General features: G+C 38.0%; 2 protein-coding genes across 4 annotated transcripts in view; both read right to left on the reverse strand.

Annotated features, from left to right (window-relative positions):
• Positions 1–375: 375 nt before the first annotated feature.
• LOC311582170 (cytochrome P450 2C29) lies at positions 376–26,486 on the reverse strand. The gene is made up of 9 exons (XM_084754979.1): positions 26,281–26,486; positions 24,928–25,090; positions 24,600–24,749; positions 19,133–19,293; positions 17,434–17,610; positions 8,752–8,893; positions 6,008–6,195; positions 2,025–2,166; positions 376–836 (listed from the first exon to the last, which is right to left on the reverse strand). Exons 1-9 carry the CDS (start codon positions 26,446–26,448, stop codon positions 655–657), a joined length of 1,473 nt encoding a protein of 490 aa, XP_084611105.1. The 5' UTR covers positions 26,449–26,486; the 3' UTR covers positions 376–654.
• A 34,932-nt stretch (positions 26,487–61,418) lies between these two features.
• LOC311582214 (cytochrome P450 2C26-like) overlaps positions 61,419–72,089 on the reverse strand; it is a 56,870-nt gene continuing 46,199 nt past the window's right edge. For 2 of the 3 annotated variants that reach the window (XM_084755122.1, XM_084755120.1), the window contains exons 6-9: positions 68,054–68,195; positions 66,398–66,585; positions 63,530–63,671; positions 61,420–62,346 (exon numbers count right to left, since the gene is read on the reverse strand). In XM_084755122.1, the coding sequence (XP_084611248.1) occupies positions 62,165–62,346; positions 63,530–63,671; positions 66,398–66,585; positions 68,054–68,195 (654 nt within the window). In that variant the 3' untranslated portion in view covers positions 61,420–62,164. Of the gene's footprint in view, positions 62,347–63,529; positions 63,672–66,397; positions 66,586–68,053; positions 68,196–72,089 lie in introns of all 3 variants that reach the window. The other variant, XM_084755123.1, reaches the window with a different exon arrangement.

Raw genomic sequence — 72,089 nt, forward strand, 5'->3', positions numbered from 1 at the left:
CGCAAAACAAATACAAGAACATATCAAATATATCATTCACTATGACCAGGTAGGTGCCATCCTGTCATGTAGGGATGGTTTAATGTATGGAAATCCATCAATGTAATCCACCATATAAACAAACTGAAAGAAAAAACCACATGATCATCTCGTTAGGTGCAGAAAAAGCATTTGACAAAATCCAACACCCTTTCATGTTTAAAGTTTTGGAGCTATGGGGAATACAAGGCATATAACTATACATAATAAAGACTATATACAGCTATGTACAGCAAGCCAATAAGCAACGTCAAATTAAATGGAGAGACACAAAGCAAGTATATTTACTACTGAAAACATGGAGAAGAATATTGACCATGACTGATCTTACAACAATTACTATTTTAAAGTAAAGCTTTATTTGAACAAAGGAAATGATACCCATAAACACAAGGGATATAAAATTATTATATTGGATAGAAAATATTATGACATTTGTGCAGTGACTTCATAAACTGCAAAATGCTTGATAAGTGATTCCTGGGTCATGAGAAAATGAGGTTGTGTGAGAAGGGAAGACAGACACATTGTCCCTGACAGAGAAGAAAGTGAATGAAGACCTGGAAAAGACTGAAGAAGACAACACAGCTGGGGCCAGCAGAAAGTCTGATCACTTTAGAGAGGAATGAAGCAGAGCTGGTAAGGAGGTGGGATAGAGACAAATCCATTCGCCACCGGGGTCATATCGAGGTCTTTTGGGTGAATCAGAGATTTCAGTTTAAAGTTCTGCAAAATGGTGGTCAGGAATAGAAACAGCTCCATGCGGGCCAGGCCCTCTCCTGCACAAATACGTTTTCCTAGAGGGAAAAAAAGTCAAAGGAGATTATTATGTATTATGCATAAATGTGAGAATTACTGTACTTACAGCTGACAGAATAAATGTAAGGGATAGTTATTGAGTAGGCAGTTAGATGTATGGCTGGGTGAAAGGGCAACTAACTAAGCATTAGACAAAGGTGGAATAAATTTGTGTTCCAACTTAAAAATCATCTTAAGAAATACATTCTTCAAAAATACTTTTTAGTGAGATATTATTATCTGAACTTGGTAATGTAACTACCTGGGAGACTGAAGTAGGAGGACTCTATGTTCATTATCAAAATCACAAAAAAAAAAAACAAGGAAAGAAGTTACATATCCAAAAAAGCATACACACTGTAAGTGTGGACTCAGAATCCATTTCCCTCATCTAAATGGTGAGAAGCAGGGTTTTCAGTGATCACTGCAGGACATCCTCCCACAAGCACATGTTCTCTATAATCTCATGAGGCTATTAACGTTTCTGGTACTGTGAACAGTGTATAAATGCTCAGATCTACTGGTTCATGACCATCTTTTAATGATACGTGTTTTCTCTTTATAATTCTCCATTACCCATGCCCTTTGAGGCAGTTAGTAAGTCATTCAAACGTTGTTCCATTTAACACTAATATATAAGGTTTAAATGTGGAATGTGCTCATTTCTCCCCAATAACTCAGAGATTGGGGAGTCTTTCTTATTTCCCTAGTCCAACTGCAACTTAAGAAATATTGATCAGTTATGTGTTTGCCAAGTACAGCTGAGGATCTGGTAATTTTCTGTATTTTTTTAAACTTATAATTGTCTCCATGAGAATCAAGGTGAGTGACACAGCAAAAACCACATGAATTTAATTTCTGGTGTCTTCATTTCCACCAGAGAGTAGTGTGTAAATGATGTTTGCTTTCTAGGAAGGTATTGTTAGTATCTCTGTGATGTGTCTAAGGGAACAGCACAAATTCCCTGTATTTTTGCTTCTCCTTTAAACAGCGGATAGACAAGCAAAAGCCTCACTTTCATGGCCTGACAGAGAAGAAGCTTCTTTTTTAATCAGGGACAGTGCATGAACACTGAGTCATGATCCTCAGTCTAAACAAACTGCAAGTCCACCAGCTAGTTCAGAGCCACTGTGTAAGTCCCTACAGATCTTCCTGTCAGTGGAGTCCTAGAAATGAGCTTCTATTACCTGTTGAAAAAGGCATGAAGTAGTCACTTTTCTTAAAGTTTCCATTCTCATCTAGAAAGTGTGCAGGGTCAAATGTCTCTGGGTTGGGGAATTCCTTGCTGTCGTGCAACACTGATGAGAGAGATGTTATTACTGTTGTTCCCTGGGGGGAAACACAGAGAAAAAGCAATTTACAAAGAAACAATAAAGTGCTACAAAGAAGGGGTTAAGTAAAAAGAAAAGCAGTGACACTATAACACACAAAGCATGTGTGGGGAAGGAAGGACGGTGAGGACACTCATAGTTATGTGATCAAAGTGCCTTCCAGTGGCATTTCACATGGGTACTAGACTAAAAAGTCTGAGTCTCTTCTACCTTTCCTTCAGATTAGACTCATATTTCTCTTACCATTGGCTGCTCTAGCTCATCACACCTGACTCTATCTACCTCATGTAAATTATTGTCCATATGGAATAATCCATTGAGTATTTTGAATGGAATAGTAGATCATTCAGCACAATAGGGAAGGTTTGAAAAGAAACATTCTTATATTTCTCATTTACAGAAAATATATGTGGAGAGAGAGAGAGAGAGAGAGAGAGAGAGAGAGAGAGAGAGAGAGAGAGAGATGCACATATGTAACATATGTATTTGTGTCAGAAGCAGGAGGAGTACTATTTGGGAGAAGGAAATGTTTGAATAGAAAGGGAAAAAGACAGAGAAACCAGAATAAAAAGAAGGGTAAATTGTGATGTCATGATCTCGTGTCAGCTGAATGAATACAACTTCTGAAGATTCACAGAATCGCTGGGAACTAGTACTGGGAAGGTCTCTTCAAGTAGTACACAAACTAACCTCATATCATATCAAGCTTTCTTGGGATGTTCTCTTCAGAGCTTTTACAATCCTGAATCATGTATTAGAATGTAGCCTAACTACAGAGTTGGTGGCTATACTCTGCCAAGTCAGGGTAAGCAAGTCCTCAGTAGTTCCTGCCCTGCGAACAAGTCTGGCAGAGATATTGGGCCAGAAAGCTGAAGATGAGGCTCAAACACTATAAAGTGTTTTGGGTGACTGGTCAGGCAGTAAACCGTCTTAAGTCAATTTATACAGTTTGGAAGCTGCTAACCCACACTGCTGGTTCACTCAGTAATTTAAGTTTTATTCCTTCTCAAATCTCTGAGGGGCATTGAAGACAAGATAGTATAGTTTTACAACCAAGCTTAGTTAGGGGACAAGATCATTTTAGATCAAGATAAAGAAGTGAAGCTATTAGAGTTGAGATAGGATAGACATTGAATCTTATTCAGAAATTTAGACCCAACAAGACATGAAAAACACTTGCTTCAAACAAGACGAATGCAGATGGCCAAGTCACTATGAATGTAACATGTATAGAACTCATTATTCTCATGATTACCACATGGTTTTTCCTGCTGTATGTAGTTTGTCTTATACATGTGTAATAAAATAAAAGAATATTAAAAAATTTTAAAAATTTAAAAAAGAATGTAGCCTAACTAAATCTGTTTAATATTTAAAAACAAAATAGAATATTATTGATGTATATTATTGAAAATTAAGTTCCAGTCTCAATAGGCATTTAATGTATTTTATTTATAATCATTTGTTTACATGTTGCCTGTAACTGCTTCTTCGCTACACATTACCGAGTTTATGAAACAAAAGCACAATCCTAGAAAGTCTGAAATCTACCAGGACAATTCCGGCAAAGATCACTGTTTCCTTCATATCCTATTAGTTCTACTAAAATCAGTGACCTAGTCTGATCAATAAATCACTTATCTTATTTTTCAGAAGGTAAAACCAGCTGTGAAATCATGGTTATTTCTAGAACAGGTGTTCTTATTTTTAAAAAAAGAATGTAATATTCTATTCAGTTAGAGCCCAAGTGACATATCATGAGCCAGAAGCAAAAGGGATGAAGGTTCTCACTTTACCTGATACAACTGTAGCTGGTGCCTCCAACTAGCCTCTAACCCCAAGGAACCTATGAGGAGATTTGTCATTCCTATCTTGTCCTTAATACTATTGATCATTTAGTTGGGTCTAAGGACACAAACAAGTTTGGTTTATTAGCCAGAGACCTCAGTCATATGAAACAAAAGTCTTATCTCAGGAGTATCCTTTAGCTAAAAAGAGCAGACTGGTATCCTAAACCTTATACCAAACCTGTTATTACACAGAAAGGCCCATTTGCACCTGGCAAAGTTAGTTCCATCATTATCACGTGATGTTAGTAACTGGAACTCTACCAACATCTTCTAGCCCTCACTTGTGAACAATAGAAGATTGCCCAGGAGAGAGTAATGAACCTTTCCTTAATGAAGTTGTCACTATAAACATTTGACATTTTTCATCTGTACTATCTGGTACTCAATCAAATGTTTTGGATTTTGGTTTTGTTTTTTTTGTTTTTGTTTTTGTTTTTGTTTTTTGCTGTCTTGAAAGTAACACTAAGTGGCCACAAAACTTAAATTTGTAAAAATAGAAACAAAACAGAGAATATTTTCAACTTTGTTTTAAGCATGTAGTTTAGTTTTAGCATCAAAATTCTAACACATTTGAAGGATTTTTATAATTCCAAAATGAATGGACAGAAATTTCTTAACATGGGTGGTGTATGGCAGATTATATCCAATATACATTTTTGGTTATAACATATATAGCCAGTGATGAGAGAGTAAATAAAAACATAGAACCATAAAAATGAATTCATAGAACAATTTTGGGGTAAAAATGTACAAACAATTGTGAATAAAATTTCTTAGGTCATGATTATACATAATTAGCTCCAGGGTAAAGTATCTCTCATATACATAAATAAATTAGACCAATTTTTTTCATCTTATCAACACTACTGTATATTCCTAAAACACCAAATGTGGCTAGGAGAAATTAAAATTGTGGTCCTTCATCCTAATCAGAAATTCATGCCCATTGCATGCAGGTCTGCTCATTACTACCCTTCATCACACTGAAGAGAAAATAGGAACACAGGAATACAAAAAGTACATAGAACATAACACCTTTAAATTCCACATATGTTTACATACATGTCATTAGAAGCAGTAAAATTCACATTTAGATAAAAATAAGATCAAGAAAATGACTACATAAATTGCTTCCATTAAGCATACTGAAAGAATATTAGGCAAGCATGATGACCACAACACATGCACATGTGACCGATGGGCAGTTTGAGATTCATGTGGGTCCCCTAGTAAGTTGAGCAAGTGCTGTCTATGACATGGACTCTGTTGTCTGCTTTCAATCACTTCACCTTAACCAAGCTGCCTCGTCTGGCCCCAGTGGATGAGGAGGAGCTCAGGCCTGATGCTACTTGATGTGCTGGGAGGTGGGTTTCTAGGAGGGGCTCTCCATTTATGAGGTCAAGGAGAGAGGGAATAGGAATAAGAGGGTAGGGGGTAAAGACCCGGAGGAGAGAAGAGAAAGGCTATGATGGGAGTGTAAAGTGAATATATAAATTAAAAATAAATTTTAAGAAAGAGTGGCAGAAGCACTAGAGAAATAATAACAGAAAGATATTCACCACTGAGGAAAACTCTAGGAACATACTAATAAACAATGACATTGAGAAGAAGCATAACACAAAGAATAAACATCAATAAATGGATGGATGACATAACCTTATTGATGAATTGAAAATTCAGGATAACAATTCTTTCAAATGTGGAGACTTTTTCTCATATTGATAAAAATTACAGAAAGGGCTTTAGGAAAACTGATAAAATATTGAGACATTCACACAGAAATACCTAAGCTTTGCCAAACAGTATTTAGAAGACTAAGCACATTCATAACTATCATTACCAGATGTATCTGTGCCTGCACTAGAGTGTCCCTCCACATCATGAGGCAGCATAAACAGCCTATAGCTCAGTGTGACTCGGAGAGCTGGAGCCACCCTGTGAACCTGGGAGCATGAAGAGCACAGAGGTGCAGCAAAGGCACAAGCTTACCTTGGGGATGAGGTAGTTCCTGAATTTCATGTCACAGGTCACGGAATGGGGCAGGCTGGTGGGAAGCAGGTCGATGAATCTCTGAACCTCATGAATCATGGCATCTGTGTAGGGCATGTGGCTCCTGTCCTGCATACAGGGGGAGCGGTGTCTGCCAACCACACGGTCAATCTCTTCCTGGACTTTAGCTGGTTGATCACAGTGAGAAATGGGGGAATAAGAGAAAAGTGACATGTTTATAATAATGTCAGGCCATACACAGCACAATGTAGGTGTTCCAAAACAATTATAAATGTGAATTCATATTTAGGGGTAAACATATTTATATACATATATTTATATAGAAATGATGTGTTATGGATTAAATCACTATCCTTCTACATAGATAAGGAAGTTAGATCAGCATATACTTATTATTTACTAGCTATAACAGCAAATAGAGTATAAGTAATTAAAAGTATCATATAAAACAGAGTATAATTAGTCAACATATTTTAGTCCTTGGTAAAAGTCATCAGAAGTCTTATAGTAAATCTGTATCCAAATATAATATTTTTACAATCACATTCCAAGGTATGTGTACTTATGAGTATGTGTGTGTTGCATGTGTGAAACTGGAAATATTCTTCCTTTTTGTTCGCACAGCCCAGTAATGATCAAGTTCAAACTCTTCAACTGTTTCTGAAATATATTAATCTGTAAAATTACTGCTCCTTTCTTTGTTTTTTAAATTTAATTAACTTACTCAGATTACAACTCAATTATTCTCCAATCACTTGTATCCTCCCATTCCTCCCTCCCACTTTCACCCTATTCCCCTCCCCTAGGTCTAAGACTGAAGGGGACCTCCTCCCCAACTATACAGTCAGAGGATATCAAGTCTCATCTTGGTAGCCTGCTTATTCTTTCTTTGAGTGCCATCCAGTCCTTCCCCCCCCCACCAAGGGGAGGTGGTCAAATATGGGGCATCAAAGTTCATGTCAAAGTCAGGCCCTGCTCTTCACATAACTGTGGAGAATGTCCTGTCCATTGGGTAGATCAGAGTAGGGGTTTGATGTTTACTACTTGTATTGTCTTTGTTTAGTGCTATAGTTTGAGCAGACCCCACTGGGCTCTGATCCACCCATCAAGATGTTCTTCTTGTAGGTGTCTAGAACCCTTTGGGTCCTTCTATTTCCCCATCTCTTATATTTCTCTTACCTCGAGTCCCAGTAGGATTACTCACATCTATCCCAATCTCCTGGTAAGAGAAGACTTTCATGGGACATCCCTTTTGGGCTAGTGTCCAATTATAAGGGGGTATATACCCTTTGAGTCTTTCTGCTTCTGGGTTAACTCACTCACTATGATCATTTCTAGTTCCATCCATTTGTCCACAAATTAAAATGAGAGCTTCTTATGTGTCCATATATGCACTACATTTATGACTTTCAGATATGGGACATGAAAGTTGCAGTTACCTGTACATATGAATGAATACAAGCTAAGCACACAAACAGTTCCCCCTACCCCTCACTTCATTAACAATAACATATTGCAACCTCATAAAATTGAAAAGCTTCTGCATGGCATTTTCTATTAAGGTAGCAGAGTTAGGAGTGCTACCATTACGCAATTTGTCTGGAGGCTTGACCTCTCTGCTCACGTTCAAGGAACAAGAAAAATAAAGGGATCAGAGATGCAGAATTCAGGGACTCAAATGTTGTCCTTTTCCCCCTTTCATACCTACACATCACTCATTCCCTGTTAACCATCAACATCCCAGATAAAAGGCTTCATAGATTTTTTTAAAGAATCCTGTGGTCCTGGAGGGAAGCTAAGTGATGAAAGGAGTAGGAAGGCAACCTCAAGAAAGGGAGAATCCTCTGTACAACATTGTTCTGTACCTAAACTTTTATTACTTTTGAACAAGAGTTTGTACTGGTCTATATATATAAAGCCACAGCTTGTTTTTCTTACCGCATGCATGTTTATTTTACAGTCTGCTCAGTTTTCTTTTTCAGCCTTACACTAATGTGTTTCAGTAATTTGGGGAAGACTTCTAGACCATTTACTGTTATACTCTCCTGTCTTAAAAATATTAATTTTGATCACATTTGTACTTTTTTCATGCAGTATATACTGGGCATGTGAGGGAAGGTGTGTTTCATATATGCTGGGCTACAGGATCTGTTTTAAAGTACAATGTAAATGAAAACACTATTGGTACAGTTGAAAAAGACCATTGTTCAACAGAAGTATAAGGAAATGGTCTTCTGAACTGATAACATTTCTTTATTTACATTTTCTGCACCACCAGAAACACGTTTATAGAGACTCTTTATATTTCGACTACACAGGATGCACATTCTTTCAGCTAGACTCAATAAAGTCTAGGCTTTCAGCTTATGCTTCATTGGGAGTATTTTCTTTTCTATGCCATCTGAAAAAGTAAAGGAACCTTCAAGGTCTTAGCTCATCTGAAGACCTGATCTTTAAGAATAAAAGAATATGTATTTTCGGGACAATGCATGCTTGCCATGCCTGCCACAGTTACCTCCAAGGGAGCTCAGACACTGACAAACATTTAATAGCTTTTCCTACACCCACAGTCTGTTTCTCTCAGTCACAGTGTTTCATTACAGCCGATGACTGGCATAGAGGTGAAGAACTGAGACATCCCTAGGAATAACAACACACAAGACATTGGTGGCACCTTTCCAGCCTCTCACAGGACCACTGTGGCTCACCAGCTGTGTCCTCACCTGTGACATGTGGGTTCTTCAGCAGGAGCAGGAGAGCGTATCTCAGTGTTGTGCTTGTTGTCTCTGTCCCTGCACCAAACAGATCATTCACAGTGGCTGCCAGGTTTTCAGGTGTAAACTCCGATTGTTGGTTGTGGTTTGCCTAAGAATAATTTGATGCAGTAATATGATAAATTGTTTACCAGCACATCTCATTACCAAGACTCTACCTACAGTCGTAAACAACTTTCTATATTTGATACAGAAAGTGAAAAAATTTAAGGTGAAACCTCATAGCTTCCATTCCAAATGGTTTCTCTAACTGTTGAAAAGTTAACCAAGTTGTGTAGACTTGGGGTCTAGATAATTTGGCATGCTAGTTTTTTACTTATTTGCAAGATATTTTGTAATAAATCTTTTGCGACTTGTTTAAGTTTCATACTGTTGCCAACAAAGATAGTGGAATGTAGAGAGGAAATTAATGTATCAATCCAGACACCCATGAGACAGATTTTTATAATTTTTAATTTCACCCTAATTTCTTAATAGCCTAACTCTTGCATTGATGTTATTATCTGCACATAAGTTTGTGTAATTTTGTAATTTTACACCCTAAAAATACATGAATGAAGCATTTTATTCACTATCTATTTTCTCCTACCAAATCCATATGATGAAGAATGAGTGATAGGTCGGATCTTGGGAAATGCAGATTCAACCATCAAAATTAAGGCTGTTCTCTCAATATGGTGAAAAAAAGAGAGGAAACCATTTAACCCTAACTCTCTGGGGCTTCTCTGTTAAACTGAGACAGGTCTGTTTTCAGCTTATTTGCTCTTGTAATAAATAAGTCCATTCCTTTAGTACATAATGACTAGATTTCTCTTATTTATTTAAAGCAACATATCATTGTGTGTGTGTGACACATTTCTTATCCATTTATCCGTTGCTGCATTCCAGGTTAATTATCTCATCCACTGTGAGAGATACAGTAATAAAAAACATGAATGTGTTTCCAAAATTTTTGGATATAAGCTTAGAAGCAAAGTGCTTGGTTCCTGTGATATACTTGCAAATAGAAATTCTTTAAAAACCTCAGACATTGTTTTCCACAATGGCTATAATAATTGACACTCTGGCCACTATTACATTAGTGTCCAGTTCATTATATGTTGTAACCAATAGTTTTTTTCTGTGAAAATTGCCTCGATTACTATGGTCCCACTGAATGTCAAAATCAAATCATTTGTGCTATCCTGGTTTTAAAAAAACAACAACCATAATTATGTTGGTCATTTGAATTTATTTTTTGAAGGATAAAAACCTAAAACTATATGAGAAAATTTTAAATGAATAGCCAGCCTGGCATGGTGGCATACACCTGTAATCGCAGTACACAGAGGCAGAGGCAGGGGAAATGTCTGCCTCTTCCTCAAGGTTAGCCTTGTGTACAGAGTCCAGAATGGCCAAGGCTACACAGAGAACCCCTGTTTCAAAAACCCAAGAAATAAATAAATAAATAACAGAAATATATTAAAATAGCACAATGAAAAATACTTAAGGGTTACAAACTATGACCAAATGGGAATTATCCAAAATTCAATGGTTACTTAAAAAGAAAACCAGTCACCATAATACAGCACAGTATTGGAACAAAAGAAGCAAGGTCATCTGATCATTCCAATTGAAACAGAAAAGAAGTTGGAAATTGTCACCTTACTACTAACTTTCATGGTATAAATACTTAGCAAAGTATAGCTAGCTAGAAGGGAATTCTATGCCATGAGGAAGGACATCTAGGAAAATACCAACTCTAAGGTATAATGTGTTGCAAAAGACCAAAGAGTTTATTCTCAATTTAGTACAGAAATAAAATCTAAGAACATGATTCTTTGAACTAGTTGCCACAATACTAGAAATTTTAGTCTGAAAAAAATAAACAAATAAATGAAATAAGGGAACCCAAATTAGAAAGGATAAAATACAATGGTGTTTATGAAGAAAATGGGATTCCATATGTAGAAAATCATATGGAATCCAAAGAGGAAAAGACCCAATCAAAGCTAATAAATGATTTCAGCTCAGTTAAAGAGTAAAAAAGTAAATCCAGTTATGACTCTATACAGTATAAGTCATAATGTAGAATGAGATCAGGAAACTAATCAAGCTTATAAGGCAGAGGCAGGCATATCTCGGTGAGTTCAATAGGCTACAAAGCAAGTTCAGGACAGCCAAGGCTACACAGAGAAACCCTGTCTTTGAAAAAAGAAAGAAAGGAAGGAAGGAAGGAAGAAAGAAAGAAAGAAAAGAAAGACAAAGAAAGAAAGAAAAGAAAAGAAAAGAAAAGAAAGACAAAGAAGGAAAGAAAAGAAAGACAAAGAAAAAATGAATGAAAGGAAAGGCAAAGAAAGAAAGAGAACATTTTAAAAAAACTACTACCAGTGATAAAAAAAAGAGTTAATAATTGAGATGTAATATGAATAAATTAATAAAATACATTTTCTTAAAAAGTAAAGAGTATCCAAATGGATGGGAAATCATTTATGTCTGAAAATTGGAAGACATAATAGTAGTAAAATGGCAATAATATTCTTCGAAATAATCTAATGAATTATGGTCATATGCACTGAAATTCTAATGGGAAAAATCCTCTAATTCAAGTAGAACTGTGAGGAAGGTCTGAACACCCTCAAATTTCAAAAGCAAAACTAATCTGAAGAAATGGACAAAGGCATTTAATACCCATTAAAGAAACAATCCAGGGGCTGTAGAGATGGCTCAGAGGTTAAGAGCACCGCCTGCTATTCCAAAGGTCCTGACTTCATTTCCCAGCAACCACACTGTGGCTCACAACCATCAATAATGAGATCTAGTGCCCTCTTCTGTCATGCAGACCTGCATTCAGGCAAAACACTATATACTTAATAGACAAATAAATCTTCTATTAAGAAAAATAAAAAAGAAAGAAAAATCCACCAAGAGGAAATTATGGTTCTAACATCAATGCATCAAGCACATGAGCAACCTGTCTCATAAGACAAACACTATTAGATATAAAATCACAGACTTAACCTAACATAAATTACCACAACTAAGTTAAATACCCCACTTTCATCAGTAGATAGGTCATTCAGACAAAAACTAAATAAAGAAACTATGGAGCTAAATGAAATCATAAATCAAATAGACTTAACAAACATCTACAGAACCTTCTATCCAAGCACAAAAGAATTTGCTTTCTGCTCAGAAGTCCATGGAACCTTCTCTAGAATTAACCACATAATAGGACACAAAGTAAATCTCAATGAATTTTTAAATTTTTGAAATTATATCCTACATATTATCTGATTATAAAAAATACAGTCATTAATAATGATAGAAATGACAGGAAGAACACAAATTCATGAAAGTTAAACAGCAGACTGATGAAAGAAAACTGGGTCAAAGGAAAAATAAAGAAGTAAATTAAAACATTCTAAACTTGAAAGAAAGTGAAAGCACAATATATGAAAATCTGTGAGCCTGTCCCCTGGATGGGGAGGCCTGGCGACACTCAGATGAAGGATAGCAAGTTACCAAGAAGAGACTCAATACTCTAAGAGCATATATAGGGGGAGGAGGTCCCCCTCAATCACAGACATAGGGGAGGGGAGAAGGGGGGAAGCGGGAGGGAGGGAGGAATAGGAAGATACAAGGGAAAGGCTAACAATTGAGATGTAATATGAATAATAAATAAATAAATAAATAAATAAATTTTAAAAAAGAAAATCTGTGAGCCACAATGAATAAAAGTTCATGAAGATATTTTATAGAATTAAGATCCATATCAAAAAATTGAAGCATTCATATATTAACTATTTAATAGTAGACATAAAGGCCTTGGAAAAACAAGAACAAACAACATACAAAAACGTTAGAAAGGAAGTAATGATAAAAGTCAGTGCTTAAAATAATGAAATAGAAGCAAACAAGCAAAAACCAACAAAAAATAACAGGGTAATTCTGACCACAATAGCATGTTGTTCATTGTCTGAGGATGGCCTGGGTTCTGTGTCCAGTGAGCCAGTCTATGCACTGTTTGCTTCTGGACATGAACAGAGACCTCAAGATCAAAGATCCTGTTTCTTTCATGAACAGCTTAGAGTGCTCAGGGTGAGAGCCCTGAGTTAGGTGAAGTCCCAGTCTCATGAGGAAGGGAGGAATGAGATTTCCAATGGGTGTTACATTTAGTGCTTTCAAAATAATTGATGGTATCAGATGGCAGTAGTAACTTGGGAGTTCCAAAAGCCTGTGATGAGGCCAAAGTGTTAGAACCCTTTGTTAAGATGCTATGATTAAGCATGGAAGAAAATTCAGGCAGACACCCTAGATTAGCCAGAAGTCAGATCCAGTGAGACTCAGGTGTGCAGTGGGTGCTTCGATGGCAGTCAGCACCTATTTCACAGCAATGGAGTTGGCTTCAGCCACTGCCAAGGCAGTTTTGCCACTGCTACCCAAGCCTCAGATGTCCAGCCGTAATTCTTCCTCAGAATTACTGAATCTCAGATGGTCAGTATGGAGTGAGAGAGCAAGCCACCCTTTATTCATGAATCAAAGATTTAGAAACCTTGGGCAGTTGGGAGAGGTTTGAGGGTGAAAGTGTCAGATTGGCTGGGGTTAGAGGTACAAAGGATATTTAATCTACATGTAACAAAACAGTCCTATCATAAGAAAAAAGTCAGCACTTAATTATCCTATGGGTGGGAGAGAATCTTCAGGTACAGTTGCTTGAAACCAAGGTCACCAACGTATTTTAGTAGCATAGGGTGGGTATCTACAAGAATCCTCAGGTATTTGCTGAATAGGTTTCTTATCAGTAAAGGGTCATCCCTCTACTCTTCGGTGAAGCCTGTGTGACACTCGTTAGGGGATCTAGAGTCCACCAGATCAGACAAAGAAAGACTCAAGTAAAATAGGGACCATCAATCTTGTACACAGCTCAGATGCTATCTGGAAATGACAGACTTCAACCTTCTAGCCCAACAGCAGAAATTCTAGTAACGTCCATTCTGAGAAACCACAATTTTTTGGCAAGTGACGGCAGTAACTGCATCATATCATTTCTGGTTGTTTCATTATTAGATTCTCATCTTTCAGTTGCAGCCTTTAGCGCACCTTTACTGTAGGTTTTCATCCAAACCAAGCAGTAGAAACTTTCTAAATGTTAACAATATGGGCAAATCTTTAGACAAAATAACCAAAGAAAAAAGACCCAAAGGAAGTGTGAGACTGAGAGCGTAAGGTAATAGGGAGAGTTAAGTTACACTGAAGGCCTTTTAAAAAAAAACTTAAGGGAAACTAGTCATATACAAGCTTTAAAAATACATATAAATATACACATCACATACATTATATACATATACATGTCCAATACCAGAAAAAGATTGCTTCTTTTTGATTTGCTGGCAAATAGAGTCACCTAGATGCCCAAGCATCACAGGTTATTGCCAATAGTCTTCTTTACTCTCCAGAACTCATCCACAAAATCCTATTCTGATGACATGATGTATTTGAATCAAGGAGCATGAAAAAATCAAGCAGCTACTCACCAGGAAGGTTCATCCCTATTGGCTAGTATTTGTAGTACTACAGTGTCCTATGTGTGTTACTAGGGAAGAGATTTATTCTGTCTCTTCCAGCTGTGAACTCACAAGCTACAACAATGACTGGCCTGATAAGCAATGCCTACTTGTGCAATAGTTGCACTAATGTCATGGGAGAAACCCCACTTTCTAATTGGATCTAGGGCTCACTTCATGAGGACCCATACCTTCTACTCTTCAAGGGAATAAGAGTACATAGCCAAATCTATTAGTCTAAGGAATGAATGAATATAGTGTCAAAATGACTCCTAATGACTTACTACTATACTCATACATCAAAACATCTCTTACTTTTCATCAGAAAATCTTCTCCTTGCAGGAGACAGTAATTAATATAGAGACACCCTCAGTAGAAGAATGGATAAAGAAACTGTGGTGCATTTACACTACGGAATACTACTAAGCTATTAAAAACAAGGAATTCCTGAAATTTGTGGACAAATAGATTGAACTAGAAATGATCATACTGAGTGAGTTAACCCAGAAGCAGAAAGAATCAAATGGTATATACTCACTTATAACTAGACACTAGCCCAAGGGACAGTCCCATGAAAGTCTTCACCTACCAGGAAAGTGGAATAGATGTGAGGACATCCTTTTGGGACTCTAGGTGAGAGAAGTATGGGAGAATGGGGAAATAGAAGGATCCAGAGGGTCCTAGAAACCTACAAGTAGAACATAATGATGGGCACATCTGGGCCCAGGGGTTCTGTACAAACTATGGCACCAACCAAGGACAATACATGTAGGAAACATTGAATTCCTACCCAGATCTAGCCAAGGGACAGGGCATTCTCTACAGATTAGTGAAGTGTGGGGACTGACTTTCACATAAACTTTGGTGCCCCATATTTGAACACATCCCCTTCATGGGGAAGCCCAGTGGCAGTCAGTGGAAGGATAGCAGGCTACCAAGAAGAGACTTTATACCCTATGATCATATACAGGGGGAAGAGGCCCCTCTCAGTCACAGTCATAGGGGAGGGGAATAGGGTGAAATTGGGAAGGAGGGAGGAATGGGAGGATACAAGGATGGGATAACAATTAAGATGTAATATGAATGAATTAATAAATAAATAAAATTTTAAAAAGAAGAAAAACACAGGGACACTAATGTGCAGAGAATAAAGAATTGTTGCATAGTTACCCCTCCCCACAAGGCTTAAGGGCCTTTGTGGAAGAGTGGAAAGAAATATTGTAAAAGCCAGAAGTGACAATACCAGAAATAAATCAGTGTTTACTGGACATAATGTGACAGATGAACATATGAATTTACTGTGATTATGACACCACGCACAAAAACTGTGTAAACTTCACCAGAAAAAAAACAGAACAATGCAAAGTAGATATGAAGTCCCACCACTAGCTGAGGAGATATTGGCATTTGCTAGTTCTTGGAAGAGAAAGGGTGAATTTTCTTCAATGATGTGACTTCTAGTAGGATGCTTTCACGTCAGAGCAGGTGAGCAAGAGAAAATGGACTCATAGGGAAAGGAGAATAAACATCTCAAACTTTGGTAAGAAGGGATGATACAAGGGTGATGAATTGAGGTAGGGGTTGGTGGAGTGAATATGTTCAAATCATATCATAAGAATTTTCCCTATGCACATTTGAGTTTTGACAAAGGATCCAAGACCATACAATGGAAAAAAAGATAACAACTCCACCAAATGATGCTGGTCTAACTGGATAGTGATGTGTAGAAAAGTGCAAATAGAATGTTATGTATCATCCTGCACAAAACTAAATCCCAAGTAGATTCAAGACCTCAACATAAAACCAGACACACTAAATCTTTTAAAAGAAAAAGGCTTAGGCTCACTGGGGCAGAAGACAACTTCATGAACAGAACATCAACAGCTCAGACTCTTATATCAACAATTAATAAATGGGACCCCATATAGAAGCTTTATTTGTAATAGCCAGAATCTGGAAACAACCTAGATATCCCTCAGCTGGAGAATAAATAAACTGTGGCACATTTACACAATAAAATACTACCCAGCTATTAAAAACAAGAAAATCTTGAAATTTGCAGGCAAATGGATGGAACTAGACATGATCATCTTAAGTGACTTAACCCAGACCCAGAAAGACACACCTGGTGTATACTCAGTTATAAGCAGATTTTATCCACATAATATAGGATAACCACACTACAATTCACAGAAATAAAAAGGCAAAATAACCCCCTAAGGACTATGCTTAATTCTCATTGAGAAAAGCAAATAGACTACACACCAGAAGCTATTGAAGAGAAGGAACATCAGAGGGGCCTATCCTAGAGGTCCCCTGAAAGACTCAACCCAGCAGGGGATCGAGCAGATGCTGAGACTAACAACCAAACTTTGGGACAGAGCACAGGGAGTCCTATGGAAGAGTTGTGAGATCGAAGAAACTTGAGAGGACAGGAGCTACACAAGGAGACCAAGGGAGCCAACAAACTACCACTCACTAACCAAGGACCATGCATGTTGACGATCTAGACCCTCTGCTCAGATGTAGTATACAGGCAGCACAACCTCCTTGTGGGTTCCATACTATGGGGAGTAGAGGCTACCTCTGACATGGACTCTGGTGCCCAATTGTTAATCACTTCCCCCTGATGTGGCAACCTTGCCAGGCCACAGAGGAAGAGGAAACAGGCAGTCTAGATGAGACTTTATTGGTTGAGGTCAGATGATAGGAGAGAAAGGCTCCCCATTTCTGAGGGCTAGGGGAGCAAGGGGTCATGAAAGAGGGAGGGTAGTACAGGGATGCCTAACAAGGGAAGGGGCTACAATTGGTAAGTAAAGTGAACAAATTTAAAAAATTCAAAAGAAAAATTCACATATTAGCTGTCATCGTACTGTTTTTCTTCTCCGCAACACTGGAGACAATGTGATCCAGGTAACAAATTCCCTAGACGCTATCAGATCCTTATGATGCATTCCAACACATAACATGTACTACAACTGTTTTGCAAATGATACTTACTTGAAACATCTCTGACAAACATTCCAGGGTTCAGCAAACCACAATATACTTGAACAACAAAATGATTTTATATTAACATTTTACCTGTTTCTGCTTAATCAGGTAATAATCAATAAAGTCACGAGGGTTTGAAACATCAAGTGATTCCTGGTGATCTTTTATTTTCTCCTGCAGGTAACTTTTCATATAATCAACATTTTTTCCTACTTTGTGATGACTTCCTGGACAGTAGTCAAGGAGTAAAGGAAAATTGCCACAGACCTACAAAATGAGACAAATCATTTATTTTGTTAAGCTGTATTATTTTAGTTTTAGTGGTCAGTGTATGTGTGTGTGTGTGTGTGTGTGTGTGTGTGTGTGTGTGTGTGTGTGTGTCTCAATATGTGTATGTCTGTGTGTATACTTGTGTTTGGGTGGGTGTGCATGCACGTGTATGTGTGTGTGTGTGTGTGTGTGTGTGTGTGTGTGTGTGTGTGTGTGTGTGTGTAAACATACCTGTATGTCATATATGTGTGAGTACTTTTGGAGTCCAGAGTTGTCAGCTCCTCTGAAGATAGTGGTTGGAAGCTATCTGACATGATATGGAAGCTTGAACTCAGGTCTTTGGAAGATACACACACTCTTAACCACTGATTTATCTCTCCAGACATGCCAAAAAAACTTTTTAAGTGAACAGATGTGAAGAAATACACATATCTGTAATATCTGCCAAGACCAACTCAGGTTTATAGTTTTAGACATGGATAAAATATGGTGTCCAACATGAAGAAGATATGTTTTACTTCCTGCATGTAGTAATTTTCTGAGATAGTAGAGAGGTTTGAGGGAGCTGTTCCTGCCCAAATGATTGAAGACAATAATCAAGTTTCCACATTCGTGAATCCTTTTTAGTATGAAGCATATCTATTGCAACTAATTGAAGGCTTATATAATTTCTTCCCTACAAGTTTGAAATATGATGTGATGTAAACTATTGTCATTTACAGTTTTTAGATGATAGCAGAAGTAAAGACAGCTGGGTGACTTGATTTACAGCAAACAGGTAGCACACACATATTTAACTCCTGTAAACCACCTCTGACATGGAATGAATATTCAGAAGTGGGCAGCGCTCCTAGAGGCGCTGAATGCAAATGTCCACCCTGGTCCCTACATGTTTCTCTATGATCACCCAGTCACCTTTTATGCAGAATTCAGGAGATGCCAGTCCAGGCTGGGACAACTGTGTGAGGAGGTTTCTGATTCACACAGTGTTAAACCACTCACATTCCCATTTCTACCTGTCACCCTGTCACTAGGATTCTGCTAAAATATCAGACTTTTGAAACTACTCGGTGCTTCCTGGCAGATTTAATTATCAGTAATAATCTCTCTTCTCTAAGAGAATATTGTTTCTAAAATAAGGTATTATTGAACAGTAATGTGATGAGAATGGGTTTAATATTTGAAAAGAGGACAAGGACGTTGCACAGAAGAATATTCTGTGAGTGGCTGTACATACTTCTAGATGTAAACGCAGTGCTATGTACAAACAATTCTGTGGGCATCAATGAGAAAAATCAATAAATAAGAAACTAACAGGCTTAAGACAACCTGGCACTTGCCCTTCAGTTTTGCTGTTTGTGTAGCAAAGGGCTTAGACCTCCCTTCCAGATATTCTTTCCATCATACATTAGTCACAACTGTGGTGTCTGGTCACCTCACTTTTTAATCCATATTTTATCGACCTGTAACAAGGAGAGACCACAAGTGTGTTCTCAGAAGGAAAGGAAATAGGCTTCACCTGCAACCAGGGGGAGCTCAGAATCCTGACATTTTCATTTACTTTTTCCATTAAGGTTAGAAAATCCTTATCGTTATAATCAAAACGATTCTGGAAAATAATGGAGCAGATGACATTGCAGGGGGCACAGCCCAGGATGAAGGTGGGATCACATGGTGAGCCTGAAGATTTATAAAAAAAAAAATAGAAAATACTGTTAAATATACAAAAAAGATATTTTGCTTTGGTTAGCAGGTAAAGATTCTTTATAAGTTTTAAACCATATCTTATCTACATTTTTTCTAATAGCTAAGAATTCATTGCATATAAAAATCAACATATCACTTTGACTTTGAACTTGAAGTGGCCTCAATCCCATTAATTAAATAAGATGCCATATCTGCTATGCCAATGTTTGTGCTTTGAACTCTCTTCTATATGAAAGAAAAAACAAAAAGTTCATAAACCTAAATTTTTAGTATTCAGAGCAGAATTATATCTTATTGCTATGCCTATATTCCATATAATGCCAATAATCATGGAAACAGAAGAGTTTACATCTAGAAGATCTGCAACCACAATGAGTAAACTGAGAAGCAAGTATTGGCCCAATGAATGCGGAAAGGGAAACAGTATGGGTGAGATTGAATATTAGATTTTTTTAAAGCATCAGTATTCCTCCTTAATCCACAAGAATGTGTAACCTCAATTATAGCCACTTTCCTGTGGATTTGTTTGCATTACAAAATAAAATGAAAACTTTTATGTTGGCATAATGTTCTTGTGACCTGTGTACAGTTTACCCTTGCTCATTCAAATGCTGATTTCTGGACATTGTATTGTTATATATTCTAAGTATTTCCAGTTTCAAGTTTGCGTAAACATATTATCATTTGTTCTATGTGTTGTCAATAAAAACAAACAAGCCAGTGCTGAGCAATAACAGAATAGGATGGTACATTCTAATCCAGTGAGGGGAGGAGAAAAAGGAGGAAAGATAGGATGCAGGCACAAGGAGAGACCAGGAAACAATAAGGAAGTGAACTGGGGCCTAGGACATGATTTAAAAACAAGTATAAAGGGAGAAAGGTGAATGGAAAGAAACTATATTAGCATGAAGATTTAGGATGGAGTAATTGGTGCTCAGCATTGTGCTATAGGCTAATTAAATAGATCCTGGTCTCTCCGTGTGGTTATTTGGGTATAAAGCTGGTTAAGGAGTAACTGCTGATTTCACCAAAATAATAATTCAATATTAAAATATTAATAATCGTTCAACACTTGTATTTTACAGTTAAATTCTAGGGGGTGAACCAACATGAGAGAAGTAATAATGACTTCTCTTTTCTTATTTCCTCATTTAAAACAACGTATTTTGATCCATGGGGAGTAAGTGCAGTATTTGAATCCTAAGTCAGAGCTACAGAGATGACTCTGCATTCACGGTACTAGATGCTGTTGTAGAGTACCAACGTTCAGTTCTGAGCACCCTCCTGGTGGCTCATAACTGTCTTTAACTCCATTTCAGCAGAATCAGGCAGCCTTTTCTGACTTATGTGGCAACAGACATGCAAGAAGTACACACATATATGTGTTGGACAACATTGATGCACGTAAAATAAAAATAAACATATCTTTTAAGCATAACAAAGAAGCTTGAGAGAAGAAGGAAGAGTTAATATAGAAATGCGATGCCCAGAAAGGTGATGTTAGGTGAGCATGTTCAAAGCACATGATAAACTGCTATGAGATGGCTTTAAAGCACATCATAAACTGCTGTGAGATGGCTTTATGTAACTCACACTATATGCAGCTAATGTTTACTTTTTAAAATAAGTGAATAGTTATTATGCTCAATCAACCTCTACACAGAATATTTGAACAAAATCAAGATTTGTAGGTTTGTGAACATTTTTCAAAATCATCATTATCAAGTTACTATGGTGATATTATGCCTAAAATTGTGTATCACATTGATGTGTATGATCTTACAGGTTAAAACAGTCATAAGTAAGTGTCTTTTTGGACTTATTCATATTTGTGATTATGCAGGAAGAGTAGCATGGGAAGAGGGGTAGTGTGTGTGTGTGTGTGTGTGTGTGTGTGTGTGTGTGTGTGTGTGTGTGTGTGTATACCTCAGAGAGGCCAGACCTCATGGAGCTGCCTGACATGGGTACAAGGAATACATCACTGCTCCTCTGAAGGAGCATACTCTCTCAGGTGACAAGCCTTCTCTCCAGCTCCCAGGGCAGGTTTTTCTTATGTCCTTCCTATAGTGAATTTGATTTTTATCAAATGATTGATACTCTTCACATTCCAGATGATCTCATATCTAAATCTGTGGACCCCACACAAGGGTCACTTGAATTAACAATTTTCTGAATAAATTAATAACACTTGAATAAAAGTGACTCCTTGAAACATTTTTAAAACATTATATTCTATACTATCAGAAAATAGCTGTGGAGGGTAAATGAAACTTTTCGTGTGTGTATATATATATATGCCACTCACTGGTTAAATTTGATTTTCAGTCTTTCTTTTTGCTTTATTTGGAAGAAAGACTTTAAAGTCCTAAGAAACCAAACAGCTAGTCAGAGTTTTCCAGGACAGGGACTTCTTCAGTAAGTAACATTCACTTTAGTAGCAAAAAAAAAAAGTCATTCTTTTTTATACACATGGTGCAGTTGGGTGGGGGGAGTTAAATTATGTAAGAATGACAAGCCGAACTAGAGAAAAAGCCAGAAACATTAATCAAAGTAGTTCACATTTAATTAAAGAAATAATTTAATTGATAAATACTTTCATTGTTTTCTCTTTGTGCATTTTTCTGATTTGTGCTGTTATGAGGATTTTACTAGAACATACATCAAAATGATTACATTCATTGATCTACGTGCATTGAGCAATCCCAGAAGCTCTGAGATAAATCCAACTAGATCATGGAGGAAAATCTTTTTGATGCGTTTATGAATTTAGTTACAAATATTTTATCAAAAACTCCATATTCATCAGAGAAGGGAGCCTATAATTTTCTTGCTTTCTTTTAAGCATTGCCTTGTTTTGGTATCAGCATAATACTGAATTTTTAGAAAGATTTTTTAATGTCTCTTCATTTTCTATTTAGCCTAGTAGTTTGAGGAGTATTGTTGTCAGTTCTTTTTTATTTTTTAAGTCTGGTAGAACTGTACACTGAATCCACCTGGTTGTGGACTATTATATTTGAGAGACTTTTAATGGCTACTTCTATCTCATTGGACGTTATGGGTTTCTTTGAATTATTCGTTTCATCTGGATTTGGGTTTGACAGATTATGTGTATCTAGAGAAAGACAGATGATAGATAGATAGGTAGGTAGATAGATAGATAGATGATAGATAGATAGATAGATAGATGATAGATAGATAGATAGATAGATAGATAGATAGATAGATAGATAGATAGATAGATGAGTAGATGAGAGAGAGATTAGAGATTGAGATTTCTTTTAGCTTTTTCCATTTTGTTGGGGTATAGCTTTCTAGTATGTCCTTATTTTCTCAATCTCTACTGTAATGTCTCCCAATTCAACTTAAGTTTTAGTAACTGGGTCCATCTCTCTCTTTTGGTTAATTTTGGTGGGGTTTTTTTTTAACATTTTTCAAATACGTTATTTTTCTCGATGCCTTTCCAAACTTACCTCAGCGCATTTGTGTTCTTAACACATTTGTGCTCAAAGTTCTTTTCCCAAGCCCGTACTATGTTGTATGTTTACTGCCCTTTTCCTACAATGTATACATTGTAGGAACAATGTTTGCTTCACTACAGATTACAAACAATGATGATATTAAATTTATCTCCCCTTATGAACTTAAAAGGATTCATGTAAGGTACAGAAAATCCATTTCTCAGGTCAAATGGAATCCAGATAAGCACTGTCAATAAGTTTCTCGCCTATCACCTATCTCTGAGGGTGCAATTCCTCCGCCTTTTCACTGGTGTTGGGACTCCCCTCTCTCTAACTACCATTAATCCAATTAACGTTTGACATATATGTTTTTAGCAAAACTTTACTAGTGCTTTAAGAGTATTTTTACTTGTTTCAAAATGTTTTAATTAAAGAAGTCTCTTATTACAAAAAATGAAGGCCATCACAGAAAGCCACATTGGAATAAAGTGAAGATACCAACAGATTCTGTGGATCCAGCCTCAACAAATATATCTAAATCACATCTCCTGTATCTAAGGCTCAGAGAACATACAGAAGAGGAGGAGAGGAGACAGAAAGATTGTCAAAACCAGGATACCAAGAAATCTAATGTGGAAAAATCTCTCATAGAAATGTCTGCAAGAGAAGACTGGAAAAATTACAGAGTCAGTGGGTGTGCTAATGTGGAAAGGGAAATTTTTCAGAGACATACCTGTAGATAGGGAGCTAATGACTGCTGAAGTAAGGGGAATGATCCTATCCAAATGATAAGCCCACTGATAGATTTTCCAAGTGCAGAGTGGTCATCCCTGAAATAATATACCACATCCAACAAGAAAGACATGTTGCATGTTGAACTGGAGAGATGGCTCAGAGGTTAAGACTGCTCCTCCAGAGGTCCTGAGTTCAATTCCCAGCAACCACACAGAGGCTCACGACAATCTATAATGTGATCTGATGCCTTCTTCATGCAGGCAGAACACTGTGTAATAATAAATCAATAATCTAAAGAAGAAGAGGTTGCATATATGTCTGCATGTACATACATGTAGTTAGTAATAACCAAAGAAAAAGAGGCTAACAACATGAGAGTGGGAAATGTGTGGGCAATAGACAATAGAAGACTTCTGGGAAAGAATAGGAGGAAAGGCGATTACTCATATAATTCTAATTTAATTAAAACATATTTTAAGACAAGTAAAAATACTCTTAAAGCACTAGTAAAATTTTGCTAAAAACATATATGTCAAACATTAATTGGATTTTGTGGACATGAAATAAAGAGAAAACATAAAGTTTTGTAGACAAGAAAGTGGGGGGGTGATCATGATCAAAACACATTTTGCACAAGATTCTCAAAGTTGTAATGATTCTTTAAAATAAATAACAATACAATTTTGATATCATCCAAAGCAGGAACAAAAATTGATTATCCTCAGCTAAAAAATGAAAATCATAAATTGCATCATTGATAACCATAATTGTAAACATAGGCCTAGAATTATCTCTGTACTTCTCAGTGAATTTTGGCAAGTATATGTAGTTCAAGAAAATGTAAGACGTATAGCCTCTGTTACCATTATCAATAGCATTTATTCTCTGGTGAAATAATCCACAATGGGAAACTACATTTGTGCTAATGGGAATGCATAGTTTTGCAACATAGCAAAGAACTGACATAAAACTATATTATTACTTCTGATTAAAGACAAAAAAAATTTACATAGGATCTGATCAACACGACTTATATACCTACTTATATACCTAGACTAAGATGTAAATGTATACATCTGCACTCACCATTGGTTTTCCTCAGTTCCTCCACAAGGCACTGTGCTTCCTCTTGAACACGGTCCTCAATGTTCCTTTTCCCCATTCCCAAATTCCGCAGGGTCGTGAGTGTGAAGCGCCTTGTCTCTTTCCATCTGCTTCCGTTGCTAAAAACAATTCCTAAAGAAATGCGAAGACACTAGAAATAGATGCTAGATACCAATGAGAGATCGGATGGGGGGGGGAAGTCATTGAAAGGTCACACTGTACCTAAGGAGGAAGTTAGGCTCCTCCAGTCTATCTTTTCTCTCTCTGTAAACACTGTGCATCACTAGCATGGGCATGCAAACTTACTTACCACGGCCTTTAATAATTCTTTCTGCCAATGGGAAGTGTCCCCTTCCAGAAAACTCATCCCCATGATCAATCAGAGCTTCCTTCACTGCTTCATAGCCATGCAATATCACACTCGGCTGTGAGCCCAAGTACAGAGTGAACACGGGGCCATAGGATTTTGATAACTGGAAATAGGAAAAAAAATGGAAATACTACCCAAAAAAGTCACCTTAATCTTCATAGTGTAAGTCTCATTCACACTGATATGATCACTGTATTTTCATGTGTTTTCTTCAGGCAAACTCAGCTGCAAATGGTTCTGAAGTCCACTTATATTACATTATGGCGATTATCAGATATTAATCACTACAGTGAACCATGTAATGGCTTAGAGATCGGGCATTTATTACACAGAGGTTACAATGAATTTTCCCATCAAAACAATCAGAGGACACCAGCCACGAGAACTCCAGGTAATAGAGGACTTCAGAGGGGAACATAAAGGACCAAGAATAGTCAAAGAACTCCTTCTAAGGAGTAAATTTACTGTTGGTGGTTATAACAGTACCTGACCTGAAATTACACTATAGATCTACAGTGATATAAACAATCCGATATTCACATGAAATAGACAAGTAAACCAATGAGTAGATGAAATGATGCAGGAAAAAAAACAGCAAAGCTAGACCCACTTAACACTTGAAATGTACATTTTAAGTCACCACGAATAATTCTATTGGACAGTCTAGACTTGGCATACTGCTATGTCAAACACAATGAGTGGGCACCACAAAAGCTGAACCATGGGTAACCAGTATTTCCCAGTATAACAGTTATATGGCAGCATTCAAAGCACAAGACATAGGCTTTGCATAAATTTAAAAAATGGATATGAATATCACCAAGTTTGCTAAAAAGCTTTGCTTCTTTCTTGCATTTTGTGTTATTCTGGGTCCATTGGTACTTAGTTAAATTAGGCATCTGTTAGTTCTCCACAATCCAGCATCAAATAGCTAACATCAGTAAACACGTTTGTCTAAAATTCTACCTGACTTATTGAATAAAATATTATCACTCTTGGTCTGCAACCAAAAATAAATGGAAAGACAATATATATTCAGTTGCACTTTCCTGGAATTTTTTCTTTTTTGTTTTTAATGTGATAACCTAAATGTTCTTCAACCTGAAACTTTGCTCATTGCTGAATACCTGATGAGTGCCAGCTGTAAAAGGCAGAAGGCACACCATGCTTTGCGGGAGTTTTGATTTTATAATTACTTATAACAATATTGCCTCTGGTACTAGGTTTTCATTTGAAGCAATTTTTTACTTATCTCTTTTTCCAAGGTGTTGGAGAAGCACAAAGAATACTTACCTTGGTTAAGGATTGGCTGAGGTTCTTCACATCTATCTGGAGGAAATTGCCAATAATTGGGAGAGGAGTAGGGCCTGGGGGGAGCTTCTTTCTCCCTGAGCTCTGTCTCCAGAGTGAGATGAGAAGCAAACAGGACAGACTGAGCACTAGGACCACAACTGGATCCATGGAGACCCTTCTGAGTGACACAGCTGTGACCAGGAAGAATGGAGCTTTTATAATACTGCCTGCTGAATAAATATATTCCTCTTTGAGAATCATTAACTAATCAAGCAGATAAGCTTCTTTCTCTCTCTTTCAAGTAGACTTTGTCCCCTTGATAGTGACAAAAATAAGATATTCTTTACCCTTGTCCTTCTTTACAGAGTGTCCAGTGGAATTTCTGGTGTAACCATATTGATTGGTGTCCAAATATTGTTAGCAAAAGTAAACAAGCATGCTCCTAATGTGCAGTTATTCTTGAGACGTAATAGATTAATTTTAAGATACAGGAAAACCCCTCAACATTTATATTCTCAGGCCAGTAATCAGGGAGGAATTTATGACTTATGACTATTTATATATTCTATGAAATATATTTATTTTTTAACAAAATCTTACTATATAATTTAATTGGTCTTCAAACTGACAGTTCTGCTACATTGTCCCAATGTCTAGAAATATATTTATGCATCACCATAGTCAATGCATGCATAAAATATTTTTATGCTATATTAAATATTTAGACATGTTTTATTCAATACTATAAGCCAAATTTGGCCACTATAGAGCTAAAATAGCAAAACATGCCTATCAGTCACACATCTTGAATCAGAAAACATACATTAAGTTCTTAGATAAAGAAAGATTTTATCTTTCACTATAATATAGCTCAACTATGAAGATCATTGTTTTTTTTCTAAAGGTGATGAGTTTCACAGCTTAGAATTCAATGTGACTATCTAATGGGCATACTTACTCTCCTGGCTTTATTGCAGATTCTCAAAGAAACTCTCCACAGTAGAGTGGAGAGTGGGATATTACTTTCTCACATACTCTGGTGCCTCACCTTTGACCATGTCCCCTGGAGGGGGAGACCTGGTGGCACTCAGAGGAAGGACAGCAGGTTACCAAGAAGAGACTTGATACCCTATGATCATATAGAGGGGGAGGTAATCCCCCTCAGGAACAGTCATAGGGGAGGGGAATAAGGGGAAATTGGGAGGGAGGGAAGAATGGGAGGATACAAGGGATGGGATAACCATTGAGATGTAACAAGAATAAATTAATAAAGGAGGAAAAAAATGAAAAAAAAAGAAAGTCTTAGAATTCTCTTCCCATCAGTGTAGATAAAAAACTGGCTAAGCGCAACTTTGTACAGAGACAATATCAGTAATTGATACCACCTAAACCTCCACAAACATCACTTCCAACTGGGTACCAAGTATTTAAATGCCTGACCCTAAGGGGGACATTTTTAACTTAGCACACACCTCTTGCATTTTCCCTCTTCTTTGCATAGAAGCATTGAGTACAGTTACCTTCACCACAGTTTCGTGACTCTGTACTATGCAGTATATTCATTGTAATCATTAACAGTAAACATGGATCTAGTTAATAATTATCACGTTAACAAACAGGTCAGAAGAGTTTGCTCATTTTGTATTCTTTAGAACTTTCGTGACCCAATATCATGGTTATTTTCCTTATTTAGAACAAAGTAAGCAGTAATTTGTTGCTTTGCATCATATTGCTCTAAAATCCTAAAAAAACAGATTCAGATAAAGAAGTCTAAGTAGATTTATTTTACAACTGGAGAGATACTTGCTCAGGTGTAATTGTGATGCTTTGGATCAACTTTATATTTCCACAACATAAAAATTATATAAGGGCCATCATGCCAGCAGATCTGAACTCAGGGAGGGCCTGCACAAACTGAGGCACCAACCAAGGACAATGATGTAGTAAACATAGACCCTCCTGTTCAGATATAGCCAATAGACATCTCATTCTCCACAGTTGTGGAGGCAGCAGGGACTGTCTCCCTGATATGAACCTTGGTATCCACAATTTGATCCCTTCCTTTTGGTGGAGAGGCCTGATGGGCACACTGAGAAAGGGGAAGCAGGCTGAGAGCTGGTAGGATGTGGTCATATGGTGGGGGAGGAGAGTCCCCCTCTCAGAGGTCTAGAAGAGGGTAATAGGGCTGAAGAGAGAGAAAGAGTGGGAACAGGAAGATACAGGCAAGAGGATAGCAATCTGGATGTATTCTGAATAAATTATAATAAATTAGAATTTGTAAGAATTACATAGAGAATGTAAGAATATAAGGTAGACCATGTTCATAGCAGCCTTATTCATAATAGCCAGAACATGGAAACAGCCTAAATGTCCCTCAGTAAAAGAATGGATAAAGAAACTGTGGTACATTTACACTATGGAATATTACTCAGCTATTAAGAACAAGGAATTTCCAAAATTTGTGGAAAATATATTAAACTAGAAATGATCATGATGAGTGAGCTAACCCAGAAGCAGAGACTCAAATAGTATATACTCACTTATATCTGGACACTACGCCAAGAGACAGGTCTCATGAAAGTCTTCACTTACCAGGAAAGTGAGATAATGGTGAGGACATCCTAAAGTGAGAGAAATATAGGAGGTAGGGAAATAGATGGATCCAGAGGGTCCTAGAAACCTACAAGAAAACACTATGATGGGGAAGATCTGGGCCCAGGGGTTCTGCTCGATCTATAGAGCCAACCAAGGACAATATGTGCAGTCATCATCAAACCGCTACCCAGACCTAGCCAAGGGACAGGATATTTTCTACAGTTAAGTGGAGACTGGTGACTGACTTTCACATGAACTCTGGTGCCCTATATTTGGCCATATCCCCTTGATGGAGAGGCCCGATGGCATTTGGAGGAAGGATAGCAGACTACCAAAAAGAAATTTGATACCTTAGCATCAAATTCAATGGGAGGAGGTCACCATCAGTCACAGTCATAGGGAAGGGGAATGGGGTGAAAGCAGGAGGGAGCGAGAAATGAGAGGATGCACGGGATGGGATAGCAATTGAGTTGTGATGTGAATGATTTTATTTTTCAATTAAAAAAAGAATATATATATATATATATATATATATATATATATATATATATAGAGAGAGAGAGAGAGAGAGAGAGAGAGAGAGATGAGAGGGGAGCCTCTGAGCTTAAGTAGTCTACATTATGTTCTGCTTTTTAAGGAAGGAACTGTTGGTGGTACATGGAGCATCACCAAACATTGTAATTTTTAATCAATGATGAATTGACCCTTGAAAACTTCTTCTTGACCCTTTACCTCATTTCATCTATTATCTTGTCTCTTTCTTCATCATCACAATATTTTTTAAATATTTTTGAGCTAGAAATGATCATAATGAGTGAGTTAACCCAGAAGCAGAAAGACTCAAATGGTATATACTCACTTATATCTACATACTAGCCCAAGGGGCATGTCCCATGAAAGTCTTCACTTACCAGGAAACTGAGACAGAGGAGAGGACATCCTATTGGAAGTCTAGATGAGAGAATCATGGGAGAATAGCAAAGTAGAAGGATCCTAGAAACATACATGAAGAACATTATGATAGGTAGATTTGGGCCCAGGGGTCCCGCTCAAACTATGGCAACAGCCAAGGACAATACAGGCCATAAACTGCAAACTCCTACCCAGATCTAGACAATGGACAGGACATTCTCCACAGTAAAGTGGAGAGTGGAGTCTGACTTTCACACATACTCTGGTGCCTCATACTTGACCATGTCCCCTGGAGGGGGAGACCTGGTGGCACTCAGAGGAAGGATAGCAGGCTACCAAGAAGAGACTTGATACTCTATGAGCATATAAAGGAAAATGAAGTCCCCCTCAGGCACAGTCATAGGGGAGGGGAGTAAGGGAAAAATGGGAGGGAGGGAAGAGTGGGAGGATACAAGGGATGGGATAACTATTGAAATATAACAAGAATAAATTAATAAAAATTATTTTGAAAAAAAAGAAACTAGTTCTGATTTACATTTCTATGATGACGTTGAGGGCTTCTTTAAATGTTTCTCAGCCATTCAATATCCCTCTGTTGGAATTCTCTGTTTACCTCTTAGCCCTATTTCTTAATTGGGTTATTTGGTTTGGTGGTGTTTAGTTTCTTGAGTTCTTTATATATTTTGGATATTAGACCTTTGTTGGATGTAGGGTTGTTGAAGACCTTTTCCCAATGTGTAGGCTATTGTTTTGTTCTGTTGACAGTGTCCTTTGCCTTACAGAAGCTTTTCAGTTTCATGAGGTCCCATTTATTAATTGTTGACCTTAGAGCCTGGGCTGTTGATGTTCTATTTAGGAAGTTTTCTCCACTTAAATGAGTTCAAGGATCTTCCCCAAGTTTTCTTTTAGTAGATTTAGTGTATCTGGTTTTACATTGATGTTTTTAATCCACTTGGACTTTAGTTTTGTACATGGTGATGAATATAGATCTACTTGCATGTTTCTACATGTAGACATCCAGTTACACCAGCACCAGTTTTGAAGATGCTATCCTTTTTCCATTGTATGGATTTGGCTTCTTTGTCAAAAATAAAGAGTCCACAGGTATGTGAATTTATTTCTGGGTCTTCAATTCAATTCCATTGATCAACCAGCATATTGCTTTGCCAATGCCATGCTGTTTTAATTACTGTTGCTCTATAGTACAGCTTGAAATATCAGATGAAGATGACTCTGAGATTGTATCTTACACCTATCAGAATGGCTAAGATCAAAAACTCAAGTGACAGCACATGCTGGTGAAGATGTAAAGAAAGGTGAACACATCTTCCTTGCTGGTGAGAGTGCAAACTTGTACAATCACTTTAGAAGTCAATCTGGCACTTTCTCAGAAAATTGGGAATAGGGATAACTCAAAACCCAGCTATTCCTCTCCTTGGCATATACCTGAAAGATGCTCCACCACACAACAAGAACATTTACTCAACTATGTTCATAGCAGCCTTATTCATAACAGGCAGAACGTAGAAACAACCAAAATGTCCCTCAGCTGAAGAATGGATAAAGAAACTGTAGTACATTTACACTACAGAATACTACTCAGCTATTGAAACACGGAAATCTTGAAATTTGCAGGCAAATGAATGCAACTAGAAATGATCATCCTGAGTGAGATAACCCAGACCCAGAAAGACACACCTGCTGTATACACACTTATAAGTGGATATTAGCCCATTATGGATGTCCTCTAAGAGTCTTCACTCAGCAGGGGATCAGGACGGATACTAGGATTGGCTATTGGACTCTAGCTGAGAGGAGTATGGAATAATGGGGATATAGAAGGACCCAGAGAGTTCAAGAGCCCCACAAGAAGATGATCAAAGTTGGTGGATCTGGACCCAGGGAGCCCTGCACAAACAGCTGTACAAACCAAGGTAATTACTACAGTAAACCTAGACCCCCTATTCAGATCTAGCCAATGGACAGCTTATTCTCTATGGTTGTGGGGAGAGCAGGGACTGCCTCTGACATGAACTCTGGTGCCCCCTATTTAGCCACTTCCCTTTGGTGGGGATGCCTGGTAGCACTCAGAGGAATGAGAAACAGGCTATCCTGATGAGATTTGATAGTCTGTGATAATATGCTGGAGGAAGAGATCCCCTTCTGTCACAGGTCTAAGTAGCCAAATAGGGTGAAAAGGGATTAGGAGAGAATGGGAAGATACAAGTGAGGGGATAACAATTGGGATGTAATCTGAGTAAACTATAAGGAAAATAAAGAATAATATTAAAACAAAAAAGAAACTAGTGCATATTCATTACAAAGTTGAATCATTTTAATGCCATTTTATTTAAATATATCATGACTTTCACATTATAATCACTCTTTCTTTACCATGTGATTCCTCTTCATTATGACTATGAGTCATCTTCCTCTTCTGAAATAGTCCCTCTTCTATGTCATAGCATACACTATCAATTTAAGAAATAAATCAAAGAAAAAATACAGTTTATTCAGGAGCCAAATATGATGGACCAGTCCAGATGTAAGAATCAAGGCTTGTCTCTATCATTTCTGCTTTCCTATAGTTTGCCACAAGCAGGGGATACATTTGGAAGAGGCGAAATCAATGCTTTGGACTCTAAACTAGTCCTGAGCCAGTCATGATAACACCCCATGGCCACTACCTTTGCGTGCCTGCATATTGCCCTCTGAAACAACATGAACTTTCATGATCTGTCACCTCCCTCCCTCATGCCCTGCTACCTGAAGGGAGAAGGATAGCCTGAAACTGTTGAGTGGAGCAAGCACAGAATCTTGCCTTAGTCTCAGTCTTGCTACAGTTAAGTGAGACACAACAGGCATGGAATGCTGTTCCCTGTGCTCAGGTCAGAGCCTACAGATGGAGCCAGTAGAACTGATACAAGGTCAGGTGGGAACCTGTACATTCATAAAATAGACACCACTTGTATCATTGGCAGCGATGGAAGTACTTGTGGAAACAAAACCACAAAAATGCCTGAAATGGGTCTTGTTGGAGAACAGACTCCACAAGACTTCCCACACCATTCAGCCTCCAAAGCTAAGCAGCACAATTTATCACAACTATCCTTTATGCAGACAGAAATAGAAGGTGGCAACAAGTTGTATTTTAAAATCCTGGCCCTGATCCTTCTGTGGTTATTATGCAAAAAAAATCACAAAGAATCATACAGTGACTGACCAGAAGCTGGTGCATGTAGAAAAGATGTGTGGGACTACTACATCACAGAAGATGGGCCCCACTCTGCACATACTCTCCCAGGCCATGCTAAACAACATGCTGCCTATGGATTTAGACAACTCTGGGATTGGTTCATCCTCTACTGGTAAAATAGCAAAGATATTTAGTAAAGGGTTGTCAGCAAATCTAGATATAAGGTGAGTATAATGTCTTCCTGAAAGTCTTCAGGAAAAGATACTCAAAACCACATTGAGCTGTACCTCTTCATAACACAGTTGTCTATTATTTAAAATATGACAGCGAACAAATGCCAGTAAGGATATGGGGAATAATGATACAGTATCAGAGTCATGTTAATTAACACAATCAAAATGGAAAGGGGACAGGAAATTTCTCAAAAATTAAAACCAGAACTACTATATGGTCACCAATACCAATGCTGTTGTACCCACAGACAACAGCATCAGTGCATGGATGAAACTCTGCACACCTGTATGTACTGTGGCTCGTTCACTATAGATCAGGAACAGAAGAGACTTAAGTGTGCTTTACTAGTGACAGATAAAGGAAATATGGTATATGCATATGGTAGAGTGCTGTGCTATAATTCAAATTTAATCTCACTTGTTCTGTGAGTGAAAGGGTAAAGAGTTATGAATAATGGAAGAAGGAAGGCAGAGAAAACAAGTGCCACATCTATTCCCCTGTGGATTATAATGTTGAATGTTGAAAGAGCAGGTGTGTGGGTGTGGTCATACTCAGGAGGGTTGAGAAGGGGGAAAGGAAAGGGGAAAATTATGTAATTATATTTTAATCTCAAAAAAATTTTAAAGCATTTTAAATGTTGATGTTTTAATTACTAGATTGTTGTTGTTGTTGTTTTCACATTTTAAATTTAAAATCTTATTGAAGAGTCTCAAAACAATAGCTAGGAAAAAGCAATTCTGGCCTTGTACTGATGTCATTCCATCCATCTCTCAAATGCTACCCAGCTTTAATTTGGATGGGCAATCTGATAGAAAATTGACCCCAAGATATATAATGAATCAAAATGGCCTTTATTCTCTTATACAGCCAAGATGTATGACTCTACCTAGCATAAATGGATTTTCTATACAAAAGCAAGACAGTCATGGGCACCTTCCACATTTTTGTGTTGTTTTTATTATATTTTTAGATTGAGGAATATTTGGTTTGAGGTTTTTTTTTTCATTAATTTGTTTAGTGAATCACTGTATAGCCTGACCACAGACCCTCCCACCTCTCCTCCACATCCTACTGTGATAATCTTTTCCCCATTCCTCCCTCCCCTTCATGTCCAAAGTCCTCCATTGATACCCACCAACCCTGGCACATCACATTGCAGCAGTACTAAGTGCATTCTCTGCAACTGAGGCCAAACAAGGCAACCCAGACAGAGGGAAAGCATCCAAAGGCAAACAACAGAGATTGAGACAGCCCCGACTCCAGCTGTTAGGAGACACACATTAAGAACAAGCTGCATATGTTCTATAAGTGTAGGGGACATAGATCCAACCAATGCATGCACTTTGGTTGGTGGTTCAGTTTCTGGGAACCCCCAAGGGCTCAGGTGAGTTGACTCTGTAGGTCTTCTTGTGGTATCCTTGACCTTGCTGGTTCCCTCAATTTTTCCTCCCACTCTTCCACGGGACTCCCTGAGTTCCCTATTATTTGGCTGTGGGTCGCTGCATCTGTTTCCATCAGCTTCTGGATGAAGCCTCTTAGAAGACAGTTATTCTTGACTCCTGTCTGCAAGCATAGCAAAGTATCATTGATAGTGTCAACGATTGACTATTTCTCATGGGATAAGTCTCAAGGTGGGCCAGTTATTGGTTGCCCATTCCCTCAATCTCTGCTCCATCTTTATCCATACATTACTAATAGGCAGGAAAAATTTTTGGTCAAAGTTATTATAGATGGGTAGGTTTCCTTCCACCCTTTCTCCACTCAATGTTCCACCTGGCTACAGAAGGTGGCCACTTCAGGAGCCATATCTCCTGTTATTAAAAGTCTCAGCTAGGGTCATCTACATGGACTCTCAGGAGCCTACCCTGACCCTGAGACACCCTGTCACTGACTTGCATTCTCTCTCCCAGTCCTTTTTGCCCCCACCTCTCTCCCCACATCTGATCCCCAAGACCATTCATTTGCCCACACGTTCCCCCATCCAGATCCCTCCTTATATCTAGTTCAGACGTCTATGTTATTTCCTCTTCTGAATGAGATTCAAATATCCACCCTGAAGCCCTCCTTGTCATTTAGCTTCTTTGGGTCTGCGGATAATTCCATGGTTATCCTGTACTGTATGGCTAATATCCACTTATGAGTGAGTATATACCATGTGTGTCCTTCCGTGTCTGAAGTATCTCACTCAGAATGATCATTTCTAGTTCCATCCATTTGCCTGCAAATTTCATGATTTCTTTGTTTTTAACAACTGAGTAGTATTCAATTGTGTAAATGTACCACATTTTCATTATTCATTCTTTGGTGGAGAGACATTAGGTTGTTCCCAATTTCTGGCTATTATAAATAAAGATTATATAAACCTAGTTGAGCAAGTGTCCTTGTGGTGTGGTGGAGCGTTTCTTGAGTGTGTGCCCAGGGTCTTGAGGCAGAACTGTTCTCAAGTTCCTGAGAAACTCCCAGGTCAATTTACAAAGTGGTTGTATAATTGCGTTCTGAACGGAGATTGATGAGTGTTCCCACATGCTCCACACACTCATCGGCATTACCAGTCACTTGAGTTTTTAATCTTAGACATTCTGATGACTATAAGATGGAATATCAGAGTCATTTTTAATTTACATTTCCCTGATGACTAAGGGTGTTGAACATTTCTTTAAGTGCTTCTTGGCTATTAGAGATTCCTCTGTTGAGAATTCTCTATTTAGCTCTGTACCCCATTTTTAATTGGGTTATTTGGTTGATTGGCATCTAATTTCTTTAGTTCCTTATATTTTTTGGATATTAGTCCTCTGCCAGATGCGGGGTAGGTGAAGACCTTTTCCCATTCTGTAGGCTGTCATTTTGTTCTGTTGACAGTATACATTGCAGAAGCTTTTCAGTTTCATGAGGTCCAATTTATTAATTGTTGATATTAGAGCCCGAGCTGTTGGTGTTCTCTTCAGGAAGTTTTCTCCTGTGCCAAAATGTTCAAAACTATTCCCTGCTTTCTCTTTGGTTAGATTTGGTGTATCTGGTTTTATGATGTCTTTGATCCAACTGGCCTTGAGTTTTGTGAGGGGTGATAAATATGGATTTGTATTCTTTTGCATGAAGACATCCAGTTAGACTAGCACCTCTTGTTGAAGATATTTTCTTTTTTCCCCCCACTGTATGGTTTCTGCTTCTTTGTCAAAATTTAAGTGTTCATATGTGTGTGGGATTATGTAACTGGGTCTTCAATTCAATTCAATTAATCACTCACTCTGACTGTATTCATGCCAATACTATATAGTTTTTATTACTATTGCTCTGTAGGACAGCTTGAAATCATGATGGTGATGCCTCCAGAAGTTCTTTTGTTCTACAGGATGCTCATCTGGGGTTTCTAAATTCCATATGAAGTTGAAAATTATTCTTTCAAGGCCTGTAAAGAATTGTGGTAGAATTTTGAGGGGACCTTCATTAAATCTAAAGATTGTTTTTGGTAAGATGGCCATATCTTCTATGTTAATCCTACCAATCCATGACCATGGGAGATCTTTCTATCTCATACTATCTTAAGCAAATGCTTTCTTCAGTGATTTGAAGTTCTTGTCATACAGGTCTTTCTTTTGCTTGGTTAGAATTACAAGAAGATGTTTTACATTATTTGTGGCTATTGTAAAGGGTGTTGTTCCTAATTTCTTTGTCAGCTCATTTAATGTTTGTATAAAGGAGGGCTACTGAGTTTTTCATTCATTTTTTTATCCCACCACTTTCTTATAGGTGTTTATCAACTGTCAAATTTCTCTAGTAGAATTTTGAAGCTTACTTATGTAATACTATCATATCATCTGTGAATAAGGATAGTTTCACTTCTTCCTTATGAATAATCCCATTAATCTCCTTTAATTGTCCTGTTGCTTTAGCGAGAACTTCAAGTACTATATTGAAAAGATGTGGAGAAAGTAAGCAGCCTTGTCTTGTTCTTAAGTCCTGTTTATGAGTGTTTTTTGTGTATCTTTTCATTAGTGTTCATAAGGGAAATTGGTCTGAAATTCTCTTTCTTTGTTCAGTCTCTGTGTGGGTTAGGTGTCAAGGTGACTGTGGCCTAATATAATGGGTCTGACAATGTTTCTTCTTTTTCTATTTTGTAGAATATTTGAGGAGTACTCATATTAGCTCTCCTTGAAAGTATGTTAGTATTCTGCACTAAAACCATCAGGCCCTGGGCATTTTTTCATTATGGGATTTATAATGACCGCTTCTATTTCCTTATGGGTTAAGGGTATATTTAAATTATTTGTCTGATCTTGATTTGATTTTGGTAAGTGGTATCTATCAATAAAAGCATTCATTACATTTTGATTTTCCAATTTTGTGAAGTAGACCCAATTATTCTTTGGATTTCCTCAATGTTTGTTGTTACACCTTTTTTTTTTCACTTCTGATTTTGTTAATTTAGATACTGTGTCTCTGCCTTTTAGTTTGGCTAATGGATTGTCTATCTTTATTTTTTTTTTAAAAAAAACAGCACTCTGTATTGTTGATCCTTTGTATTGTTCTTTCTTTCCAATTTATTGATTTCAGTACTGGGTTTTATTATTTCATGCCATCTACTTCTCTTGGGTGTGTATGCTTCTTTTTGTTCTAAAGATTTCATGAGTAGTTTTAATTTGCTAGCATGAGATCTCTCCAATTTCTTTATAAAGACAATTAGTGCTATGAACTTTCCTCAACACTTTTTTCATTATGTCTCTTGAGTTTTGGAATTTTGTGCTTTCATTAACATTGAATTTTAGAAAGTCTTTAATTTCTTTATTTCTGCAATGACCCATTTGTCATTGAGTAGAGCATTGTTCAGTTTCCATGAGTTTGTAGGCTTTCTGTTGTTTACATTGTTGAAGTCAAGGTAGCCCCTCTAGAAAGAATATTTTTGACATGTAGGGCTATGACAACATTAAAAGTTGTATTGCCAGTGTCATGACTATACACCTTGTTTAACCCATAGAGAAAGTTGAATCTAACATTTAAGTATGAGGAGAAAAGGGAAGAGTAGAAAGAATGGAAAGAATTAATTAAATCTTTCACAGATATGATCTGAATTGTGTGTGCTTTATTGTTTTTTAATTTATATTTCTATCAATTTACTAATCTGCATTACTGTGGTTGGTAGTTCTTGTGACTTATTCAGACAACTTTTCAAAGAGTGATGAATAAGGTCCTCCAGTAGTAATATTCCCACAAATACAGTATTTTGGGGTATTTTTAGACTAAGTTCAAGAGCTAAGGAAACAAGGGGAAATCTGTAATACTTGACCTTAGTATAATAAAAAGAAGAGTGACATTAAAGAATGTATAAATCAAAACTTGTCTCTATAACATCTGCTTCCCTATAGTTGGCCAGAAGCAGCAGATACATTTGGAAGAAGAAGGAAGTCAATGCCTTGGGCTCTGAGTCAGTACTAGGTCAGTCATGATGATACTCTATTGCCTCATTCCCTTTGCGTGCCTGCATATTGACCTCTGGAACCACATTAACATGCCAGCCATGGACAGTCATCTCCCTTCCCTGTCCCCTGTGATCTGAAGGGAAAAGGTTAGACTGAAACTGCTGGGTGGAGCTAGCACAGAATCTTGCCTTGGTCTCACTGTTTGCTATAATTCGGTGAGACACAGCAGGAGGAGAATGATGTGGCCTGTACTTAGGTCAAAGCCTTTAAATGGAAACTGCCAAACTGGCACAAGATCATGTGAGAACATGTATAGTCTTAGAACAGACATGCCTCACACCATTGGCAGCTTGGAAAGTACTTTTGGTTGCAAAATCACAATATGTCTGAACTGTATCTTGGTGGAAAACAGTCTCCCCACAGGACTTCCCACATCATTCAGCCTCCAAAGACAGGAAGCACAATTTATCACAACTATCCTTTGTGGTGGAAGAAATAGAAGGTGGAAACAAGTTGTATTATAAAATCTAGGCACTGATCCCCTTGTGGTTATTATGCCAAGAGTCACAACAACCCTACAGTACCTGACTACTAGCTGGTGGATGTAGAAAAGATGTGTGGGACTATCACACCATTAAAACAGAGCCTCCCATACACACACATACTGTTTAGGGACAAACACATGCTGCCTATGTATTTAGACAACCCTGGGCTTGGTTCATCCTTTGCTGGTAAAAAAGCAAATGCACACAATAAAGAACTGTCAGCAAATCCAGGTATAAGATGTGTTCATGTACTCCTGAGACAATAGGTGATAAAAGTCTTCAGGAAGAGATAATCAAAACCCAGGATTTAGCAGAGTTCTAATAGACCTTCAAAGAAAAGCTAATAGCAAAAGTCATCAAACTATCCCACAAAATAGAAACAGAAGAAACATTACTAAATTCATTCTGTGAGGCCAAAGTCACCTTGATGCCTAAACCACATAAAGATCCAGCAAAGAAAAATAATTTCAGACCAATTTCCCTTATGAACATTGATGCAAAAATACTCAATAAAATACTCACAAACTGAATCCAAGAACACTTCAAAAATATCATTCACAGTGACCAAGTAGGCTTCATCCAAGGCATGCAGGGGTGGTTCAATATATAGAAATCCATCAATGTAATCCATCATATGAACAAACTGAAAGAAAAAACACATGATTATCTTTTTAGATGCTGAAAAAGCATTTGACATAATCCAACATCCATTCTTATTAAAAATCTTAGAGATCTCAGGGATACAAGGCACATACCTAAATATGGTAAAGCAATGTATGGCAAGCCTATAGCCAATATCCAACTAAACAGAGAGAAACTTAAATCAATTCCACTGAAATCAGGGACAAAAGGCTGTCCACTCTCTCTGTATCTCCTCAATATAGTATTTGAAGTCCTAGCTAGAGTAATAAGACAACTAAAGGAGATCAAAAGAATATAAACTGAAAGAGAAGAAGTCAAAGTATCACATTTTCAGATGATATGATAGTATACATAAGTGACTCCAAGAATTCTACCACAGAACTCCTACAGCTGATAATCACTTTCAGTGAAGATGCAAAATCCATTTTTTTAAAAACTCAGTCTTTATTCAAAAGGCAAACAGTCTGAGAAAGAAAGTAGGGAAACAACATCCTTCACAATAACCAGGAAACATAAAATATCTTTGTGTAACTCAAACCAAGCAAGTTAAAGACCAGTATGAAAAAAAAAGTCTCCAAAGAAATTGAAAAAGACATCAGAAGATGGAAAGATGTCCCGTGCTCATGGATCAGTATGATTAATGTAGTAAAAATATCCATCTTACCAAAAGCAATCTACAGATTCAATGCAATTCCCGTCAAAATGACAACACAATTCTTTACAGACCTTAAAAGAACAATTCTCAAATTCATATGGAAAAACAAACAAAGAAAAAACAAAATAGCTAAGACAATCCTATATAATAAAAAATCTTCTGGAGGTATCTCCATCGCTGATCTCAAGCTGTACTGTAGAGCAACAGTAATAAAAAAAAACTGCATGGAAATGGAATTAAACGAACAGGTGGATCAATGGAATTGAATCAAAGACCCAGAAATAAACCTACACACCTATGGACACTTGATTTTTTTAAAAAGTAGTTTATTAATTTATTCATATTACATCTCAATTGTTAGCCCATCCCTTGTATCCTCCTATTCCTCCCTCCCTCCCACTTTCCCCTTACTCTCCTCCCCTATGACTGACTGAGGGGGACCTCCTCCCCCTGTATATGCTCATAGCGTATCAAGTCTCTTCTTGGTAGCCTGCTATCCTTCCTCTGAGTGCTACCAGGTCTCCCCATTCAGGGGACGTGGTCAAAAATGGGGCACCAGACTTCGCATTAAAGTCAGACCCCACTCTCCACTCAACGGTGGAGAATGTCCTGACCATCAGCTAGATCTGGGTTGGAGTTCAAAGTTTACTGCCTGTATTGTCCTTGGCTGGTGCCATAGTTTGAGCAGGACCTCTGGACCCAGATCTGCACGGACACTTGACTTTTGACAAAGAAGCCAAATCCATACAACATAAAAAAGACAGCATCTTCAACAAATGGTGCTGGTCTAACGTGATGTCTATTTGTAAAAAAAAAAATGCAAATAGACTCTCTTTCTGAGGACTAGGAGAGAAAGGGAAGATGGGATGAGGAAGAAGGAGTAGGACCAGGAGGCAACAAAGGAGGAGGCTACAATCAGAACATAAGTGAACAAATTTTTTAAAGATAAATAATAATAATTGCAGCTGAATGGGAATTGCTTGTGTGTTTTTGATAAGATGGGCTGTATAATTACAAAATGAGAAGAAACATTTAAAGTGTTTCATTGTAAATAAGTGCTAAGTGTCTGAGATAGATATTTTAATATATTTTATTTATGAGCATGTGTGTTTGCCTGCCTGTCTGTTTGTTCACCATATTCATACAGTGCCTTCAGAGGTGTAAAATGTGTGGGATTCCTTGGAACTAGAGTTACAGCCAGTTATTAGCTGCCATGTGGGTGCTAGGACCAAACCCATGTCTTTTGCTAGAGCTCTCAATTTCTGAGTCCTCTCTGAACCTATTTTTTAATCAGTTCAAAGTAAATTTTAAAATAAGAGAGTAATAGCTTATGTTTGGTTATATTTGGAGCTTTTCTAGAATATGGTTTAGTAAAAGAAATAGATAGCTGTCCAAAACAGAAGTATTTTGAGTCCAAATTTATAAAGAACCATGTTTTCTATTCCACATAGTCTTTGTATATATTTCATATCATGTGTGAGCGTGTGTCTGTTTCCTCATGAAGGTACAGATATGGGCCTTGACATAAGCTTTAATGTAGTGACCTTTACATACCAAACTAGGGGCTAGAGAGATGATTCAACAGTTGAGAGTACTGGCTGCTCACCCAGAGATTCTGGGCTCAATTCCTAGAAACCCACATTGTGACTCAAACTGTCTGTAACTAAAGACATATGGAATATGATGCCTTCTTCTGGTGAGCAGATATACATGCAATATATATAAAACGAAACAATAAAATTACCAGCATCCCCCCAAAAAAGTCAGACTAAATGGCTTCTTTTCATATATTAGAACAATAAGGGTTCATGAGTGATATCATTTCTCCTATATTAACTTTACCTGCAGTGAAAAGAAAGCATAGCAACCAGAAATTGGAAGATGACACTTCCTGAGTCTCATACTCTTAATGGGAGAAATAAGAGGCACTTGGAACATACAGTTAGCAATAACAATGGAAGATGCCTGCTCAGGTCTAAATTGAAATCTTTAAAAATGTGCTGCCAGGAAACCAGGTAGGCCACTCACCCTCAGACCTTCCCCACACTCCCCATTCCCTCAGGCAGACAGGTCCTGCCCAATGACAGGCCATGCCTGTCAGAAGACCAGGTAGGCCACCACAACCACCACTACCACCACCACCCCACTGACCCCCCTCACTCTGTGGTTCCCTCGGGCTGACTTCCCCCTGGACAACTGCAGAAGACCAGGCAGGCTGAAAACCCACAGACAGCTTCCACATCTTGGTTCCCCTCTTCTACACTATGCTAATCATTACACCACAGCCCACAACTCAGGCAGAGACTCACTGTTAGTCCAGAGGTTGCACTGGCCACCAGAATTCCATCGGTTGACCTACACTCACTCTCTGTAGGACACACACACACACACACACACACACACACACACACACACACACACAAACACCACTATCCACAATGCCTCTTCCCATCATCATTGCCCTGTACCAGCCTACAATTCAGGCAGAGAATCTCTACTGGATCAGAGGCCCTGGAAGCCTCCAGAATACCTGTCCCAAAATCTAGAGACTTCCTGCTCAAGCACAGACCATACAAGCCAGAAGACCAGAGAAGAAACACAAGCAAAGGAAAAAACACCCACTCAACAAAGACAAACACAGAAATTTGTACCTAGACTCATAATCACCCCAAATCCAGATGCCTAGATGCCAATGTAAGAACACAAAAAACAACATCCAGGCCAATATGGCACCACCAGAGACAAGATATCTACTCTATCAAGCCCTGAATATTCCAACACAGCTGAAGCATAAGAAAAAGGCCTTAAAACCAACTTTATTAAGGTGATAGAGGGGGAGTTCTTAATAATTCCCTTTAAAACACGAGGAGAAGACAAACAAAAAATAAGAGGAAATTAGTAGATCTCTTAAAGAAAGCCAAAAAAAAAAAAAAACCACTTGAAGGAAATGAATAAAAGTTCAAGACCTGTAAATTGAAAAGGAAGCTATGGGACGGGGAAGCTATGCAACCAGGAGACCTGGCCTTGAGCAAGAGTCAGGTTGAGGCATGCTCAAACCCTGAAAATTTTGTGTTAATAATTGCAGAATTAGGACCATTCCGTACCTGCCATTGGACTGCATGTCCCAGAGCATGTAGCCTTATGGCCCTCTCATCTGACACCCTTGAGGTGGTCATGTAGCCTGACAGCCAGGTTACAGCCTAAACTTCTTCTCTCTTATAAGGTCATATCCATCAAACACCTCGATTCCTTCAAGAAGATAAGGGTAAGCCCAGAACCTTGACCCCAGCCAGTGACTACACTCACTCAGAAAGCCTCTACCCACTCCCTAGAGGTTTATATAGCCTTTGACACTTGGTCCCAGTTAAACAATGTCTCACAGAATCTGTCTTCCTGAGACGACTGTTTCTTAAGCACTCACCACTGTCCAAGATACTGCTTTTCTCCCACTCACCCTGACTCCAGTCCAGCTCAGTGCAATATGAGCCTGGGTACCCAGAGGGAAGAAACAGAGTTAGTGTGGCCACTGACACCCAATGTTGATTTACCAGGATCTCTAGTACAAGCAGAAGAAAAGTGAGACACACACACACACACACACACACACACACACACGGGATATTTGGCCTTTAAATCTCGCTATTCTGAGGGATGGCAGTCTATCTTTTCATTCTTTGTTTTCAGTTAATGCCATCACATTAGGCATAGACACGTAAAAAGAACAACTGACACCTTCTACTCAGGGATACTTCTTGGCATTTGGAGGTCACCAAGCCTCTGTCTAAATCCTAATAGTACACACACACACATAGAAAATAACACCAATATTTTCTTCTCTTTAAAAAAAAATAGCATAATGACCACAGAAAATCACTAGGATGGTCAACAAACTAATAAAATTGTGGTCAGACTTGCTTAGTTAGAGTGACACCAAAGTATTTTATATTATTTGTGGCTGTTATGAAGGGCGTTGTTACCCTAATTTCTTTCTCAACACATTTATCATTTATATAAAGGTGGGCTACATACTCCTATTTTAAAAGTTAATTTAGTATCCAGCCACTTTGCTGAAGGTATTTATCAGCTATAGGAGTTTCCTGGTAGAATTTTTGGGGTCACTAATGTTTACTATCATATCATCTTCAAATAGCAATACTTTACCTTCTTTCTTTCCAATTTGCATCCCCTTGATCTCCTTTAGTTGTCTTTTCTTTTTTTTTTTTTTTTAAGATTTATTTGTTTGTTACTTATGAAGTTTTCTGCCTGCACGTATGCCTATACACCAGAAGAGGGCACCAGATCTCATTATAGATGGTTATGAACCACCACATGGTTGAACTAAGGGCCTTTGAAAGAACAGCATCTGAGCCCCCTCCCCCCTTTAGTTCTCTTGCTCTAGCTAAAACTTCAAGTGCTATATTGAAGAGATATGGAGGAAGTGGGCGGCCTTGTCTTGATTTTAGCAGAATTGCTTTAAGTTTCTCACCATTTAATTTGATGTTGGCTATAGGCTTGCTGTATATTGCCTTTATTGTGTATAGGTATGTACCCTCTATCAATAAGCTCTCCAAGATTTTTAACATGAAAGGGCATTGGAGTTTGTCAAAGGCTTTTTCAGTGTCTAATGAAATAATCATTTTTTATTTCAGTTTGTTTATATGGTAGATTACATTGAAGAATTTTATTTTTTATTATTATATTTCTTTTTTAACATATATTTACACAACTATTACACATGAATAAAAAACATACAGCAGGAAGAGCCATGAGACAATCAGGAGTTATATAAATATTACATTCATAGTGATTTGGCTATTTGTATTTGGCAAACTTGAAATAAACATCTTTCCAATCTTATTGGGTCTAAAGTTCTGAATGAAGACTAATATCTATCATATCTCATCTCTTTTAACTTAAAACATCTATCTTGATCTAAAAACATCTTAACCCCTAACCTGCTAAGCTTAATTGAAAGACTAAATTATCTGGTCTTCAACCCCATCAGAGACTTGAAAAAGAATAAAACTTAAATATCTGAGTGAACCAGAAATGAAGGTTAGCAGCTTCCAAAATTAAAAAATGATTGCGGCTGTTACTGCAAGGATTTTAATATATTGAATTACCTCTGCATCCCTGGAATGAAGCTTACTTGATTATGTGGATTTTTTTTAACTGTTTTGGACTCAGTTTGTGTGTATTTTATTGAGTATTTTTGCATCAATGCTCATAAGAGAAAGTGGTCTGAAATTCTCTTTCTTTGTTGAGTCTTTACGTAATTTAGGTATCAGGGTTACCATTGCCTCATAGAATGAGTTTGGCAATGTTCACACAGCTTCTATTTCTATGTTGAATATTTTTAGGAGTATTGACACTAGCTCTTCTTTGAAAGTCTGCTTGAATTCTATGCTAACACCATCTGGCACTGGACATTTTTTGGTTGGGAGACTTATAATGACTGCTTCTGTTGCCTTAGAGGTTATAGGACTACTTAAATTATTTACCTGGCCTTGATTTAACTTTTTGTCTCATCTTTAATGTATATTTATTATAATTTATTCACATTACATCCCAATTGTTACTACCTCACTCTTATCTTCCCACTCTCACCCTCCCTCCATCTTTTGCCCTATTTCCCTCTCACAGACCTCTGGAGGGGGGCCTCCAACTCCATGGTCTGGCCACAGTCTATTAGGTCTCATCAGGATAGCCTGCATCCCCTTCCTCTGTGAGCCTGCAAGGCCGTCTTGCTAAGGGACAGTAACCAAATCCTGGGTACCAGAGTGCACGACAGAGGTTCAGCTGTAGTCCCCTCATCACCACCACGAGGAGAATCAGCTGTCCATCAGCTACATCTGAACAGGGGGTCGTGGCTCTCTGTGTGCATTGACCTGGATTGGTGTATCAGCTAGTCCAAGCATCCCTATGTCCAGAGCCGCAGGCCTTGGTGGTCTCCCTGTAGAGCTCCTGCTCCCTCCTGGACCTTCCATGCCCTCACTCTTCCCTACAACTCTCAGCACTCCACCCAGAGTCCAGCTTCAAGGCCAAGTATCTATCCTGATCTCCAACTGGGTAGAGTATCTCACAGGAGATATATTTTGGGCTCATATCCACTTATAAGTGAGTATATACCATGTGTGTCTTTCTGGGTCTGGGTTACCTCACTCAGGATGATCATTTCTAGTTCCCATCCATTTGCTTGCAAATTTTATGATTTCCTTGTTTTTAATAGCTGAGTAGTACTCCATTGTGTAAATGGACCACAGTTTCTTTATCCATTCCTTGACTGAGGGACATCTGGGTTATTTGAAGATTCTGGCTATTATGAATAAAGCTGGAAAGTGGTATCTAACATACTGTCACATTTGCTATGACCTCACAGATGGAGCATCCCTGCTGTTCCCAGAACACACTCCTTCCTTGTAATCATCAATCACTATCTCTGCCCCCTGCTGCTTCTGTGATCCCTGAGGCTTTCAGGAAAAGCCATAATATATAAGTTATATTTAGGACTAAACACTTTGCAGTCTCTTCTTCTATGAACCTTAGCCCTTTGTAGCCATTGTTCGTTCATTACCTACTGTAAACAGAAGCTTCTCTGATGGTGGTTGAGAAATGTCTTGTATGTGTGGCTTTATTCTGGAAGGTGGTTAACTTACTATGGGTTACACTCTTAACAAAAGCTGACTCACTCTGTTTTAAGAACTAAGAAGTGCAGTTCTTGGCTATTGGTGGGACTTTATACCCACTTCCCCTCTCCATACTGGCATTGGGCTCGCATGGGTCTTGTGAATGTTGTCACAACTACTGTAAATAGATGTGTGCAGCTACTTTGCTGTGTCCAGGGGACGCTGTTTCCTTGTGGGAATCCATGACTTATGGCTCTTTTGTCTTCCCATCTTCCATATTGACCCCTAAGATTTAGGAAAAAGACATGAGAGTTAAATGTCCATTTTTTGTTCTGTGCTTTGAGTAGATGTGTGTCCCTGTGTTAGTCATCATCTACTGTAAAGAGGAGTTTCTATAATATGGATTGAGAGATGCATTAAAAGTTGGATATCATAGCTGGGTTATTTTTTGCAAGACAGGGTTTCTCTGTGTAGCCTTGGCTGTCCTATACTCACTTTGTAGACCAGAATGTCCTCTAATTCACAGAAATCTATCTGACTCTGCTTCCCTGAGTGCCACTGCACCTGGCCATTGCTGAGTCTTGATGTGGGACTATCTTAATTTTCTGAGAAATCACAAAATTTATTTCCAAAGTGATTGTAGAAGTTTGCACTCTATCCCGCAATGGAGAAATGTTCCCCTTGCTCCTCATCCTCAACAGAACATGCTGTCTCTTGAGTTTTTATCTTAGCCACTCTGACGGGTATAAAATGGAATCTCAGCATAATCTTGCTTACATTTCCCTGATGATATTTCAGACATTGAACATTTCTTTCAATGTTCTCAGCCATTAGCAATTCCTCTGTTGAGAATTCTCTATTTAGCTCTGTACACCATTTTTAACTGGGTTATTTAATGTTTTAGTGTCAAGATTCTTGAGTTCTTTATATATTTTGAATATTAGTCAAATACTCAAAATGTGGTTCTGTGTTCCTCAGAAATGCCCGGATGCCATGGGTCACCATGCAGGAAGTGTGTAATTCTGCACAGAAAGGGCTTTGATCTCAGGTGAAGCATGTAGTCCTGACTTCTGCTTCCTCAGGAATATTGGGCTCCAGGTGGGGAAGGGGTGGAGCAAAGAAAAAGGTCCATGCCATAGGATTTCAAGTTCAGCTGTTGATAAAGGAGAAAAAGATTTTCTGCAGAAAAGTGCTATGGCTTTTTTAGTTGACTGCCAGTGCCAGACAGCACAAGAAGCCCAGTCTGATTCAGGTGAATAGAACGACTACTTCAGGAATATCTGACCAATCACTACTGTTGATGGGCACTGCAGCCATCAGAGCAACATAAACGATGGTAACACAAATCCATGCTGACTTGCTGATGAGCAACAGATGCCTTCTGTGTCCAGGGAAGCTTCTATGGTGGCTGCTAGCAACAATGGTCCCAAGGGGACAACCTAGACCAGGGTTCCCATGAAGTTATTTAAGGAGAAGGGTAGCCCTTCTTTCCCCAATATTACAGCTCAGAATAAAACAGCCAGTCAGTCTCAGGCATTCAGGTGAAAGAGATGGTAGGCATGCTCTTTATTTCATGTGAAACAAGGACTTATAAACCTTGGATAGTAGGGAGGTGTTTTGAGCATGAACGTGTTTCATTGTCTAGGACTAGGATGGTGATGTTCTATTTACATAGGGAAATATAACAAGTGACAAGGTCACATAGCTGATCACCAGTAATCACTTTGAAGTTGTGTCACATGCTCCAGAGGCAGGCATGGAAACAGTGAGGGGGCTTTGTCCCACACCTTCCACTCTCAGGATGAGATTATAAATATTAAATTTAGGATTTCTAGGGTTTGAATATGCTCCATCTTGCTAGTTCAATGCAAATCTCCTCTGGAGGAATGGTCCATGAGCTCCACAGTCCTCTGTCAGATGTAGGTTGGTGAAGATTTTTCCCATTCTACAGGTTCCAGTTTTGCCCTATTCATAGTCTTTTGCCTTACGAAGCCTTTCAGTTTTATAACATCCCATTTATTATTTATCATAGTACCTGAACTGTTGGTGTTCTCTTCAGGAAATTGTTTCCGGTACCAAAGCAGTCAAGACTATTGCCCACATCCTTGTCTATTAGATTTAGTGTATCTGGTGTTATGTTGAGCGTTCTGCTCCACATGGACTTGAGTTATTGCAATGTAGTAAATGTGAATCTATTTACATTCTTCTACATGGAGACATCCAGAATGTTGTTGGACCAGCAACATTTGTTGAGTATGCTTTCTTTTTTCCATTGCATGATTTTTATTTCTTTGTAAAATAACAAGTGTCCATGAATGTATGGATTTATTTGGGTCTTCAGTTCTATTACATTGATCAACCTGTCTGTTTTTATGCCAGTACCATACTGTTTATACTACTGTTGCTCTGTAGTACAGCTTGAAATAGTGGATGAAGACACCTCCAGAGGTACTTTTCCTGTGCATGATTGTTTTAGCTATCCTGGGTTGTTTGTCCATATGAAGTTGAGAATTGTTCTTTCAATGTATGTAAAGAATAGTGTTGGAATTTTTATGGGAATTTAATTGAATCAGTAGATTGCTTTTAGTTCATTGTTTGTGTGTTAACCCTACCGATCCATGAGCATGGGACACCTTTCCATCTTCTGATATTGTCTTCAACTTCATTCTTCAGGTTTGAAGTTATTTTCATACAGGTCTTTCACTGGCTTAGTTAGAGTTACACAAAAATATTTTATGTTATTTATGCTTATTGTGAAGGGCGTTGTTTCCCCTCCCTATCAATCATATGTATATAACATGGTTGTCTCATTTTTCAGTTCACAAACACAGTTGTGAGCATCCTCCACAGAGGTATCAGTCTTGCTTGGTGCAGAAACCACAGGGCAACAAGCAGCATGTCCCTGGAGGACTATGTTGAACTAGAGGAGTAAGGATCCATTGAAGTAGCTCACTAGAGCCCTCATGGCAAGCCAGGAGGCCTAATAGGAAGAGAGAAGAGGAATTATAAACCATTACAGTCATGGTGTTTAGGGATTGAAATGGTTTGGTGCAGGGTTTTCCAACTTTCAAGGTTAACCTTGACAACTCAGCTGTTACGCTGATGGGTTTTCCTCCACATGTTATCTCCTTAGCACCCCTCTGGGCATTCTCCATGCTTCTTGTTATGTGGACCAGAATGATGTGCTAGGACACTGTTTTCCTTCGTTTCTTACCTACACTGTAAGCAATTCTGAGAACAGGTTTACAAAGAAAATATATTTATTACTGAAAACATACAGAAGAAAAATGACCATGAGTTATCTTACAATAGTTACCATTTTACAGTAAAACTTTATTTTACCTCAGGAATAGATACACATAAGCACAAGATGATGTAGTAAAACTGCTATACCAAATGGAAAATATTAGTACACTTGTACAGTGACTTCAGAAACTGCAACAGAGTTGACAGGTGTTTCTAGAGTCTTGAAATAATGTTATGTGAGAAGAGATGAAGGACATGTCATCCTAGATAGAGAAGAAGATAAATAAAGACCTGAAGGGGGTTGGAGAAGACAACACAATTAAGGCCAGAAAGTCTGGCCACTTTAGAGAGTAATGAAGTGGAGTTGGGAAGGGGGTGACAGAGAGGCAACGCCATTTACCACTAGGGTCATATCAATGTCCTTTCAATAAAGCCGTGATTTCAGCTTAATGTTCAGTAAAATGGTGGTCAAGAATAGAAACCGTTCTATGTGGGCCAGGCCCTCTCCTAGACACATGTGTTTTCCTAGGGAGAAAAAGTCAAAGTAGATTACTATGTCTTATTCATAAATGTGAGAATCACTGTACTTGTAATTGACAGAAGAGATTATGAATGAGTGGAGAGTCACTAGCTAGGCAGTTAGATGGCTGGCTGGGTGAAGGGACAACTCATTAGGCACATAGACAAATGTGGAACAAATTTGCTTTCAAACTAACATAAAATCTTTTTTTCCTTTTTTTAATTAATTTATTCTTGTTACATCTCAATGGTTATCCCATCCCTTGTATCCTCCCATTCCTCCCTCCTTCCCATTTTCCCCTTACTCCCCTCCCCTATGACTGTGACTGAGGGGGACCTCCTCCCACTTTATAAGCTCATAGGGTATCAAGTCTCTTCTTGGTAACCTGCTATCCTTCCTCTGAGTACCACTAGGCCTCCCCCTCCAGGGGACATGGTCAAAGGTGAGGCACCAGAGTATGTGTGAAAGTCAGACCCGACTCTCCACTCAACTGTGGAGAATGTCCTGTCCATTGGCTAGATATGGGTAGGGGTTAGGGTTAGAAAGTAAATGGTATATATTCACTTATATCTACATACTAGCCCAAGGGGCATGTCCCATGAAAGTCTTCACTTACCAGGAAACTGGGACAGAGGGGAGGACATCCTATTGAGACTCTAGATGAGACAAGCATGGGAGAGTAGCAAAGTAGAAGGATCCAGAGGGTCCTAGAAACATACAAGAAGAACATTATGATAGGCAGATTTGGGCCCAGAGGTCCCGCTCAAACTATGGCACCAGCCAAGGACAATACAGGCCATAAACTTCAAACCCCTACCCAGATCTAGCCAATGGACAGAAAATATAATCTTAAGAAATACATTCTTCAAAAATATTTTTTTATCTGAGGATGGTTGTTTGCATTTGTAATCTGACAACCTGAGAGACTATAAGAGACTATGGAAAAAGGATTCTGTGTTCATTATCAAAATTCGGAAACAGAAGGAAGGAAGCTGCTTATCCAAAACAGCATACACACTGCAGATGTGGACTTAGTATCCATTTCTCAGTACCCTGAATGGGGAGAAGCAAGGTTCACAATGATCACTGCAGGACATCCTGCCACACATATACAGTCTGTATCATCTCATGATGACCTTGAACGTTGTAGCATTGTGAACTCAGTAGAAATATTCAGATTTAATGGTTCATGATCATCTTTCTTTTTTTGTCATGACTTCATTTTAATGATATGTGTTTTCCTCTTGTAATTTTCCATTGCTGATGCTTTTGAGGCATCTAGGAAGTCGTTTATTAGAATGTTGATCCATTTGGCTTTAATATATAATGTTTAGCTGAGAAATGTGCTGATTTGTTCCCAATAGCTCAGAGATCAGGGAGTCTCTCCCATGTCCCTAGTCCAACTACAATTTAAGAAGTATCGTTCATTTATGTATTTTCCAAGTACACTTGAAGCTTTTAGGTAATGTTCTGTGTTTTTGGAGACTTGTTATTGCCTGGCTGAGCATGGAGGTGAGCTACAAAGCAAAAAAACACATGAGTTTAATTTCCAATGTCTCCATATCCATCATAGAATAAAGTGTAAATGATGTTTGCTTTCTAGGAAAGTGTCTTTGGTATTTCTGTGATGTATATAATAATATTATTATATATAATAATAATAATAATAATAATAATATGTATTATTATTATAGCCTGTACTATTGCTTTCTCATATGAACAATGGATAGACAAACAAATGCCTTACCTTCATAGCCTAACAGGAAAGATACCTCCTTATCAAGAACAGTTCATAGACACTGAGTCATGCTCCTCAGTCTACACAAATTGCAAGTCTACCAGCCATTTCAGAGCCACTGTGTAAGTCCCCACAGATCTTCCAGTCACTGGAGCCATGGTGTCAGCTAAATGAATACAACTTCTAAAGGTAGAAAGAACAGGTGGGAGTTTATAATGACAAGTTCCCTTCAACTAGTACATAAACTAACTTCATATCACTTTGAACTTTTTAGAAATGTTCTACAAAACTTTTACAAGCCTGACACATATATTAGCATGCAGCTTAACTAAGTAAGTTTAAACTTTAAAACTCAAGAAGAATATTTTGACATGTGAATTATGTGAAAATTAAGTTCTAATCTCAACAGGCATTGAATGCATAATATTCATAATCATTTGTTTACATGTTGCCTGTGACTGCTTCTCTGCTACATGTGACAGAGTTTATGAGGTGGAAGAACAATTCTCATGGCCTAGAAACTCTGAAATCTACCAGGCCAATTATTGTAAAGATCACTGATTGCTTCTTTTTTTTTCTCCTTTATTAATTTATTCTTGCTACATCTCAATGGTTATCCCATCCCTTGTATCCTCCCATTCTTCCCTCCCTCCCAATTTCCCCTTATTCCCCTCCCCTATGACTGTTCCTGAGGGGGATTACCTCCCCCTCTATATGATCATAGGGTATCAAGTCTCTTCTTGGTAACTTGCTGTCCTTCCTCTGAGTGCCACCAGGTCTCCCCCTCCAGGGGACATGGTCAAAGGTGAGGCATCAGAGTATGTGAGAAAGTCATATCCCACTCTCCACTCTACTGTGGGGAGTGTTCTGTCCATTGGCTAGATCTGGGTAGGGGCTTAAGGTTTACCGCCTGTATTGTCCTTGGCTGGTGCCTTAGTTTGAGCGGGACTCCTGGGCCCAAATCTGCCTATCATAATGTTCTACTTGTAGGCTTCTAGGACCCTCTGGGTCCTTCTACTTTGCCTTTCTCCCATGATTCTCTCATCTAGAGTCCCACTAGAATGTCCTCTCCTCTGTCTCAGTTTCCTGGTAAGTGAAGGCTTTTGTGGGACATGCCCCTTGGGCTAATATGCAGATATAAGTGAGTATATACCATACTGATTGCTTCTTATCCTATCAGTTCTGCTAAGATCAGTGGGCCAAGTCTGATAAAAGAAATCACTTTTCTATCTGCCATGAGATTGTGATTATTTCTAGACTATGTAGGTAGATTCATAGAGCAAAAAAGTGGAATGTTCTACTTAATTAGAGCCCCAGAAGACCAGTCCTATCATAAGCCGGTGGCAGAAAGATGAAGGTTACGTTTAGCTGATGTAACAGTCACTTTAAACTAGCCTCCAAACCCAAGGAATCTATGGGAAGGTGTGCCATTTCTATCTTGTCCTTTGTTCTATTTACCATTTAGTTGTGTCTAAGGAAACAAACATAAACAAGTTTTGTTTATTAACCAGAGATCTACATTATATTTTTTAAGATGTCTTATCTACACATTATCCTTTGGCTAAAGAGAGCAGACTGTATCCTAACCCTTATACCAAGCCTGTTATTACAGATCAAGGCCCATTGCCACCTGGCAATGTTAGTTCCATCAGGTCCTCATACTGTTTGCAAGTGGAACCCTAACAATGCCTTTTTGCCCTCACTCCTGAAAACCACAAGACTGCCAGGAGAGAGTGATGAGCCCTTCCTGGATGAAGCTATCACTATAAACATTTGACATTTTTTTTTTCATCTGTAATATCTGGTACTCAAAAAGAAGTTTTTTAGCGTCTTGAATCTCTCCAATAATGAGTTTGGCAATGTTTATTCTGTTTCTGTTTTTTAGTATATATTGGTATTAGCTCTTTTTTGAATGTATGGTAGAAACATGTGTTAAAACCAACTGGCCCTGGATTTTTGTTGTTGTTATTGAGAGACTTTAGATGACTCTTCTATTTCCTTGGGAGTTATATGACTATTTAAAATGTTTACTTGATCTTGATTTACCTTTGGTATGTGAAATCTATCAAGAAAGTTGCCGATCTTATTTAGATTTTCAAATTTTGTGGAGTACAAGCTTTTAAAGTAAGACCTAATGATTCTTTGGATTTCTTCAGTGTCTTTTGTTATGTCCTCCTTTTCATTTCTGATTTTGTTCATTTGGGTAATATCTCTATGTCTTTTAGTTAATTTAGCTAAGAGTCTGTCTATCATGTTGTTTTTCTCAAAGAACCAGCTCTTGGTTTTGTTGATTCCTTTTATTGTTCTCTTTGTTTCTAATTTATTGATTTCAGCCCTGAGTTTGATGATTTCCTGCCATCTACTCCTCTTGGTTGTGTTTGCTTCTTATTTTTTTCAAAAGCCTTCAAGTGATCTGTTAGGTTGATAGTATGGGATCCCTCCAATTTCTTTATGAAGGCAGTTAGTGCCTTGAACTTTCCTTTTAACACTACTTTCATGGTATCCTATAAGTTTGAGTATATTATGCTCATTTTCAATAAATATTAGGAAGTCTTTAATTTATTTCTTTCTACCCTAATCTAGTAATCATTGAATGGGAAGTTATTTAGTTTCCATGAGTGTAAGCTTTTTGTTATTTCTGTTGTTGTTGAGGTATAGCTTTTGTCCATGGTGATGTGATAAAAACAATGAGTTAATTCAATTTTCTTGAGGTTTGCTTTGTGACCCACTATATGGTCAATTTTGGAAAAAGTCTTTGAAGTGCTGAGAAGGTTTAGGTTTGGGTGAATTGTTTTGTAAATACCTGTTAGGCCCATCTGATTCATGATGTCTATCAGTTTAATTATTACGCAATTTAGTTTCTATCTATGTCAATGATCTGCCAATTGGTGACAGTGAGTTGTTGAAGTCTCCCACTATTAATGTGTGGGGTTCAATGCACGATTGAAGCTTTAGTAATGTTTCTTTTATGAATGTGGGTGCTCTTGCATTTGGGGCATAGATGTTCAGGATTGAGACATCATTTTGGTGTATTTTTTGATGAGTATGTAGTGTCCTTTCAATTTTCTTTTGATTAGTTTTGGTTGAAAGTCTATTTTATTAGATATGAGAATGTCTATCTTTGTTGCTGAGGTGTGTTTCTTGTATGCAGCAGAATGTTGGATCCTGCTAACACATCCATTCTGTTAGTCGGTGTCCTTTTATTGGAGATTTAATTGATGTGGATAGATATTAGTGACCAATGATTGCTAGTTTCTTTTATTGTGGTATTGATGGTGATAATGTGTTTGTGTATTTGTCTCCTTTTGGTTTTGTTTTTGTCAAGTTATCTATATCCTGTGTTTTCTTAGGTGTAATTGACCTTGTTATGGCAGAGTTTTCCTTCAGTATCTCCTGTAAGGCTGGGTTGGTGAACAGATATTATTTAAATTTGGTTTTGCATGGAATATCTTGTTCTCCCCTTCTATGAAGACTGAAAGCTTTGCTGGATATAGTAATATGGGCTGACATCTGTGGTGTCTTAGGTTCAGCATAAACCTTCTGGCTTTAATAGTCTGTTTTGAGAAGTCAGGTGTGATTCTGATAGGTCTGCCTTATACATAATTTGGCCTTTTCCCTTTGCTGCTTTTAATATTTTTTCTTTGTTCTGTGGATTTAGTGATTTGATTATTATGTGGCAGGAAGAATTTCTTTTCTGGTCTAGTCTATTTGGTGTTCTGTAAGCCTGATGTATAAAGGCATCTCTTTCTTTATGTTAGAGATATTTCCTTCTATGATTTTCTTGAAAAGATTTTCTAGTCCTTGGGGCATGAAATCTTTTTCTTCTATTTCTATTATTCTTGGGTTTTGTCTTTTCATGGTATCCTTGATTTCTTGGATGTTTTGTGTCAGGAATTTTGTCAATTTAATATTTTCTTTGACAAATGTGTCAACTTCAACAATTGTGTCTTCTACACCTGAGATTCTCTCTTCCATCTCTTGTATTCCTGTTGATGATCCTTACCTCTGTGGTTCCTGTTCTCTAAGTTTTCCATCTCCAGGATTTTCTCAGTTCTTTTTTTATTCTATTTCTATTTTCAGGTCTTGCATCATTTTATTCATTTCCTTTACCTGTTTGATTGCATTTTCCTGTATGTCTTTGGTGGCTTTTATTTGTTTGATTGTATTTCCCTGTATGTCTTTTAGGGATTCATTCATTTCCTCTTTAAAAGACTCTAAAAACTTCAAAAGCATAGATTTAAGGTCATTTTCCTGTTTTTCAGCTGCATTAGAATATCCACTATTTTTGGTGGGGTGTTCTGGTGGAGCCATATTGCTCTGGATTTTGATGACTGTGACCTTATGGTGGCCTGTAGCCATCTGGTTTTCCGTGACATTGGCTGTTTGTTCCTGGAAACTGCTGGGTTTCTCAGGCTTTTGTTATCCAATGAGGTTCTGCCTGTCTCCTAAATACAGCTAGTGGAGCTGAACTGAAGATTGGACCTGCACATCTCTGTAATCCAGAACCATCTTCAGGATGGTGGGGGAAGCCCAGAAGAACACAAACAGCCACTGCCATTTTGGAATCAGCCACACAAGTTTGCACTCACATCAGCTATGGAGGAGTGTTGTTTTTGCTCCCCACCATTGTCAGCATGAGCTATGAGCTGTTACTTGTGTCTTTGATCTCAGTTTTTCTGACAGGAGGAATCTCAAAGTTCTTTTGATTTATATTTCTCTGATGGTTAAAGATATTGCACATCTCTTTAAATGTTTCTCAGCTATTTGAGATACCTCTGCTGATAATTCTCTGTTTACATCTCTACCCTATTTTTAAATTGGATTATTTGGTTGGTTGGTGTCTAGTTTCTGGAGTCTTTATATATTCTGTATATTATCCCTATTTGGGATGTGAAGTTAATGAAAATATTTTCCCATACTGTAGGCTGCCTTTGTCCAATTGACAGCATCCTTGTCTTTACATAAGTTTTTACAGTTTCTTGAAGTCCCAGATATTGTTGATCTTATTCCCGGAGCTATTGGTGTTCTGTTTAGAAAGTTCTCTCCTGTGCCAATGTGTCCAATTCTATTTTCTTTCTTTTTTCCTATCAGATTTTATGTTGAGTTCTTTGATCATTTAGAGATGAGTTTTATGCAGGGTGATGAATATGGATCTATTTGCATTCTTCTACATGCAAACATCAAGTTAGACCAGCACAATTTATTGAAGATGCTTTCTTTCTTCCAGTGTATATTTTGTTTGACTCCTTAATTTAAAAAATCAGGTGTCTGTAGGTGTGTGGATTTATGTCTGCCTGTCTGTGTGATCTATTCCATTGATTAACATATCTTTTTTAATGTCAATCCAATGTAATTTTTGTTACTATAGCATTGTAGTAGAGCTTGAAATCAGGGATGAAAATATCTCCGGAAGCTCTTGTATTGTTCAGAATTCTTTTTAGCTTTCCCTGGGTTTTGTTTTTCTATATGAAATTGAGTATTGTCCTTTCAAGGTCTGCAAAGACTTGTGTTGGAATTTTGACAAGCATTACATTGATCCTGTAGATTGCTTTTAGTAGAATGGACATTTTTACTTTGTTAATTTTACCAATCTATGTGCGCTAGATCTTCTTCTCATCTTCTGATACCTTACTCATTGTTTTCTTCAAAGACTGGAAGTTTCTCTCATTTAAGTCCTTTACTTCCTTAGTTATCCCAAAATTTATTTGAAGTGTGTTGTTTGCATTACTTCATTCTCAGCCTATCTGTCATTTGTATATGGGAGGGTTACTGATTTTTTAGTTAATCTTGTATCCAGCCATGGCACTGAAGGTGTGTATCAGTTGTAGGAGTTCCCTGGTAGAATTTTTTGGTTTGCCTATGTATATTATCGTATCATCTATCTATAATGGTACTTTGACTTCTTCCTTTCCAATTTGTATCTTTGTCAGTTGTCATATTGTTCTAGCTAAAACTTCAAGTACTGTATTGAAGAGATATAGTTAGAGTGGATAACTTTGTCTTTTTCCTGGTTTTAGTGGAATTGTTTTAATCTTCTCTCAATTTAATTTTATTTTGACTATAGACATTCTATAAATTGCTTTTGTTATTGTTAGGTATGTCTCTTTTATCACTAATTGTTCCAAGAGTTTTATCATAAAGGGGTGTTAGATTTTGTCAAAGGCTTTTCAGCATCTAATGAGATGATCATGTGGTTTTATTCTGTCAGTTGTTTATATGGTGGATTACATTGACTGATTTTCATATGTTCCTGCATCTCTGAGATAAAGCCTACTTGATCATGGTGGAAGATCTCTTTTGATATGTTATTAGATTCAGTTTGCAAATATTTTGTTTAGTATTTTTGTATCTATGTTCATAAGGGAAATTTGTCTGTAATTCTCTTTGTTTGTTGAATCTTTGTGTTGTTGGGGTGTCAGGGTGGTTGTGGCATCATAAGATGAATTTGACAATGTTCTTTCTGTTTTCATTTTGTGGAATAATTTAAGAATTACTGGTGTTAGCTCTTATTTGAAACCTTGTTAGAATTCTGCATTGAATCATCTGGCTTAAGCTATTATTTTGGTTAGGAGATGGTTAATGGCTATATAGAAATAAATGTGGAAGTTTCTAGAAAGTTGGAAATTGATCTACCTCAATACCCAGACATACCACTCTTGGGCATATACCCAGAATATGCTTCACCAAAATATAGGGGCACTTTCTCAATTATGTTCACCATGGCCTTATTTATAATAGCCATAAAACCTTTGAATGATACCTGTTCTGCATGAAAAATGTACTGGGGCAATGGTGGCTCAAAGCTTGTGGGAGAGTCCAACAAATGACTGGTCTAACTTGAGGCCCATGTTATTAGAGGGAACCTATGTTCAATGCTAACTGATACCCAAGCACCAGAAGCTGGATGGTTCAAAGACCTACAGTAGAACTTAACACGACTGACAAACACCCCAAATAATCAATGAAATGATTGCTAATTATATTCTACTACACTAATACTGGTGTCTAGCCCAAGGCTTCCACTGGTAGCTAATGGAAGCAGATGTAGAGACAAGCAAATACTAGGTAGAGCTCAGGGAACTATGCAAAAGAGGGGGAGGAAGGATTGTAGTAGCCAGAGGCATCAAGAATAGCATGAAAACACAGCTCACAGAATCAACTGAGCAAGGCACATAGTGGCTCATATAGACTGAAGCAGAAATCACAGAACCTACATAGGTCTGCGCTAGGTCCCCCTATACATGATGTGGTTGTTTAGCTTGGTGTATTTGTAGGAATTCTAACAGTGAGAATAGGGGTATCTCTGACTCTTTTGCCTGCTCTTTGGGCCCTTTTCCTCCTCCTGATCTATCTAGTTAAGTCTTGCTCTGAGGGTTTGTACCTAGTCTTATATCTTTCTATGCCTTGTTTGGTTGATAACCGTGAGAGGCTTGATTTTTTTTTTAAGGTAAATGGAGGATCAGTAGATCTAGAGGAGAAAACAGGGGGCAGGGAGACTGGGATGAGTGAAATTAGGGAAGGCTGCAGTCAGGATGTATTGTATAAGGGAAGAACAAATAAAAAAAAGAAAAACCATTAAAATGTTATCTTTTGTTGACAGAAGAGTATCAAAGTCTAGCTTTGACAGGCCAGGGGAAGATTAGGCAGGTAGATGTAGAGTTGACAACTGGGTACAAGGGAATAGCTCCTGCTTTCTGTTCATGGCTAATCTATCATGGTGCATTATGAGACCCGATGATCTCATTTCCAGTCTAGAGCAAATGTTTATTTTGGTCATAAATCTGTTCCAAAACTATTCTTCTTCCTAGTGCAGTATACTTGCTTGACACAGAAGGTTCATAGAGCTTCTAGCAGTTTTTGCTATTCTGCAGTAGGGTTTAAAGTTACCTGGATCAATTCAGGAATTCTGTAAAAGCATTATCAGGAATTACAAAATCATCTTCATATGGGTTCTGCAGGAAATCTGACCAACGGAGTAAAGCAATTACACGAGAGCATGTGCAGCGTGGATTTCTCTACACCATGCCAGAGGCATGAGAAGTACAGCAATGACAAGCACGGAAAGGCATACAAGTAGCTGGGAGCAACCAGGGACAAAGTCTGTGGGGCCATGCCTTACCATGGCAAACCCATTTGTCAGTGGTAAAAAAAAAATGGTGGGGTGCCTCCAGGAAGCTCACTTGCTTACCACAGGCCCTTTCTGCATGCATGGCTCCTGACAACAAAGCATGACACGACACAGCCCCGCCCTGCATGCCTTTTCCTCCATGTGATTTGCCCTCACTCTGTTTCTCTACAATGTGCTGCTGCTTCTGGTCACTGGTTATCTGTTTCAAATACAAATACTGCCAGTGACTCTAGCTGACACTCAACCAAATAGCTTTCTTACCATCCTCCCCTTCACATTCTTTTCTGTGTTGGTGAAGTGAGAGATAAGGTGTGCATGGTTGGGCGCATGTTTGAAAACAGGGACATATCCATGTAGAAGACAGAAATAAACCTTGGGTGCTTTTTCACAGGAACTGCCCATCTAGTTTTCTGAGACAGGGTGTTTCCCTGAAACCTGAGGCTTGACTATTAAGATAGTATGGGTGACCAGGAAGCACAAGGAATCCTTTTGACTCTGCCTCCTAAGCACTAGCATAACAAGTATATGCTCCATGCCTGGACTTTGAGATGTGCACTGGAGATGAAATTTTGGTCTTCAGATTTGCATGACAATGAAATCAGAGACCAGGCTCTCTACTCAGCACTCCCTCTTTTTTTTTTTTTTTTTTTTTTTGCGTTTGAAGATGTTTTATGCAGTTTTCAAGTATCCTCCATTCCCAAGCACTTCTCAATATGAAAGACACTTTTTACAGGAAGAAGATGATTATTTTATTTTGCAGAACATAAACATTTCCAGCTGAGTCACATTGAAACATTTTTACAACCCTGAAGGCAGAATATTTTCACCATTTACTTTTGCTATAAAAGTCTGTCTCTACTGAACTTAATAAATGGCCAAGTTCACACTGGCTAACTCTGGAGCATCAAAATGAAGACTGGTTTCACCCAAAAACTACAGAATGGCTGGACCGAATGCTATATAGATCAATTCAGCACTCCCTCTTTACATGCCCTGTTCTCATTATATGGACCAGCATGAACTTTGAACATCTGTCTTCTTTTGTTTCTACCCCGCACTGTATTGAAAGGCTGAACAAAGACATATCAATCAAAATATCTTATTATTAAGAACATGCAGAAGATAAATCACTATAAATTATTATAAGATAATTTCTTGGTGCTACAGTTAAACCACATTAGTAGCACAAATCAGCATACACATAGGCACAAGAGATAAGAACAGTGTTACAGAGAATAGGGAAGGGCAGACGTATGTGTGAAGTGACTCCAGAAACTCTGAAATGGAATATGAGTGTTTCCTGAATCTTGAGGGATTTGGGATCTATTTGAAGGGGGGAAGGAACATGGGGTCACTGACAGAGAAGGAAGTACATGATGGCCTGAAAGGGATTGCAGAAGACAACACATCAGGGGCCAAGCAATCTGATATCTTTAGGAAGGAATGAAGCAGAGCTGGTAAGGAGGTGGCACAGATGCAAATCCATTAACCATTGGGGTTGTATCGATGTCCTTTGGATGAACCAGAGATTTCAACTTAAAGTTCTGTAAAACAGTGGTCAGGAATAGAAACAGCTCCATGCGGGCCAGGCCCTCTCCTGCGCAAATTCGTTTTCCTGGGAGGAAAAAAATGCCAAAGAAGTTCATTATTCCTTGTTCACAACAAGTCTTAGTCTGAGATTCAATGTGCAGATACAGATACAAGAGAACAATAGTAACTGCTGAGTTATGTGTTAGATAAATGGATGAGCGAAGGGGAAACTAGTTAGACAAATAAACAAAAGGGGACGTACTTCCAACTAACATATTGTCTTAAGAAATATATTATTCAAAAATATTTGTCAGCCAGATGTGTCTGTTCACACCTGTCTCCAAAGCACCAGGGAGGCCATGGAGGAGTTGGAATTATAAAATTTTTATAAAGCTCATGAAACCAATGAAGAAAGCTCTGTCTCCAGGTAGCACACATATTTCAGGTGTGTACCCGATATCCGTTGCTCACACCCTGAATTTGGGATTGAGGAACTCTGTGGCCACTGAGGGGCATCATGGCATATCTACAATGCCATGATCCCAAGGTGGTCTAGAAGATTCTGAACTGAAAGGAAACATTCTGCTCAGTGGTTCATGCTCTTCTGTGAAATGATCTGCATTTTCTCTTGAATATTCTCGATGACCTATGCCCTTTGAGGCAGGTAGAAAGTCTTTTAAGAGAATGTTGCTCTATTTTGTGCCCAAAATGTGACATATGAAAAAGCATGGTATGATTTTCTCCCTAACAACCCTCTGGCCCTGGGATGTGTGATGACCTCACATGCATTGGTCCAACTGCATTAATATGAATTATTCACTCATCTGTTTGCCCTTTGGCCCTTTGGTGCCTTTCTGTAATTTTTGGAGACATAGCTGCATAGTTCAGCCTAGAGGTAACTAACACAGAAAAAAAAACATGTGAGCTTAAATTATGAAGATGTCTCCATTTTTGTAGTGAATGAGTAAAGTATAAATGAAGTCTGCTTTCTAAGATGGTATCTTTGGTACCTCTGTGATGTATCTAAAGGAAGAACACAAATTCTCTACACTCTAGCTTCCTCGGTGTTGAAAAATGGATGAACAATCAAAGCCTCATTTTCATAGCCTGTCAAAGAGGGTGCTCCTTATCAAGGACAGTGCTTAGGCACTGGAAGTCATGCTCCTGATCATACACAAACTGCAAATCTATCAGTCCTCCGTATAGTCACTGTGTAAATCTCCACAGATCTGCATGCCACCAGAACCATGGCAATGAGTTTCTCTTACCTGCTGAGAAAGGCATAAAATAGTCACTTTTCTTAAAGTTTCCATTTCCATCTAGAAAGTGGCCAGGGTCAAATGTCTCTGGATTGGGGAATTCTTTGTTGTCATGCAGCACTGATGACAGTGATGTTATTACTGTTGTTCCCTGCAACAAAATGTACAGAAAAATAGTTACAAAGTAATCATGGCACATAACAAAAAAAAATAACACAGTTCAATGCTCTGCTCCATAGAAAGGATTCAGTATAAAGAACAGCAGGAGCTTTTCTGACAGACAGAGAGCATTTAGGGAGCAGGAAGGAGTGTGGGGTCAGTCACAGTAATGTTGTTAAAGTGCCTTCAGTGCAATCGGAAGTCAGTACTTGAATATTTATTTCAAGACCATATCAAAAACGTCATTCATCACAATCAGGCTGGTTTAATTCCAAAGATGCTGGGATGGCTCAACATACAAAATAAAAAGGCCTCTCATACTCATGAGGGAAGAAAATTATACTTAGTGAGGTCATCCAGCTCAAAGATACAAATGCTACATGTTCCCTCTCACTTGAAAGTATTAGCTTAAATCATTTGTCTGTTTTATGTTTTTAACTTGGGGTATGTGTGGAGCTAGAAAGTTAAAATCAGGTCATTGTCAGCGGAGGATGCATTGGGGGCGGGTAGTAGAATACAGGTGAAATGAAAGTAGAAATGGAATGGTGGAGGCAGGGTTCAAGTGGGTAGTGGAGTGATCTGAATGGGAGAAGTGAGCAGCCAGATGAAGTCTTAAAATTCAGTGTACAGGAAGAAGCTATAGGAGAACCTGTGATCTCACAGTCAAGGTAAAAAATATATATAATAAAGGGGATAATAGAATATGTGTAGTATCAAAGAACAGGAAGATGATACTGGGAGTTAAAGGTTTAAGCATGAATAGAAAATAGCGGGAGAGAAGAAGTAAGGGGTATGTGCTCAATCCTCAGTGAACTTCAAGAAAGAGTGGGCAGAAGACTGTAAGAATCATGAAAAGGTACTATGTAATGGTGTTCTGTGGATATGACACAACTGCTGCTCACTTGGACTCACAGCAACTGTGTTTATACATACAAGGTCATCACAAGATTAAGCCAACTAAAAATTCCAACATGAATTGTGGAAGAGCTGCAGAGACCCTACCCCTACCAAAGAAACTCAAAAGGGATTACTTTTCTTTAGGTGTGTGGCCATTGGTAGGTTTCCCCGTACCCCAACAAATAACCCACGTCCATATGGGGAAAACTATCTGGACTCAGTGGGTTAAATAAATTAATGTAAGATCTGAAGTGGGGAGGGTAATGTGATTAGGGTGTCCTGGCAAGGAGTTGAAAGTGAGGAGGGAGAATTTGATATGATCAAGATACACTGTATAAATTTATAAATTTTTCAAATTTTAAAAAGAACAAAACCTCTTAAAATATAAGAGAAATCATGAATGATGAATGTGTAGCCAAGCAAATTGAAATGTATACATATGCTTATAATATGTACACTCACTAATAAAAGTATCATCAGCATATAAAATTATTAAAAATGGGTGCAGAAAACATATCTTAAAAGAAGGCACATGTTTTCTTGGTCAAATTCAGTTCTAAGCAAAAGATCAGGGGAAACGTTCTTTTTCTTATCAATAACTCCTTCCAAATCTTCTTAAAATATCAAACTTTACAAGCAACTATTAAAGTTCTATTCCTCTGTGTTGCTCAGAAATAAAACAAGTCAATATCTATTGTAATCAGTTCTACTCAGTCCTATCCTGGAATTCTTCAAGTTGTGGAATGACATCACGAACAGAAATTAAGAGCACAGAATTGTGAGAAAGTAATATCCCACTCTCCACTCTACTGTGGAGAGTGTTCTGTCCATTGTCTAGATCTGGGTAGGGGTTTAAGGTTTACCGCCTGTATTGTCCTTGGCTGGTGCCTTAGTTTGAGCGGGACCCCTGAGCCCAAATCTGCCTATCATAATGTTCTACTTGTAGGCTTCTAGGACCCTCTGGATCCTTCTACTTTGCCAGACCTGGTGGCACTCAGAGGAAGGACAGCAGGTTACCAAGAAGAGACTTGATACCCTATGAACATATACAGGGGGAGGTAATCCCCCTCAGGAACAGTCATAGGGGAGGGGAATAAGGGGAAAATGGGAGGAAGAGAAGAATGGGAGGATACAAAGGATGGGATAACCATTGAGATGTATCAAGAATAAATTAATAAAGGAGAAAAAAAGAAAAAAAGAAAAAAGAAAAAAAGAACACAGAATTGGAAAAGTATACACAAAAGCACCAATACAGATAATACCTCTAAATTCCACATACATTTACAGACAAGTCATTAGCAGTAAGTACTTCAAGTCACATGGTTGGTTAAATCAGATGAACAAAGTTATTAAATCAATTACATTCATAAACCAGATTTTAAAAAAAGGTCACAGCAACTAAAGAAAATCATAGTAAGATAATATTATTAATTGGGAAATTTCTAATAAAGCATCTTGAAATTATATTGCTGAAATGAAAACATCACAAAGAAAACAAAACAAAGCACAAAAATTAAGAGTCTAAGCTTAGTGATGAATCAAAGGATTCAGGATACAGGTTTTCTCCAATTATCTCCAGATTTACTCTCAAAACGGTAGACATTCCAGAAAATCATTTTTGGGAAATTGATAAATGTGAGAACAATGACACAGAAATACCTAAGCTTTACCAAACAGTATTTGGAAGGCTGAGCAAATGTGGAAGTGTGACTACCACGTCCCTGCCTGAGGTAAAGTTGATATTCCAATCCTGAAACAATAAGCTACCCACATACAAGAAAGTGTGACTCCAAACCTGGCAGCAGAGAAGAACAAGCTTACCTTGGGGATGAGGTAGTTCCTAAATTTAACATCACAGCTCACTGCATGTGGCACGTTGGTAGGGATGAGATCAATGAACCTCTGAACCTCATGAATCATGGCATCTGTGTAGGGCATGTGGCTCCTGTCCTGCATGCAGGGGCTGCGGTGTCTGCCAACCACACGGTCAATCTCTTCCTGAACTTTAGCTGGTTGGTCACCGTGAGAAGTGTAGGAATAGGAGAGAAGTGGCATGTTTGTCACAATATAAGACTACACAAAGGTCCCGTAACAACATTATAAAATGTATTTTATATCCAAGACTACCTGAGGAATGTGGGTGGGAGGGGTCGATGGTAAATAACCTATTTCGCTATATAGACTCCTTATTGTTTTCAAACTGAGATCCATACTGTGGTTGCATAAATACAGCTTACATGTTCATCAGGCATCTATATTGTGGTGTTATCTTCCCTCTCCATTTTTCCTCATTCCTCATTACACTATTGTATTTCAGTATTTTTCTGAAGCCCTCTTGGCTGTTTGCCATACTCATATCCCCCTACCATTTAATTATTAATTACCACATTTATGATATTGTCACTTCGATGTATATTGAACAAACGTGAAAGTGAATTTCATATATGATAAAGTATTGAATGTATTTAAAAGTAAGTTTCATCTTGTCCCATTCAGCTACTGTCTCCTGAAGGCCCACTCCCCTCTGAAGAAGAAAAAGAGGGGAGTCCCCTTTGATTTAGAAGAATTAAGATAGTTCTCATGAATACTGTGTTTATTCTGGTGACAATAATATAAGAAGAAAGACAGGCCCACTTAGGTATTCTCTTTGTTTCTATCTCCAGATGGGATTTCTTTCTCCTACATGTGCAAGAACCATTGTTAGGCTAAGAAAAGCATAAAAACTGTCTACATATCATGTATATGTGTATAATATTTGAAGCTAATTGATCACATTAGTATCATAGTGCAACTCTTGTTTTCACAAAAAAAAGTATGATTTCATGTTAAGTGAGGAAATGTTTGTAAAATATATATCATTTAATAAATACTGTAAAATGAAGAAATAATAGCACATTTTTACAAAAAAAAAGTTATTTGTAAAAGAAAATACTGTTGGTACAACTGAAAATAAGTGTGTTCAACAGAAGTTGCAAGGAAATGGACTGTTGAAATAATAAAATTCCTTTTTCTACAACTTCTGGCTAAATGGAAATAACTTTCTAATGAATTTATGTATGCTGAATAATTCTCAGACTGGAAATTATCTCAAGTAGACTCAGGCACTGCTTCAGTGAGGTGAATTCTCCCCCTCTGTACACCAGAATTAGATGTGTCAGAATGAAGAAAAGCAAATCCGTGAAGTTGCCTGCTCTAAAAACCCAACTTGGCCGCTAACTATATAGGTACAACAAGCCAAAGGACACTGAGGGTGCCTGGCGCAGATCACCTCCCCAGGGACCTCACGCTGATCAGATTTTGATTGCTTTTCCTGCATCCACATTTTCTTCATTCCTTTCTGTCATTCCTCTCACTATGGCCAGGGGCACAGAAGGATAAGGACTGAGAATTCTCTAAGATGACAGCAGGCACAATGCTAACAATGACTTCTCAGCATCCTACAGGAAGGTTGTGGTTCACCACCTGTGTCCTCCTCACCTGTGACATGCGGGTGCTTCAGCAGGAGCAGGAGAGCGTATCTCAGTGTTGTGCTTGTTGTCTCTGTCCCAGCAGCAAACAAATCACTCACTGTTGTTGACAAATTTTCAAGTGTAAACACCAAATGTTCGTTGGGTTTTTCCTAAGAAGAGTTTGATGCAATTATCTTGTAAATTGCTTACTAGAATGTCTGATGACAACAACTCTACAATATTACACCATTTTCTATTGCTGCCAACACAGAATGTAAAAGTATAGTTCCAGAGGAAATTAAGAGCACTGCAGAGACTGGCACAGATATTCTAAATTTCATTTTCTACACAAAGAAGCCCCCTATTGTTAGAATCAATAGGCTTTTACTTTTTCTCACCATATTTAGCATATGGACATTTATTTTTAATGGATGATCAAAAACTTTGTGTACATCTTTCTAAGAATTAAAGATCCTGCACTGTACACATTTAAGTACAGAGTATCCCATAAACCCAGTATTTTGGCCAACAGAAAAAGGCAGTGTAGGAAATGAATATTCCTTCAGACTCACAATAAAGTTCAACTTGTGAAAAGGATAAAAGTACAAATATCTAGAAGGAATAGGGAACAAGAATGGGTTCACAAATTTGAGACGACCTGGACTCACTCCATACAGGAGTCCGCTAGTAACATGGCCGACATAGAGAAGGATGAGTAAACCATACAAACTGAGGAGACAGTAAGTCAGGAGGACAGGAGGAAGACACAGCATGGCTCAAATGGGAGAGAGTAAGTATAACGCAATTGTCAAAGCAAGGAACATAGCTAAGAAGACTGTATATAATAGGGAGGTCACCATGGTTACAGCTATGGATGCTTAGTCCAGATACTGTTCATACATATTTCCTGACTTACAAGCTTATAACACTAGAGTGTCTAATACTGTGTAATAAACACTACTAATACTATTAAATTAATTAACACTATATTGTTATCTGATAGAGACACTCATCTCCCTTTGAAATATCAACTTCATGTAGTTTTCTTTTTTGCTGGAATTCGTTTTATTTTATTTTATTATTTTTCTTGTTGGTAGTTCTAGAAAATCATGAGAAGTCATAATTTCTCATTTTCCCTTATTTATAATGAGACAATAGGCCATACCAGAGGAAAACAACTGGGACAGACTAGAAAGAACATGCCTTCTTTGATTCTAATTCTCTATTCCAGACAAAACTATAGCCTGAAAGGCAAATCAGACCCAGAACATGCATTTGTGACTACTATTTTATAAGGCCAACTCACATCCAATTGTGTATTTTCTAGCCAGAGGATGCCAAAAATATTTGTGTCAGTATGTACATTCTATGAAAACAAAAATATCCACTAGCACAACTGATATGTAATATGAATAAATTAATAAAATATATATTTAAAAATATCCACTACCTGACCCTGTACAGAAAAATTTCACAGGCTTGTGCTCTCTCCTAGTAATAGTGTTTAGTCTTTTTTTTAACTCCTTTATTACTCATTTAATGTTCCAGTCATTGAACGCTGTACACCAGACAATAATTATGGGCCCTACGCGCACACTGTTCTAAGTCCTCACAATCCCTAGAAAAAAACCCAAGCAGGGTGTCTGGCTCAGTGTGAACTCCAGAAGCTGATCACATACTCTGCCTTCTGATTTCACTGCCAACCAAGTCCAAGGACTTAAATTATTTAAATGATCCATGTGATCGTCACAGGTTTCATATTAACTATTCTTTAAAAGATCTTCCTTTTAGTCTACACTCTAAAGCAGAAAATATTGGTGTTCATAAAGGTCAGAATTTGAACTCGACAGTCATTTCAGAAAAGCTCTTAAATGATATTACGCTTCCACAGTTAGGTTAAAATTATTATATGTACATATGTAATGAAATATAATAAGCACAATGTTGGTATTATGGGCACACATTCCACATAATTAATACTTTTCTACAGTGAATAGTAAAGGGACTCTCTTACCTTGGCTTTTGTCCCAAACCAAATTAACTCGTGACTCTGGGTGATTGTTCACGGGTGTTCAGTACAAATTATTGGTGATAATAATAATAAGACTGACTTATACTTGCTTTCTGCTTGGCTTAATTTGGTTGGTTCTAAGTTCATTTGCCATCTACAGCTTTATTACTCTGCCCCTTTCCCATTTGACTTGAATTCATGTCACTAAATATGGAACTCCCTCTGTCTATTGGCCTTAGTCTAGAATAGCTTAGACTTCCTCCTAGGTGTATAGCCTCCACCACCAAAGGTTGTGAAACTCCTCCCTCACCTGTGGTCCTTGCCCTGGGCCAGATCTCACCCCTACCGTGAGTCTGAAGCCTGCGCTTGGTACGATCAAGTCACTACCCTAAGTCAGCACTGATGCAATGCAAATGTGACTGTTACAAGGTACCTGACTACTTCCTGATTGGTTTCAAAGCCTGAAGCAGGAAATTTCATAGCCAGAAATGTATTCCTCATTAAAGGCCCATGGGCGGTAAGATCAGATGCCCTAGGATGAAACTTACTGATACTCTTTTGCTAAATGATCATATTGTCTAGCTGCTATCTAAAGGCTCGTGTTTATGACCACAAACCTGAGCTGTTGTAAACTAGGGTCAGAGAAGTTTCTCTTTACTGAGATTAGAAGTCTATCCAGAGAGGTGTAAGGAAAATAAGAGGCCAGGTACTCAGCCATAAATCTAACATCTTTATCAACCCTGTTTTCCTTCTAAGGTTTATGGAAGAATGTGCAAGAAGAGGTAGAAAAACCATAAGAGCGGGAGGACGGGAAGAAGAGCAGTGAATGCAACCTTCTGGAAGTGAGAAGGCGACTGCCCTCCTGAACTCACTGCAGCTGTGCCTATCTACACATGACCTGAGCAAAGTCAAACTTCCAGCGGTGAGGGGGAAGGGCCATCCAGGTCGGCCTTTTTACTGAGAAGCTATTGGCAAGTGATAACCACTGAAGAGGGAGAATCTTTGAATCTTTGAGGGTACAGCCACTGAGAGGTTTCCCATGATGCAGTGCATGCCCCCTACACCCATGCAAACATGCAGAGAATCTCCTGGAGCTAGTTAGTTATCAAAAAAAGAAAGGAGAATACAGACTTGGGAAAGAGTGGACGTAGAGAGGATACAGGATACATATCTACATACATGTATACAATGAGATATAATCATATTTACCCCATATTTCTTCTCCAATATTACTATATCTCATTGTCTATATGTATGAAACTCTCAAGAATAAAGAAAACTCCCTTCAAAATGGGGGGAGGGGGAAGGGAAGCTCCTTATCAATATATCTGCCATAAAAGAAATGTTACAGACCCTTCAATGATTAAAGAAATTGAACAATAAATTAATGACACATTAAAAAATAAAAATCCCATGAGGAAAAAAGAACCTACAAAATAGCAAAGTCCAGCTACATCAAATACATTCTTTTAAAGTATACTTTTATTTTTAATTGACAGAATAATTGGATATATCTTTAAGGTCGAATGCAGGGTTTCAATGATAGTACGTAACATGATCAGGTCATTATTATATTTGTTACCCCAGAAACATTATTTATCATACCAAAAACATCCCTTTAGGGAATATTCAAACTCCTTTCTGTTAGCTATTTTTAAATATTCAATAAATTATTATCAATTAAAAAAACAAAAACCCTCATTATAACCTTATAGATAAATTAAAAAGTTAACATTTTTTACATTAAATCCTCTTTTCTGTTCCAAAACATTTAATGCACAAAACAATAACTACAAATGAATACTTTGTCTACACAATGTGTTAAGTAAATAATAAATTAAATCCACATAATAGGGGTGGATTTGGAGAAGCAGCGAACAATGTAGAATACAAAAGTTATACACCCAAGGACATGGCTGGAGGTGGTTTCCATCTTACCTGCCCTTTGTATTCTCTTTCTCCTCAGTTGTATTGCTTTTTTATGTGAAGGTAATGTCAATGTGTTTTAATTAGCAAATTCCCCTTATGATTTCCTGGATTTATATTGTATACT

This window comes from Acomys minous (genome assembly GCF_964271855.1).
Source record: "Acomys minous genome assembly, chromosome: 2".
Taxonomy (NCBI): domain Eukaryota; kingdom Metazoa; phylum Chordata; class Mammalia; order Rodentia; family Muridae; genus Acomys; species Acomys minous.

Bases quoted from the DNA above. Each gene is read 5' to 3' on its own strand.
- LOC311582170 (XM_084754979.1), bottom strand. From the start codon at position 26,448: ATGGATCCAGTTGTGGTCCTAGTGCTCAGTCTGTCCTGTTTGCTTCTC. The intron at 25,091-26,280 runs GTAAGTATTCTT...TCCTATTTCCAG, and splicing joins TCAGCCAATCCTTAACCAAG to TTATCAAAATCCTATGGCCC. The intron at 6,196-8,751 runs GTGAGGACACAG...GTGATCAACCAG, and splicing joins GAAGAACCCACATGTCACAG to CTAAAGTCCAGGAAGAGATT.